The sequence below is a fragment of the Muntiacus reevesi genome, chromosome 15 (genome assembly GCF_963930625.1).
Source record: "Muntiacus reevesi chromosome 15, mMunRee1.1, whole genome shotgun sequence".
Taxonomy (NCBI): Eukaryota; Metazoa; Chordata; class Mammalia; order Artiodactyla; family Cervidae; genus Muntiacus; species Muntiacus reevesi.
In genome coordinates, this window is record NC_089263.1 from 17,994,285 (window position 1) to 18,065,803 (window position 71,519).

At 46.6% G+C, this 71,519-nt stretch overlaps 2 protein-coding genes across 3 annotated transcripts; one reads left to right on the forward strand and one right to left on the reverse strand.

The window, feature by feature from the left end:
- Window positions 1-35,540: 35,540 nt before the first annotated feature.
- On the reverse strand, window positions 35,541-45,179 carry MRPL46 (mitochondrial ribosomal protein L46). The gene is made up of 4 exons (XM_065906703.1): window positions 44,935-45,179; window positions 43,427-43,613; window positions 42,305-42,478; window positions 35,541-36,277 (listed from the first exon to the last, which is right to left on the reverse strand). The coding sequence occupies exons 1-4, from the start codon at window positions 45,154-45,156 to the stop codon at window positions 36,027-36,029; spliced, it is 834 nt and encodes a 277-aa protein (XP_065762775.1). The 5' UTR covers window positions 45,157-45,179; the 3' UTR covers window positions 35,541-36,026.
- Window positions 45,180-45,270: 91 nt separating this feature from the next.
- On the forward strand, window positions 45,271-59,418 carry MRPS11 (mitochondrial ribosomal protein S11). 2 transcript variants are annotated; one of them, XM_065906777.1, is made up of 6 exons: window positions 45,271-45,639; window positions 45,775-45,900; window positions 54,513-54,611; window positions 56,701-56,830; window positions 58,240-58,305; window positions 58,944-59,418. In XM_065906777.1, the coding sequence occupies exons 1-6, from the start codon at window positions 45,575-45,577 to the stop codon at window positions 59,118-59,120; spliced, it is 663 nt and encodes a 220-aa protein (XP_065762849.1). In that variant the 5' UTR covers window positions 45,271-45,574; the 3' UTR covers window positions 59,121-59,418. The 2 variants fall into 2 exon arrangements, with proteins under 2 accessions (XP_065762849.1, XP_065762850.1); XM_065906778.1 differs by having other exon boundaries at window positions 45,276-45,639; window positions 59,013-59,418.
- Window positions 59,419-71,519: the final 12,101 nt, after the last annotated feature.

Genomic DNA, 71,519 nt, shown 5'->3' on the forward strand with positions numbered 1-71,519 from the left:
TTTGCATTATAACCAGAATCCTCGTCCTCTTCCATCAAGCAGTTCTGGGTCAGGAGCCATTAGCACTCCACTCAGGGCTTCTGTTTTGTCCACCTGTGTCTGGGAAACTTTTGCATACACACACACACACACACACACACACACACACACACACACTTTCTCACACACACACTCATATATGTTCTCATGCTCACACCCATACAAGTGCACTTTAAAAGACACACTTTGAAAGACAGTGTGGTCTTAGAAGTAGATTCTGGTCTTTAGAAGCAAACTCTGGCCATTTGAAGCCCTCTTCCAACCCTTCTGAGTAGTCACTTAAAGAGTCATTTGTTCTCGCTAAGCCTCAATTTTCCAGATCTTTAAATTAGATCCAGAAAAGATCTGCCTCATAAGCCTTTGAGGTAGGATGTCTCTTATATTTGTAAAAGCACCTAGCATATCACTTCTTCATGACACAGGGCAAGCCCCAAACCACAGAGGGGTCAGCAAACCCTTGACTGAAGCCCTGGAAATCACTCAGGCCTATGCTTACAGAGTGAGGCTGGATGGGGAAGGCAGACATGAGGGAATGACAGTGATCAAAAATGTTGGCTCGCTCCTCAGTCCTTCCTAAGTCAACAAATCAAAGACCTGCATAAGGAAATAATCAATACGTGGATGTGACCCAGAAGAAATTCTGTCCCCATCCAGGAACTGAGGTGGCAGACACAGAAGAGAAGGGAAAGCTTGCCATTCCTTATAAGTCTTTCTGGAGACCGTCTGCACTACAGCCTCTAAATAGATGCTCTTCCACGGCTGACCCAGCAAGAAGGCCCCCACACAATGACCCATCGTTAGCTGTAGCTGCAAAACTGGAAGAACAGGGACTCCCGTGGTGGTCCAGTGGTTAAGAATTCACCTGCCAATGCAGGGGACATGGGTTCAATCCTGGTCTGGGACGATCCCTCATGCCGCAGAGGAACTAGGCCCGTGTATCACAACTACTGAAGTCTGTGTGCCCTAGAACCTGCTCTGCAACAAGAGAAGCCACTACAGTGAGAAGCCGCTACACCACAGCTAGAGAGTAGCCCCAGCTCTCCAAAACTAGAGAAAGCCCGCATGCAGCAACGAAGACCCAGTGCAGCCAAAGTTTTTTTAAAAAAAGAAAAATTTAAGTCTATGTTTAAAAAAAAAAAACCTGAAGAACAGAAAGTTTCAAGACCTTGCCCAACATCCCCCAGGCAGTCTCAGGATCAGCACACACAGTCTAGCACTTAAATCAAAGACAACATTAATGTCAATTTTCGATACAAGTACACCCTCAGTAAAAGAGCTCAGTGTGGCTTTTTGAGCCAGGTGGGCCTGGGTTCAAATCCCAGCTTCACCATTTACTAGTTGTGTGACTTTGGGAAATTTTCTTAACCTCTTCCTTCTAAATTTTATCATCTATAAGACAGATATAAATAATGCCTGCCTCTCGATGTTTGTGAGGTTTATTTTTTGAGAAACTAGTTTATGTTTTTCACATAGGTAAGCACTCAAACTAAGATCATGGCATCTGGTCCCATCACCTCATGGGAAATAGATGGGGAGACAGTGGAAACAGTGTCAGACTTTATTTGGGGGGGCTCCAAAATCACTGCGGATGGTGACTGCAGCCATGAAATTAAAAGACGCTTACTCCTTGGAAGGAAAGTTATGACCAACCTAGATAGCATATTAAGAAGCAGAGACATTACTTTGCCAACAAAGGTCCGTCTGGTCAATGCTATGATTTTTCCAGTGGTCATGTATGGATGTGAGAGTTGGACTGTGAAGAAAGCTGAGCGCCGAAAAATTGATGCTTTTGAACTGTGGTGTTGGAGAAGACTCTTAAGAGTCCCTTGGACTGCAAGAAGATCCAACCAGTCCATCCTAAAGGAGATCAGTCCTGGGTGTTCATTGGAAGGACTGATGCTGAAGCTGAAACTCCAATACTTTGGCCACCTCATGTGAAGAGTTGACTCACTGGAAAAGACCCTGATGCTGGGAGGGATTGGGGTCAGGAGGAGAAGGGGACGACAGAGGATGAGATGGCTGGATGGCATCACCGACTCGATGGGCATGAGTTTGAGTAAACTCCAGGAGTTGGTGATGGACAGGGAGGCCTGGTGTGCTGCGATTCATGGGGTTGCAAAGAGTCGGACACGACTGAGTGACTGAACTGAACTGAACTGAACTGAACTGCAGCACTCAATTAAATGGCTATCTTCTTTCCCTCTCCTCTCCTGCCCCCATTTTCTCCATCACAAGTCAGAGAGAAATAAACCGTGGTATCCCTGAGTCTACCTGTGTTTCAGATGAGCACAACTGAGTATTCATATCCCTTCTGTCCCAGGTGTAGCATGTCATGGGAGAAAGTGTCCTGTAAGTGTCAGGACCCACCCCACATTCATGGAGTCCTCTCCCCATCTCCTTGCACAGCTGGTGGCAGAAAGTCATCGGCTGTCCGGAGAAGCTCTCGGCTCCCAAGCTCACCTCCATGTCTAAGCACACAGCCAGAGGCCATCCTTCAAGGCCATTAATTAACCAGGGTCTTTGGAGATGACATTTTCTGTTTTTGGCATGATTTGCTGATAAGAGTTTTAGAACCTAGGTTCCTCTCCATCCCCAACCTCAGTTGTTTGTTCCCTCCATGTACAGTTAATGGCACAATCATTTCATTAAGAAACATCTCCTGAGCTCACTGGCCAAATCCTTTGGTCAAAGCTGAGGGGATCCCCTCCCTTTTCTTTCTAGAAAGAGGTCTTCTGGACTAACTAAGGGTCCCTCCAGGGTCTTCCTGGGCTTCTGGGAAACCCATGGACCAACCACAACCTGCTCCACTCCCACCAAGGATGAGCACAAGGCTTCCCTGCTGGCTCAGGGATGAAGAATCTGCCTGCCAATGCAGGAGACACAGGTTCAATCTCTAATCTGGGGAGACCCCACATGCCCTGGGGCAACTAAGCCTGTGCACCACACTATTCAGCCTATCCTCTAGGGTGCAGGAGTCACAACTACTGAGCCCATGTATCTCAACTACTGAAGCCTGCATGCCCTAGAGCCTGTGCTCTGCAACAAGAGAAGCCATCACACGGAGAAACCCACGTGCCGCAGCTAGAGAGTGACCCCAACTCACTGCAACTAGAGAAAAACCGGCACAGCAATGAAGACCCAGCACAGTCAAAAATGAATGAATAAATAAAAATTTTATTTAAAAAAAAAAAGAATGAGCACCAATTCAAACATCCAAGGAGAAGACATGGTCCTCACCCCATGGGTGACTCATCATCATCCTTGATCTGGCCACATACTACAGAACACATCACGTGTTGGTCAAAGAGGGACCCGGGACTCTGCCTACCCCTCCAGCCTTCTGTTCACCTCCCCTCCTCCTCATGACCTATGTTCATACCTACTGACACACCTGCAGCTCTCAGCCCTCTGGTGTGTATTGCTTAACGTACTGCTCTCTCTGACAGGTGTATCTTCCTTGTCATCCCCCAACTCCTCTGGATCAGGGAAGGCTTCCTGGAGGAAGCGAGCCCAGGGATCAGTCTGGAGGGATGAGCTGTATCACCATTTTCCTGCCTAACTGCTATTCATCCCTCCAAAGCAGTGCACAAAGCTTCTCCCCCAGAAAGTCTGCCTTGATCACCTTCCCCTCAAGCTGCATCATGTAGCACACTTTAGTGGGCATTTTTTATAATTTATTTAATTTTTGGCTGTGCCGGGTCTTTGCTGATGCTCGGAGAACAGGGGCTGCTCACAATTAGTGGTGGTGCGGGCTCACTGCAGTGCTCCTCTTGTTGCAGAGCCCGGGCTCTAGGATGCGGGGACTCACTGGCTGTGGCTGCCGGGCTCTAGAGCTCAAGCTCAACAGCTGTGGCCCACGGGCTTAGCTGCTCCATGGCATGTGGGATCTTCCCAGATCAGGGCTCGAACCCGTGTCTCCTGCACTGGCCAAGGGATTCTTAACCACTGAGCAACTAAGGGAGCCCCAGGGAGTGTTTTTGGTTTGGAGTTGAGACATGTGTTAGGAAACACATGGTATACTCAAACTGGATAATCAAGAAGAGTTTAATAAAAGGGCAGTTTACAAAGGTGTGAGCAGGGTTTAGAGAAAACAAAAGAGATGGTGCTGCACATAGAGGGCAACCGTGACCATCCACAGGCCTCAAGAGGACAACAGGAGGAGGTGTCAGCAGAGCAGGAGGCAGGCACAGAGCGGAAGGAGCAGGGCTAGTTGTGGGTAATGCCATCCACTACTAAGCATGATATGAGCTTAGTAATGTTTGTATAATGTTAATACTTTAATTAGCACTTTTAGTTGATGTTTTGTAATATGTCTACACATATTTTATATTTGATGTTATTAAGGTTTTAGTTTCCCTGATTATTTAAAAATGAATTTTAAATACTTAATTTTAAAATACCAGTAGCGGTGCTAGTATTTCAGCATCATGTAAGATAAATACTGAATTACAGTATTATAATTTTGTTCTGATATGGAAAATCTGTACTCCTGTGGTAGCAAGTATTAAGAAGCCCTACTCAAACTGGTTTAAGTAAAAAGGAAATTTGATACCTCAGATGTCTGAGAATTGCAGGGGGTGAGCTAGCTTCAGGCCTGGCTTGGCGCAAGAGCTTAAACAGTGTCACCAGGGTGAGTGTGTTCTAGCCGGACTCTCTTCTCCTTCGTGAGTTGTCTTGATTCTCAGACAGTCTCTCCCCTCAGCGTCGCCAGGGACTGCAGCAGCTCTGGCATGCATGTGCATGCAAGTGTCCTAAGTCACTTCAGTTGTGTCTGACTCTTTGTGACCCCGTGGACTCCACCAGGCTCCTCTGTCCATGGAATTTTCCAGGCAAGAATACGGGAGTGGTTGCCATGCCCGACCCAGGGATGGAACCTGTGTCTCTTCCATCTCCTGCACTGGCAGGCAGATTCTTTACCGCTGAGCTACTGGGGAAGCCTGCAGCAGCTCTGGACCCCATACTGACTCAACTTCACAACAGATGGAGGGAGCCTCTTTCTCAGAAATCCCCTCAAACCTCATTGCCTCTCTCTGGCTCTGGTTGGGGATTTGGTCCTTCACCAGAGATGGTGCTGCACATAGACGGCAACTGTGACTATCCACAGGCCTCAAGGAGACAACAGGAGGAAGTGTCAGCAGAACAGGAGGTAGGCACGAGTGGAAGGAGCAGGGCTAGTTGTGGGTAATGCCGTCCATTACTAAGCATGATATGAGCAATCTCTGTGACCTGGGCTATGGCTTTCAACCACCCTGGAAATCTGGAGCACGGCCTAGCTTTTTCTGAAACATAAAAGACTGAGGGTAGGGAAGGAGGTGGCTCCCCCAAAGCATAGGAAAATACCCCCAAGAATGGAAAGCTGAGGCTGAGCAACAAAACCACCTCAGATACGCCCATTGGGGTTCCCACGGAATCCTGGACTTCCCTCTAAAATGACTCCATGTCATTAAAAAACCAAAAAAACAAACAAAAATAACCTCTTAGACAAAATTCCTAAAGGACAAGAACTTTTCTGTACCTGCATTCCCTAGGATGTGCCTGGCATTCTCTAGTTGCTCCATAATTGTTTGTAGAGCAAATGGATGATTACAAGGTCTGTTACAGGGCAGCTTGATGGGGACCCTCTCTACAACAGGCTGATGGGACAAAAGCTTCTTAGTTACCTTCTGAGTTCTGAATATAAAGTTGAGTGTGCCTAGGAACTTCCTGGAGAGCTTTGTAAAACACAGATTCCTTGCCCTCAACCCCAGAGATTGTGCTTCAAGAGGTGTGAGTTGGGGCCTGAGATCCTGCATTTTCAGCAGGCTCCCAGGGGATGCTGATGTTGCTGGTTTGGGATCTTTTGGGGGGTTTTGCTTTTTGAGTAGCAACACTCCAGAGAATCCACAAGGGAGGCCCTGAGCATCAGGGAAGAGTGCTATTCTGGTCAGGAGTAGGGCTGCCCTTCATGATCAAACAACTATGTATATCCAACACAGTGCCCCAGTGACTGCTGTATTAACTGAGCATCTTCAAATGGCTTTGCTCCATGGGGCTCCTAGTGAAAGGACTAGAATTTTCAGAACTATCTGCTAAAAGATTCATTCAATTAAAGCGATTTGATTTTTAAAGGTATTTGTCCCTTCATGAAGGCAAAGCCATGCTTTTCTAATTAAAAGCTAATTACTTGCTAATATGCCAGTCTCACTGCTTTCAGCAGTCAGGCAGAAGGGGGCAGGAAGGCCTGGTGGCTGCTGGAAACCCCAAGACTGAAAAGTGATGGGCCCTGCAGAATGAAGTTTACATCTAGGAGCTTCGTTCATCCAACAAGCATCTTAAACATTTTAAAAGAGAGATTTAAAAATACCTGTGCAGTGGCTTCCCTGCTGGCTCAGTGGTAAGGCATCCACCTGCCAGAGTAAGGCACATGGGTTCCAGCCCTGGTCTGGCAAGATTCACGTGCTGTGAGGCAACTAAGCCTGTGAGCCTCAACTACTGAGCCCACATTCTAGAGCCTGGAAGCTGCGACTACTGAGCCCATGTGCTGCAATTACTGAAGCCCTCGCACCCTAGAGTCCATGGTCCACAATAAGAGAAGCCACTGCAATAAGTCCAAGCCCCACAACTAGAGAGTAGCCCCTGCTCACTGCAATTAGAGAAAAGTCCATGCAGCAATGAAGACCCAGTACAGCACCCCCCAAAAAACTATGTAAAATGGACTGTGTCTCTCCCCTGCTTAACACCCTTCAAGTGCTCCTGATTGTGTGGAATAAGTGCAAACCTTTCAACATGGCCCACGAGGACTAATCAAGCCCCTCCCCATCACTCCAGCCTCATCTCGTACCACTTGCTCCCTGACTTCGGGGCCAGCGCGCCAGGCTCCACTCTGTCAGTTCCTCTAATGTAGCCGAGTCTGCACCTTTGCACACGCTGTGGTTCTCTCCATCCGAAAGGCCTTGCCAGTCTGAGCTGAAGCATCACCTCCTCACATAGACCTTCCCTGACCACTCCTCCTTCAGTCTACATTTTACCTTTAGAGAACCTATCGATGAAACAGATTTCAGATCCTAGAAACATACCCAAATACAAGTGAAAATATCAAACATGGTCAATACAACATTTCAAGTCAGTAAAACAAAGGATGCAGTATTCAATAAATGATGTTGGGATAAGCTGCGTCTCTACCAGGAAAAAAGGAAGTTTGATCTCAATCATACTCTTTACACCAAAATAAATTACTGATGGAAAAAAAAAAAAAACGTTAAAATGTATAAAATAAAATTTATTCTTGGAGTAGTAGAGACATTTTTAAAGTATGATACAAACCCAGATACTATGATAGAAAAGACTGAGTACACCAACAAAAAATAAGTTTTCTTTATGAAAAAGAGTCATGAGAAGAGTAACAAGCTGAGGGAAATATTTGCAACATATATCCCAGATAAAAGTTTAATTCCCTTAATATATAAAGAGCTTCTATAAATCAATAAGATCAGCAGTCCAATAGGAAACATGGACAAGATAAAATAGTTAACAGTAACTGGAGCAAAGTGGATTTTAAACATACAAAAAGATTTGATAAGATATCATTTTTACCTATCAGGTTGGCCAACTTGACAAAGCTTACTAACAGATTGTTGGCATGCATGTGAAGAAACTGACATTCTCTTTCTATGTGCTTGCAATGCATGTGACCTTTATAGATGCAATAAACCATAATATTTAAAATGTGTAGTCTTTAATCTAGCAATTGCAATTCCAGAAGATCATCCTACGGGTATGCTTGCCCATGTATGAAATGACATATGTATACGAATATTCATTGAGGCATTGTGAAAAATTCAAAAGACTGGAAACAAAGTAAATATCCTTCAATATCAGATTGGTTAAATAAATTATGATACAATCCATACAATTGAATATTACACAGCCTTTAAAATGAATGAGGCAGCTCCTATGAACTGACATGGAGCATTCTCTAAGACACATTATTATGGGGAAAAGCAACTTAGTAAGAGGGTATATACCATGCAAGAATATATGTTTAAAAATAAAAGAATATGCATGCATATACTTATATGTGCATTGATTAACTTTGGAAGGAAACTCAAGGGGCTGGTAACCGAGGCTGCCTTCCAGGAAGGGAACTGGGAGGGTGGGGGGAGACTTCTCTTTCACTGCATAACCTTCTGTAACTTTTGAATTTTGTATGTACTATGAATCAGATTGAATTTTTGATTAAGAATAAATGAATTGAAAGCCATTCCACAGAGGGAAAACACCAAAAGGGAAAAAAAAGCAGAAACAAAATGTTACTAGTGATTGTGTGGTGGTACGAGGAGTGCCTTGTTCTTTGTATTTTTCTATATTTAACCCTGTTTCTTTAATGAGCATGTTCTGATTTAAAATGGGAAAAATGGGGAAAAGAATCATTTTTAAAAAGCTTTGGCAGAGTCACTAATCACCATCTTTCCCTGAGCCGTGTGTGTTCCCAGCTGGATACAGCATGAAATCCCCCGGCCACATCTGCTAATCCTGAGCATCCTTGTAAAGACCCTCCATGCCTCTGCACGTGGCTCTGGGGAAACAGGTCATCCCAGCTGCTTCTCTGGTCCCATTCCAAGCATGATGGGGGCTGGGGGGGTGGGGTTTGGACCTGCACTTAAATGACAGCAGGGGGCTGTCTCCAAGAGCCACCATGGGCCCCCAGAAAACTTGGAAAGACCACAGAAAACAGTTAGCATTTGAACAGCGCTCTGGAGTGTGCCCAAAGCATCTTGTACAACAACTGCCATGAGATGTAGCTCTAATTATTTTCTCCTTTTGAGAGCTAATGGAACTGATGTTGTCAGAAAGTGACTCATCCAAGCTCACACAGTTCCATGCCACAGGGTCAGGAGTTCAATCCCCTTCTTCTAACTCCAAACATGAAGCTCTTTCCGCTTAATTAAGTGCAGACGGAGACACTAAATGTGCTCACCAAAACTGATGTCTTTTTCCTGGGCACACACCTAGCTGATATTTCCCTGCCTTTCTTACAATTGTGTGGTCACTGAATTGTGCATGCATGTTCAGTTGTTCAGTCATGTCTGACTCTTTGCAACCTCCATGGGCTGTAGCCCACCAGGCTCCTCTGTCCACGGCATCAAACTAGAGTCTCCTGTATCTCCTGCATTGGCAGGCAGATTCTTTACCACTGAGCCATGTGGGAACCCCAGTCACTGAATTAAGCAGGCCCTTTTATTCTGATGTCCTTGTTGACCCTGGGGAAAGTGCTCTCCTTGAGTAAACAGATTTCCCAGGATAGTACACTCTCCCAAGAGCACAATCACATGCAGACTAACCAGTCCAAACCCAAGCCCCATCCCCTTCTGTCTTGGGATCTCATCCTACGCAACACCATCCCTCTGCCCTAATCACCCCAGGGCCAGGCATCAGACATCTAGAGGCAACCCCTACACCCTAAACCCCGCAAAATTATTCAATCTGGCCATTCCTAAACCTGCTTACCCTGCCACACCCATTCCTCCCCACTGAAAACACTAGTGAAGGCTTTTCTGTGTTCCCCTTGCTCTCCCTCTGCTTCCTGACTGATCCTGCTGCATCCTCGTGTGGTCCTACATGGCCCGACATGACCTCCTCTTGGGAACTGTGAGCACTAAACCAACTTTTCAGTGGCAGTTGTCTCTGTAACTGCGAGCCTCGCCAATGGAATGTGATTGGAAGTGAAAGATAACACTTCCGGGGCTGACCCATAAGGGCCCCCCATACAAGTTTCTCTTTCTGTCTCCATCTGTCTCTGTCTCTCTCTGTGTCTGTCTCCCTGCTTCTGTCTGTCTATCTCTGTAAGCAGGATGTCAAGCATCCTGAGGTCCTGGGATGGTAGAGCTGCAAAATGGAAGGAGAACCAAGTGCCTGAATTACCACATGGGAGGCCACCTGTCAAATACACACACACTGAGCAAAAAATAAACTTCTATTGTGTTAAGACATTGCATCTTGAGCTTCTCTGCTGCAGAAGTCGGACGATCCTGACTAGTTCAGTTGCCCAAAACGTGCCTTTGTTTCTGTCTACCTCCTACCATAGCCCTGCCTGTCTCCCAGACCTCTGTCCCCTTCTTCTCCACTCCCTCAAGGACTTGAAGCTCTACAGTCCTAAGGTCCCCTTGAAGAGCATCTGATTATATCAGGTGTGATCCCCCCTCCCCAATTCAATGCCACAAAGTCTCCTGGCACAGAACAGGTTGTTAGACATAGGTACCAGCCCAAGGACGCTGGTACCACAGGTACCAGCCCTGGGGAGCAGCGACTGGAGGTCAGGAACTAGGCTGGGCCCTGGGGACACAGGGCTGAAGCAAAGAATATCTGTCACCTTGGATTACAGATTCCTTAATGGGTAGGTATGCAGATTTTCAATATAAAAAAAAAAAAACGAAAACAAAAAAACCGGAGGAAGAGGAGAGAGAATGAGATTGCAATTAATAAATATACTCAAAGAACTGAGGCAGGACAGATTAGGGGTCCCAAGGGGAACAGGGGACAACTTGAGAACCCCAGGTCTCAGGCACAGAGGAGGCCCAAGGGCTCTAAAAGTATCGGTAAGAACACTGGAGAGCATGACACCCAAGTCCCACCTGTTTGGGGGATATGCCACAGCTATTTGTCTTCTGTCCTGGAAACCACAGGACAGAACCTAAGCCTCCCTTAGGAACATCCCAGAAACATTCAGCGGCACACCCTCCCCAGCACCCCTGTCCGGTTAAGAAACTTGAGCCCACTGGATGGCTGAACACTCATCTGTTGCAGTCCCACAGCCCTCAGTTGCCCGCATTTGCATTCAGCAAACACTCGGAGTTTGCTGCAAAGAGCTGGGGATGTGCCACGGGTGAGACACTGTCCTAATCAGGGGTCACCTGGCCGCAGGGAACAGAAATGCCTCAAATGAGCCCAACTGGCAGAGGGTGTGATAGAGGGGCTGCCAGGGAAAACCAAGGAAATACTGAGCAGGAAGTGAAAGTAATTCTCAGGGAAGCTGAAAATCACCTGGGGCACCTCTCCCCCTTCTCTGCCCTCTGTTTCTGAGTGGCCTGACCATGCGCTCAGTACTTTCCATGGATGGGCTTTGTCTAAGGATTGCGGTTAGGGCTCACCCACAGCGTAGGCTTTCCACGGGCTTCCGTGTGTGGCTGATTCATCTCTGACTCCACAGGCCCTCCCCACTCAGCGCCCACAGTTCATCAACCCATTTCCTCAGAGTCGTGATTTCAAATTCTTGGGAGAGGAAAACAGATCAGACTGGGTCATCCACCTGCCCCTGGTCTAATCAGCGGAGGTCAAGGGGGAGAAGGATGCCACGGAACAGAGAGCCCCGTCCAGCAACTGGGGGTGCTGTAGATAAGCAGATTGCACAGCCTGAGATGCACATGCTGACACATATCTGGCCCTCCAAAAGGTCACTCTCCACTAGGAGAGCTTGTCCTCAAGTATATTCTCTGACAAGGGTATGAGAGCAAAGCATCGGTCCCACTTCCCAGGGGGGAATGATGAGTCCAAAGAAGGAAGTCCCTACGGTAGGTGAGGAACTCAGCTGAGTCCCTGCGGGGTTGACCCACCCACACACCACACTGGTCCATCCTGTGTCCCCCCACTGACCAGCCTGGTATTTGGCCCACCTGAGCCCGTAGCTCACCCAACCTCTCCATCAGCCTGCCATCAGAAACTCCTGTCATACTCTTGTGTGAGCAGCGTACCAAACCAGAGGAGCTTTATGACTCAACTGAACAGTATCATCCCTGCTCCCTAGTGGTGTAGATGTCAAGACAGACCATACTGGTCTAAAAGTATCTAGGATGTCCCATGGAAATACACAGAGTGTAAAAAACAAAAACAACTAGTCACACAGTGGCAAACAAGGGCCAGACTTAAAATGCAGAGACTTGATTGCTTGTCCTGATGCTGAAACTAGCTCACTAAATGAAGGTGGATAACTCACTTCCTCTCTCTGTACCTTGGCTTCACAGGTGGCTCAATGGTAAAGGATCTGCCTGCCAATGCAGGAGATGTGGGTTCGATCTTTGAGTCGGGAAGATCCCCTGGAGGAAGAAATGGCAACCCATTCCAGTATTCTCACCTAGAAAAGTCCATAGGCAGAGGAGCCTGGTGGGCAGTCCATGGGGGTCGCAGAGTTCATGACTGAGAGACACGTGCACATGCATGCTTTCTGCGCCTACATAACTTCCACTGTCTGCCCTTCCAGCTTCTCTGGCTGATGAACCTCTCAGACTGGGTTAGTAGGGTGGGATGTAAAAGAGAAGATGATTCATACCTTCCCCTACTTAGTCAGAAAAGACTCCCTGCATGAGGCCAGGGCCCAGAATTGGCTGAAAGAGGGCACAGAGAAGGCAGAAAATGACATCCAGAAAGAGTTTACACTGCCGGGAGAAGGGGCTGAGTCATCGTCACAGGATAGGTACACTTGGATGAACAGCAGACCAGCATCCTGTTGAAAGGTTTGCTCAGTCATTTTAAAAAAAGAGAGAGAGAGAGAAAATCTTGACATGGATGGATGTCAAGGGCCTCCATGATGCCTTGGAGGAAAATCTTGCATGGACTTTGAGGGCCTTATGCTAAGTGAAATAAATCAGACAGAGAAAGACAAATACTGCACAATCCCAATTTTATGTGAAATCTAAAAAAACTGAGCTTGGTTTCCCTGGCGGTCCAGTGGTTAATCCTCCTTGCTTCCACTGCAAGGGGCATGGGTTCAATCCCTGGTAGGGAACTAAGGTCCCATGCACCACAAATTTTTAAAGTTCTTCAATTTTAAAAATAAATAAGCTGAACTCATAGAAACAGAGAGTAGGTTGGTGGCTGCAGGAGGCTGGAAGGGAGAGGAAATCGAGAGACACTGGACAACCTCCCAGTTATAAGATGAGCAGGTTCTGGGCTCTATCATACAGCATGGTGACTAGAGTTAACAACACTGTATTGTACACAGGAAAGCTGAAAGAAGAGATTTTAAATGTTCTCACCACAGCAACGACAACAAAATGGTAACTATGTGAGGTGATGGGTGTGTCAACTAACCTCACTGCAGTAGTCATTTTGCAATATACACATATTAATATATCAGATCATCACATTGTATACAATATTCTGAGTCAATTTTACCTCAGGAAAACTGGAGAAAGAAATATCTGGGTCTTGATGTTGCTTCATGGTCTTCAGTAGGTGAGGGTATGTATATGGAAGAGCCATAGCAGTAAGGGCAACCATGAAGTGAAATACTTGCCTTATGTGATCTTCTCTGCAAAAAGCCTATTGGAGGATTCTTCAAGGCATCCTGCTGTGAATCAGGAGGCACAAAAACCCCATGTAAATTATTTTAAGCCAAAAGAGAATTCAGTGACACCTGTAGCTGAAAAGCTGAGAGGTCTGCTGGCTTCAGGCACTGCTGGATCCAGTCACTCAGAGAGTATCATGGAAACCTGATTCTTCATCTCTAAGGTCTAGAGATGCTAGTTCCTAAAACAATCATTGTCAGCAGGGAAATGAAATGCACTGGCTTTCTAAGACTGAGCCTTACACTCTACCCCTGGCAGGGATAGAGTCTACTCAAACCACATGGGCTGAGAGGCACAGAGGCGGGCTTGCAGATTAAAATCGGGGCAGGGGATACTATTACCAGAAAACAGAGAAAGAATACTTGAGAGAAGAATAACACATGTCCACTATAACTTATCCTAAACTGCCTATCCTAAACTGCATATGTGGCTTTTAAAAAGTACATTTCCATTGCAGATGTAAATCCACATTAGAAAATAATAATAATAACTCCATCATAGCTACTTTCGGTGTATCTTATCTTCCTACCAAGAGCTGATTCTTATTCACCATTCTCCCTCCTTGAAGTGCCTAATATAGGACCTAATACTGGTAAACAGCAGTGCTTAATACCTGCTTCTTGAATTGAAATGAATATCTGCAGCGGACCTAATTAGCACTGTATGCCGCACATTATACCATTTAGCGAGCATTCTTGGATCCATCATCTAATTTCATCCTCCCTAAAGTCCTGTGAGAAAGGCATCATTCATCTTCCTTTATAGGTAAGAAAACTGAAGATTAGGGAAGCTAAATAGGTTATTGACTAGTAAGTGACTTGTCCAGCTGCTAAGTATCAGAGCAGAGTCTCACAACAGGACTTCTCAGCCTAAGAAATGGGCTCTTTATTCTCCACTGTGCGGTCAACCAGGGGAACAAGGAGAGGACATCAGTACCACAGTCTGGGTCCCTGCTGGCCCAGCCCAGCTAGATTCAGACACCGTCAGCCACTGCCCACCCAGTGAGTTGCCATCAGATTCTGCGCCCCTGCATATCTGGAGGTGGTCTTGCTGCCAGGCCATATGGCCGGGGCACTAAGCCCTGGGACAGGAATGAATGCTGAGCTGACAACTGTGGTACCAGGCAACCTGATGGATTCTCTATTAGCGCCCCCACCTCCTGCTACTCTTCAGGCCTCTGCTGAGGCCGGAGCGAGGCAGGGCTGAGTTATGAACCTAATAATTTATTGACGTATAAAATCCAAAGGCTTATTTCCCCAAGATTCCACTGATCATACATATTTTTAAATAATGACTATGGCCACTGAAAAACATGCCTATCCATCTGGTGACTGCCTTTGAAAGAACTGATATGCTTCTGAACATTTGTTTACCTGATATTTCTAAACTGAATTTAGAATTTCTACATATTGATATTAAATGCATGTCATCTATTTGAACTGTATATAAAAGTATTTATAAGAATGATATGCATTTTTCATGTATTTATTTAATTTTCTAAATTAACCTTTGAATTTCTAAAAAGTGCTATGCTAAACATGTCACTTATCTTTCTCTTAATGTAGTATATAAAAATATTCACAAAATTGCATTGTTTTGAGCATTTCTCTCCTTAATCAAAAATGTGCATGTTTGTACATTTATTTATTATAACTAATTAAAGGTTTTAAATTTTCAAGAGGGGGCAAAGATGGCTAATCAAATACAAGAACTCTGAGAAACCACAAAGAAACTGCTTGGACAAATTGAGAGAAGCAATGAAATAAACTGTAACACTGAAATGAAACAATCACAGTGAAGATGTGCAGGAAAGATTACAAATTGAAGGAAAGAAAATGCTGCAGAACAGACTAGACAAAGAGACAGTGTGATATCAATCCTCAATAAGTACCATGGATTCAATCTGTCTCCCAAAATTCATGTGTTGGATCCCTAACTCCCAATGTGATGCTGTTAAGAGAAGAGGCTTTGGGGAGGTAATTAGGTTTAGATGAAATGTTAAGGATGGAGCCCCCATGATAGGCTTAGTGCCCTTATTTTTTAAAAAATGGGGAGTTTGGGGAGAATTGATACATGCATGCCTGAACCCTTTGCTGCCCACCTGAAACTATCACAACACTGTTAATCAGCTATGTGCTAAGTCACTTCAGCAGTGTCCGACTCTTGTGTGACCCATGGACTAGAGCCTGCCAGGCTCCTCTCTCTGTCCATGGGATTCTCCACATAAGAATATTAGAGTGGGTTGCCATGCCCTTCACCAGGGGATCTTCCCAACCCGGGGATCAAATCTGCATATCTTACAGTTAATCAGCTAGGCTCCAATACAAAATATAAAAGTTTTAAAAATAAAAAAAGAGACACCAGAACTTTGTCCACCTTATGAGGACACAGTGAGAAGGTGGCCGTCTGCAAGCCAGGATGAAAGCCCTCACCAAGAACTGAATCTGCCAGCACCTTGATCTTGTATTTCCTAGGCTCCAGAACTATGAGAAATATGTATCTGTTGTTTAATACCCAGTTTTTTGTGTTTTGTTATAGCAACTTGAGCTATAATCAAGATGAACGGGGTCCAAGATAGGAAATATGTAATGAATATGAGCATCACAGTGATTTCAGACACTATTCACCTCTCGCTCCTGCTGTTGCCCTCCATACTCAAAAGAACAGGTTCCTGATTTTTCAATGATCATCTCTAAGACCCCAGGGAAAACTTTTGGCAGAACTTCAAATAATGAAGAATGATAGACTCTGTCAAGAATTCTATCATAGAGCTCATTAAGGGTTATATTTGAGAAGAGTAAGATTAACTCTTCACAATGAGATAGATTATATATATATATATATATATATATATATATATATATATGATTTTATTAATATCACATGAGATCTGCTGAAATGAAGTGTGTTAGTTACACTGGATATGGCTCATTTCCCGGTCCCTGCCCCTCGGGCTGTTCTCTATCTTTTGGATCCTTCTGACAGACTTCTTGATTCATGCTTCAGGCTCTCCCTGGACTCGGAAAAAAGAGTGGCCTTGCATTCCGCCCAGGTCTTTAAGATCATACACTACACTGGACTGGACAGTCTGGACTACCAGTTGGCCCTATGCAGCTAACCATTTTTCCCAAGTGCTCCCCATCCCCAACCCTGCATACACACATATGCGCGCACACAACCCTAACAACTACAGTTCTTTCCTTGCCCCCCGCCCCCACCAAAAGGTCTCATCCTATTTGAACTCAAAGTAGGGTGTGCTGTGATCCAAGGACTTAAGTGGTTGAGGGACTATTGACCATGGGCACCAAGGGCCTTATCAATCAGATTCTTCACATTTTCCCCTATTGTAACACTTGCGAGATATGTGAAGAACATAAGCATGAAAGACTCCCTAAGTACTGACAGATTTAACAAAATTCTCAAAGCATTTCTCAGACAACTAAGATATTACAATAATTCAGCTATCTCATCAGTAATGGTGAATTATTTAAGATCAGGGGATACAAATCTACAGCCTTATGGGCTAAAAAGCAGCTAGCCCGTAATAGCATTCCCTTCATCCTGCAGAACATTTTTTAAATATTGGAACTTTTTGCTACCTTGAAAATGAGATGATTTCACACTAAAAGAACAATCATCTGGGCTTCCAATCAATAGAGAAGGTCATAGAAGACAATCACTATCACCATAACAATGGGAAAACATCAAATAAGCCATAAAATTATATATTGGAAACCCAACAAAGAGTTAAGGATGCAGAGAGATCTAAATGAACTAAATTCTAGACAGAGACAAGCCTTTCATAAATGAATAGAAACCAGCGGCTGTTTTTATTCTTGGAAACATGGGCAGGCAGAGAAGCAAATTTATAATAGACAGGGGTACTTTGCTGAACTAAGAGGAAACCAGATTAACTTATAATGACCAGAAGGGCTGGAATAATGAATTGGATTTTTCTGACTGAGCCCTCAGGTAGAGATGGCAGTTACTACCTGCCAATCCTCCCCCACAGGATGTTTATCAACGATGCAGCAGCATGTGAACTTGGGTTGGAAAGAAAGCAAGCAGTCTCCCACTGAAGGAAAACGTGAACGCAGGAAAGGGAATCAGAGAGAGAGATTAAGGTCATTTAATATTTAGGGCCCAGAGAAGAGCCCTGATCCTATCTTTAAGGCATCTGAAACCAGTGATGAAACCACTATTTTACTGCTGAGAGAAGAAAGGACATCATCTTTCTGGGGATAAATATTACCTTCTTCACTTTCTACTGTTCTTTTCTACAAAACATCTAGATTTTGACCCCAAAATACAATAAATGCTAAGAAGGATGACAACTCTAATCAAGAAAAAAATGGTCAAAAGGAGCACACCTACAGATGACCTAGATAAAGAATTAACAGACAAGAACTTTAAAATGACAATTATAAATATTTTAAGAAATTAGTAGAAAGTATAAACATGATGGATAAAACAATGGAGAATTTCAACAGTGACAGAAACTCTAAAGAAGAATCAAATGGAAATTTCAGACCTAAAAAAAATCTGAAATAAAGAAGTAACTCAATAATGAACTGAATAAAGAAGAAGAAAAGACCAGTAGATTTTAAAAAAAGATCAACAAGAAAATAACAAAATTGAAATACAAAGAGAAAAAAAAGAATGAAAAAATACGCAGCATCAGAATGCTGTGGGAAAAACAAATCAAACAGTGTATATAAATACAACTGGAGTCCAAGAAGAGGAAAGAGAGAATTAAAGGAAAATAAATATCTGAAGGGAAAATGACCAGAATTTTCAAAAGTTTATGAAACATATCAATCTACAGATTTGGGCTTAGTGAATGTCAAGTTGGATAAATACAAAGAACAGTACATCTGATGACATAATAGTCAAATCACCGATAACCAAAGATGAATAGGAAATTATAAAGCAGCTAGAAAAGGTAGGGACATTAAATTTACAGTAATAACCATATGACTTAACAGAAAATATCTCAATATGGCTTATAGAAAACAATAAAATGACATAGTTTAGCTGCTGCAAGAAAAAAATCTATAATTCTATATGCTGTGAAAATATTATTCAAAAATGAAAGCAAAATAAAGACATTTTCAGAAAAACAAAAGAAGAGAATATTCACCAATAGCAGAGTACACCAAAAGAAATACAAGAAGCTCTCTGACTGAGGTACAAATGGAGGTCTACATCTTCAGGAAGGAATGAAGAGTAAAAGGGAAAGGGTAAATATTTTTTTTAACTTTTCATTTTATATTGGAATATCCATGCATGCATGTTAAGTCGCTCAGTCATGTCTGACTCTTTCCGATCCTATGGACTGTAGCCCGCCAGGCTCCTCTGTCTGTGGGATTGTCCAGGCAAGAATGCTGGAGTGGGTTGCCATCCAGGGGATCTTTCCCACCCAGGGATGGAACCTGTGTTTCTTGTCTCCTGCATTGGCAGGCAGGTTCTTTACCACTGGCACCACGTATAGCTGATTAACAATATTGTGATCATTCCAGATGCACAGCAAAGCGGCTCAGTTCAGTTCAGTCACCCAGTCGTGGCCAAGTCTTCGCGACCCCATGGACTGCAGCACGCCAGGCTTCCCAGGCCATCACCAACTCCGGGAGCTTGCTCCGGGACTCAGCCATACATATACATCTATCCATTCTCCCCCAAACTCCCCTCCCATCCACTGAGCAGAGTTCCCTCAGCTATACTGGAGGTGGCAAGGGTATATTAGTATATAACATATTGGTACTCATAAAATACATTAAAAATAACACAAATGGTGGCAAAGGAAGTAAAGGAATCAACTTTCTAAGGTTCTTACATTATTAAATGGAATAACACTAATACTAATTACAAAATTTATTAAATGTGAAAAAGTTAAGAATACATATTATAATGTCTAGAAGAGACATTTAAAATAATACAAGGAAGTACAGTTTAAAAGCCAACAGAAGAATAAAAAGGAATAATTTAAAATACTTGATTAATTAATCAAAAGAAGACTGAAAATAAGAAACACATAAAAAAGAGATGGAAATTTGACACAGAGTAAAAGGGCAAACTTAAAGCCAGCTATATCCTTAATTATACTAAATGTAAATATACCAGACACTTCAACTTTTAAAAAAATGATTGTCTGGATAAAGAATCAATCTCAAATTATGCTATTTGTAAGAGGTACACTTTAAAGACATAATTTGAAAGCAAAAGATGAAAAAAGATATATCATAGAAATGTTAATCAGAAGAAAGTTTGTATAGCTATATTCACATCAGACAAATATTCTTCCAGACAGGAATATTACCAGAAATAAAGGGAACATGTTATAATGATAAAAGAGTCAATTCATCAGGAAGATCCAACAATTGTAAATGCATATACACCTAATAATAGAGCTTCCAAACACATAAAGCAAAAACTAACACAACTAAGGAGAGAAATAAATTCACAATCATAGATGAATATTTTGAACTAACAGAACAACTAGTCAAGAAATCAAGAAGTATATAGAAGATTTGAACAACACTATCAATTAGCTGGATCAAATTAATACTCACAGAAAACAATATTCAATGACTACAATCTGCATAGAACAGTCACCAAAATAATCCACAGTCTGAGAGACAGAGCAAAGCTTGATAAATCTCAATGGTTAAAGTCATACACAATATGTTCTCTGCCCACAACGAATTAAAATAGAAATCATCAACGAAACAAAACCTGAAAGTCTCTAAATATGTGCAAATTAAGTAACACTCTTAAACAATAAAACAAACAACAAAACTCCAGGCATCAAAGAAGAAATCCCAAGGAAACAAGAAAATGTTGTGAACTGAACAAACAGCATGCTAAAATCTGTGGGATGTAGCCAATATAATGCTTAGAGGGAAATTTATTGCTTTAAGAGGTGCCTATTAAAAAAGAACAAATGTATAAAATGGCCAAAGATTCTACCTCAAGAGGCTAAAAAGGAACAAAATTAACCCAAAATAGAAGAAAGAAAATAAAATATAAGAGCAAATAATCAAAAGAAAAGAGGACTTCTCTGGTAGTCCAGCAGTTAAGAATCCACCTGCCAATGCAAGGGACACGGGTTTGATCCCTGTTCCAGGAAGATCCCACATACCACAGGGCAGCTAAGCCCGTGCGCTGCAACTACTGCGCCCTAGAGCCCATGCTCCACCAACAAGGAAAGCCACTGCAGTGAGAAGCGCATGCACAATTAGAGAGTAGGCCCTGCTCGCCACAACTAGAGAAAGCCTGCAAACAGCAACGAAGACCCACTGCAGCCAAAAATAAACAATTAAACAAAAAATTTTTTAAAGATAAAAATAACAGAAATCTCAAAAAGTAAAAATTTGTGTTATTTAAAGATTAATTAAATTGGTTAATGTCTAATAAAAATAATCAAGGAAAAGGAGATTAAACATAATACTAATATTAGGAATAAAAAAGAAAATTATTATAGATCCTATAGATGTTGAAAAGATAATATGGGATATTATGAAGCACTTTATGTTAACAAATTAGACAACTCATAGAGGAAATGAAAAATACCCCTTGAAAATCACCACTGAAACTGACGTGAGAAGAGGAAATCCTATTTCATTTTGTTCATTTAATCTGTAGTTTAAAATCTTATATAAACTTCAGACCCAGATGGCTTCACTGAATGGATTCTACCAAACATTTAAGGAAAAAGTAGCAGCACCACCAAGAAAGTGAAAAGGCAAGCCACAGACTGGAAGAAAATAGTCATAGCACACATCTGACAAAGGACTTGTGTTCAGAATATATAAAGAACACAGAATATATATTTCCTTCTCCAGGGAACCTTCCTGACCCAGGGATCGAACCTGGGTCTCCCGCATTGCGGGCAGATTCTTTACCATCTCAGCCATGAGGGAAGCCCAATAAAATAATAAGGCACTCCAATTTTTAAAAAAGGTCAATGAATTAAAAAGGAACACCAGAACAGAAAATACTGAATGGCCAGTAGGTACACGTAAAGGTGCTGTATATCATTAGTCATTGGGATATACAAATTGAAACCACAACGAGGTACCACTACACTCCCACTAGAATGGCCAAAAGTGCTGTTGAGGATGCAGAGTCACTGGAACACTCACACATTGCTGGTGAGAATGTAAACTGACATAACCTCTATGGAAAATTGCCCATTTCTCTTTTTTAAAAATGTATTTATCTAGTTGGCTGTGTTGGGTCTTAGTTGTACATGAGATCTTTGTTGTGACATGCAGGATCCTTCATTGCAGTGTGCGGGCTTCTCTCTAGTTGTGGTGCATTGGCTTAGTTGCTCTGCAGCACGTGGGATCTTAGTTCCCTGATCAGGGATCAAATTCATGTCCCCTGCATTGGAAGGCGGATCCTTAACCACTGGATCACCAGAGAAGTCCTGAAAATTGTCCATTGCTAATAAAGTTTCAGAGTTATACTACAGCCCAGGATTACTACTCCAATCCGTGTGTATCTATAATACACACACACACACACACACACACACACACACATATATGCAATAAACCCAAGAGAAATGAGTGCCTGTGTCCAGGAAAAAATAAAGACTTATACTTGAAGGCTCATGGCAGTTGTATTCACAGTAATCAAGAAGTAAAAACAGTCCAAATATCCCTCAACAGGAACACAGGTAAACAAATTGTGGCATTTGGTAGTACTCAGCAATAAAAAGGAATGAACTACTGATAACATGTGCACTTCCCTGGTGGCTGAGCTGATAAAGATTCTGCCTGCAATGTGGGAGACCTGGGTTGATCCCTGAGTTGGGAAGATCCCCTGGAGAAAGGAAAAGCTACCCACTCCAGTATTCTGGCCTGGAGAATTCCACAGACTGTATAGTCCATGGGGTCACAAAGAGTCAGACACGATTGAGTGACTTTCACTTTCACTGATAATATGCCAGATGGAAAATCTCAAGAGTCCTATATTGAACAAAAGAAGCCAGACTCAAAAGAACACCTGCTGTAAGATGTCAATTGTAGGAAGTTCAAGATCAAACATAGCTAACTTACAGATATAGAGGTCATGGTTACCTTTGGTGAAGGAGGGGTGACTACTGACTTAGAAAGAAGCACAATGGAACTTTCTAAGAGATGGAAATATTCTCTATCTTCATATGGACAGTGGTTATGTATGTAAAATGTACATATATGCTAAAAAAAATCATTAGGATTTGTATACTTTATTGCATGCAAATTATGCCTCAAAACTAAAACCCCACATGTATCCTGTTTCTTTTGAAAAAAGATAAACACCAATACAGTATACTAACGCATATATATGGAATTTAGAAAGATGGTAACGATAACCCTATATGCAGGACAGAAAAAGAGACACAGAGGTATAGAACAGACTTTTGGACTCTGGGAGAAGGCGAGGGTGGGATGATCTGAGAGAACAGCATAGAAACATGTATATTATCAAGTGTGAAACAGATCTCCAGTCCAGGTTGGATGCATGAGATAAGCGCTCAGGGCTGGTGCACTGGGATGACTCAGAGGGATGAGATGGGGAGGGAGGTGGGAGTGGAGTTCAGGATGGGGAACACATGTAAATCCATGGCTGATTCCTGTCAATGTATGGCAAAAACCACTACAATATTGTAAAGCAATTAGCCTCTAAGTAATAAAAATAAATGAAAAAAAGGAAACATGAGAAAATCTGGCAACACAAGACCCATATTTGGCCACAATTAGCTGGAGGAATATAGATGCCACTTCACCACAGTCCCCACCACTCTCTATTGTCACCCAAAATCCATCACACTTATTTCTGTCACCTGTCTGGGTCCCTACTACCCCAAGATCCAATTACCTCAGCACACAGGTCAGACTGGGAGTCCTGAGTGAGGGCAGGACTTAGTTGCTTCTCTGCCTGGTACTTAGAAGTAGGTCTTCTTCCTTCATCCTGAGCCAATGATTCACTGGTGCAGGAATTCTCAAAAGATAGACCCTGAACTTCTGAATCACACAGACTGCTCAAGCAATTAACTGAAGACATAAAAGAAATGTGATAGTATCTGCATTCCAAGCTGTTGAAGCATGTCATATTGATTACATTTTTCAATCACTGAAGCAAACCACATGGAATTTCATCTTTAACAGAGGTATATACTGTTGCCCCAGTTCAACCTCCAGATAGATGTAGGGCTCTGCCTTCGTCCTATAGTTGTGCTGGGGAACACTGTGGGGATGGGGTTGCACAAGGTACCTGAGGGTGGTGGGCCAGGCATCACATCCACAAGCCAGGGTGACTCAGCTTACTGGCCTGACACTCCTAAGCAATAGACCTGTGATACCAAATAATTTACCTACTGGTCTGGCACGTCCTCAAGCAATCAGAACTGACACTGGCCAAATCACAGGAAAGGGTTCCCATAACTGCTTTAGTTAATGGACCAGTGGGAGCTCTGGGAGGATCGTGAGGGGAAGGCCAGGGTTGCTGAAGTAGTAAGAAGACTCTTGAGCCAGTGGCTGTTTACCAACCAGTACGGAAAGATTTAATATTCATTAAGCAGCCTCATCACACCATTAGTCCTGGACAAGAGCTGTGCTAGAACCAACGCCAAAGAGTCAACAATGAGCACACCTCCCCAGTCCTTCATTTAGTGGTACCACAGTGCTGGCTCAAAACCCACCAGAGTAGGAGGATTCACACCATGAAGCAAAAAAAAGTGTGAGTGTTAGTCAGTCATATCCAACTCTTTGCAACCCAGTGGACTGTAGCCCACCAGGCTCCTCTGTCCATGGGACTCTACAGGCAAGAATACTGAAGTGGGTTGTCATTTCCTCCTCCAGGGGATTTTTCTGACCCAGGGATCAAAGCCCAGTCTCCTGCACTGCAGGCAGATTCGTTACCGTCTGAGCCACCTGGGAAGCCCTATTTACACCACAGAAAGTGGCAAGAGACAAAGCAACACTTCTGCTCCACAGCCCACCACCTCCCAGGACCTGTTCCACCAGCACACCACTGGCACAGACTAAGCATCAGCCACAGCCTCACACTCAGGATGGCCTCTTGACTCAGGGACCCCTTTGTTTTACTATAATAAATTTATTTATAGTAAACATACACACTCATTCGATACTCACAGCTACCCCACAAGGTATGTCCTCTGTGCAACCCCATTCTGCAGATGAGGCACAGAGAGGTCAAATGACTTGCCCCAAATCACACATCCATCAGCAGGGCAGAGCTAACAAACTTGGCTATCTGGAGCCAGAGTCCAGCTGCCTCCCTCTCCATGACACAGCCCTTCCTCTCTTCCTCCCTCAAAAGCTTCGGTGGACTCTGGGCCCATGAAAGTGTTAGTTGCTCAGTCATGTCCGACTCTGTGTGACCCCATGGACTGTAGCCCTCCAGGCTCCTCTGTCCATGGAGGTTCTCCAGGCAAGAATACTGGAGTGGGTAGCCAGTCCCTTCTCCAAGTGAATCTTCCTGACCCAGAGATCAAACCCAGGTCTCCCACATTGTAGGCAGACTCTTTACCATCTGAGCCATAGGGGAAGCCATAGAAAGCAGAACCCAAATTACCAGCTATAGAAAACCTGACTTCCTATTCCCTGGAGGCAGGGCAGGCTAAGCTTCAGAAACACATTATATCTCTTAGGCCAGACTTCTCATGGAGGATGGGAGATCTTTGCATCTCATCTTGAGAAAAATCCTCCTCCCCCCAAACCCCCAGACCCAGAAATGTGCCTAATGAGGCCTTTCAAAATGCAAGGTTGAGTTTTCATTACATGAGCAGGTGGGCCGTCCATCTGTGGTAGTAACGGTAATGAATGGGTTCCCGCATCCCTGCTTGAGCTGCAGCTGCTAGACCCTGCCTTCCTCTCTCTGGCACAGGGGGTAGAAACCCTACCAGGACTCTTGGAAAATCCTGGACTGGCCCCAGGCCCGACAAGCACATCCAGCCCTGGCCCAGCCCCGCGCAGGGCCTGAAAAGACCTCAGGGAGGTCCTGGCCAGCAGTGCCAAGACCAGATGGCAGGGGAGATGACTACACTTTTATTTCCACACAGCCCATAAACGTGGATGAGCCCCTGTCCCTTCGTATGCCTTATCCTGGAATCCCAGGGAAGGCTGTGCAAAGAGTCCAGTTCTCCCACCTCCACAGGCCCCAGATACTGAGCAATCCTGGGTGGGGGATATAAGTAAGGGCCAGGGAGCCCTGCCAGGGGAGAGGCTGTCACCGGTGCCGTGTCAGCTCTTCAGAGCCTGGCATTTGAGAGCAGGAGGGGAGTTCCCTAGGCTTCTAGAAGGTAACATATCTCACACTGGAGCCAGGAAGGCCCCACATGGCATCTGGGAAACAGCCTGGGGCTGGAAGTCCGGACTCCCTGGGTCTCCTGCCTGTGCCTCTGGCTCTATATGAGGCCTGAGATGAGAGACTCTCCCTCCGGGCCGTGTTATCTGAATGTAAAGAGAGGCACTTCCCAGGAGGCACTGCAGGAGACAGAAGAGATGCAGGTTCGATCCCTGAGTAGGAAGATCCCCTGGAGGAGGGCATGGCAACCCACTCCAGTATTCTTGCCTGGAGAATCTCATGGACAGAGGAGCCTGGCAGGGCTGCAAAGAGTCAGATACGACTGAAGCAACTCAGCACACACACACACACACACACACACTAAGAGAGAAGTAGAAGCATGGGTGACCTGAGGAGCTCGCCGGCTTCCTGTCTGCCATCTGTGACTCTGGGCAGCACTGCCTTCATGTCTCACAGACAGAACCATCCCAACCACCCTGAGGCAGGTAATCACCCCATTAACTGTTTCCAGTACCCAGGGGTATCCTTCCTAGCTCACGAGGACCCCGGCTGACATTCCAGCTCTGCGACTGAGTAGGTGTATGACAAGGGCCTCGCCACCCCACTTCCCCGGCTCCAGGTTCCCTGTGTCCATCAGCTGGGGCCACCTCCACAGCCCTGCTCTCCTGGGGCATGCTGTAAGGATCACATAAATGTAGGAAGCTGGACAACCGGGAGGACACAGCATGTCAGTCAGTTTAAAGTAAAACCGTATTAAATTGAATCATGTATGTGTGAAAATGCTTGGATGTTGTTATTACTTTATTTTTTTCCTGCTTCTGTCTTTCCTTTCAAATTATACCTGTCCTGGGTGCCCACACCCTCTTTGTGATTCTGTTTAATCCCACAAGCTCATTCTAATGTGTTAATGACTCCGAGTCACCCTGTCACTGCATATTCGCAGTGATCTTCAATGCTTCAACTCAATTTGTTACAGGCAGAGGGCTACTCAGAGGCACTGGCATGCCAGGAGGCTCTCGGGAGGAAGAACATGGGCTTTCTGACTCCAGGGGCATCGCGGCAATTGGACTGGAGTGGCGTCTGGGGCTGTGTATGTATTTGTGTGTGGCGCCTCCCTGTGGACAACATACGTACTGTCCGAGAGCCACCCCGACCACCAATCACCAACCCCTGGCAGCCTCCAGCCTTGTGAAGCCAACTTCCCTAGGTTGCAGGTGACAAAATACACGTGGGTATATACTAATGTTCAAGACTAAACCGTTCCTTAGACATTTTATAAATGGAAGTAAGTGATGGGTCATGGTCCCTTGTGATTCTATAAGCAAGAATCCTGAGACAAATAACAGCTTGCCCAAGTCAGTTTCAGAACTAGAAATTCACATTTGAGGGCACTGCTCGGACCACAGGTGCACTCAAATCGTGAGGGACAGACACTCCCATTCCACTCTGTCTCAGGCATCAAGAGTCCCCTTGCTTCTGATACCACGTCTGCCCGGGTGATGCAAAATCATGAGGATTCATGAAAGCTTCCACAACTCAGCTGAAGGCTACTCACCCTCCACTCTCCAAACGTGCTCTGGCTGAGATGGCCTGGATCTCTATGAGGCTGTGCTAAATGTGATCATCACGGTCCATTTAGAGAGGGCGGAGGGTGCCCCTGAGCCACCTAGTTCAGGGGTCCAAGAAGCTCCACCCCAGAAAAGTCCTGGAACAGGGAGTGGGCACCCATGCATTCAACAAATAGTGAAGCCCTACTCTGTACCAGGACTCCATCCAACAGAGATGAGCACGACTGGAGGAAAGTGTCAGTCAGGGATGAGACTGTTTTAAAGGGTGGAGCAGCAGCCAGGGTCCAGTTAGGGGAAAAGTCACCCATGCCAGGTAGTTCAAAGAAGGAATTTAATACCAAGAGCTAGTTACAGAAGTGTCAGAAAGACCAGAAAACTAAAATGGGGAATGATGAAATGACGCAGAGGTTAGCAAGAGTAGAAGCCACCACCACCCCTAGAGTTGGAGGGACAGAGGAAGGAGGTGGTGCTGTCAGGACCCTTACCATCCCTTAGGACCTGGAATCGTGAAGGTGGCGGCGAGTGGGGGAAAGGACCACAGAGGGATGGTGGGAGAGCGACCCAAGCAAAGGAGGAGGGGAAAAGCCTGGCTTCTCCCTTCACCCTCCCACCTGTCACAGGTCAACTCTTATTGGCCAGACCCAACTGGAATCCAGTGGCAAGAAAGGTTAGAAAATGTAATCTTCAGGGGTCAGCATGCCCCTCAACACACACACACACACTACAGAGCAGAGCAGAGCAGGGGGAGTGCAGGGAATGAATCTGAGAGCAATAGGTAAATGACCTGAACAGTGAGCAGCACGTGAGGTGAATCTTCAAGGGCCTGTGTGTGATGAGAATGTGCAAGAACGCACATGTGTGTTCTGCTATCAGTTTCAAAGGGGTGTGTATGTGTGTGTGGAATGTGCCTGTGTGTGTTTCAGAGCGACTGTTCAAGGGTACGTATGTATCAGACGGATTCCAGGGGGCTGAATTAATGTGTGATAGGAACAAGCATCCAAGGGTTTGTGTGTGATACGAACATTCAAGGGTATGTGCATTTGTGACAAGAATATTTAAAGCTCTCAGGATGTGTGTGTGTGTGTATGTGTGTGCTGTGAATGTTCAAGGAGGTGGGTATGTGCTGTGCATGCTCAGAGCTGGATGATGTGAATGTTCAGAGGTGTGAGACATGATGTGCAAGGTGTGTGTGAGACCGCTGAGGAGCGGGTCTGGGAGAGTGGAAGAGCAGAGATGTTCCCTGTGGACATTATGGACACGGGAGAAGATAGGGCCATGTGTCTTTCCTGAGGACAGATGTGTAACTGAAACTCTTCATTCAAAACAGCTAAAAATGATGATGTTCAGAGAAGGTTGTAAGAAGCAACTACAAGAAACATACTTTTTTACTATGTTTCCATCCAAACAAGTGTCACCTGCTTCAAATCAGTCCTCTTAAAAAAGTCTTTATTTTAAAAAAAGGAAAATGTTAAATTTGTGTTTTATTGATGCAGCCAAACTGTAATGAAGTTTTGGGACCTGCCTTCAGTCAGCTTTTGTGCCACACATAAAATCTACATTCCTTACTATGATCGTCACTTATTCTTATTGGCTGAGGTTATAATTATTCAACTTTAACCACTTAATCAGTCTTATCTCTGGCTTGACTTGGAACTTTTCCAAAAATGCAAATTTCTCACCTTAAAAAGAAAAAAATGCTTGCTGATGTATGGCAGAAACTAACACAATACTGTAAAGCAATTATCCTTCAATTAAAAATTTAAAAAAATGTTTTTAAATGCTAATGTGTCACCTTTGAGGTCAAGCCTCCTTTGGGTATGCTGGTTATTTGGGTATAAGCGTCACTGTGTGATAATGAGCTGCTGCAGATGGGAGTGTACTGGGAGCTTCAGAAAGGAACTAGGAATCAAATGAATACCATACAATCACATCATACATACATCTAACTTTTATGAATTCAAACTATTATACTGGGACTTTTTTTTTTAAACCTTTTGGCTATACCATGCAGCATGTGGAATCTTAGTTCCCTGACCAGGGATCAAACCTGTGCCCCCTGCAGTGGATGCACGCAGTCTTAACCGCTGGATCACCAGGGAGTTCCCCTATACTGGAACTTTTAAAGAGGGGACTAATCATCTGTCAATAGTGCAGGCATTTCCACCCACGATTGATGAGCTTACTGCTCCCAGGGCTCCTGCTCTGCAGCGAGCCTGAGATGGGTGAGGCAACTCTATCTTGGGTCCTGAAGGCCCATCTATGTGTGAGCATCTCCTAACACTGAGTGTGAGTCTGAATTTCCTCATCCTCTCCCAAACTGCCCCAGTTCAGGCCTTCCCTGGTGGGGGGAACAGACCTGTAGTCAACTGTCCCTCAGTAACAGGAATGGGAACCCTAGCAATTTATACAACAGAGACCCTAAACACAAGCCAACTGGTTCATTTTGTGCTCAACCAAATAAATCATGATGGGTTCCATCACTGGGGAAACACTGGCCATGCTGGATTTCCCCTCACAGACCGTGCCAGTCATATATGTAACACCTTTCTAAGGGATAGTTCAATGGTAACTTTAATTGTATATGATTTGTGACTCATGCACTTGACTTTATTTTGTTGTTCTGTTAGCCATGCCATACGGCTTGTGGGATCTCGGTTCCCCAACCAGGGATTAAACCAGGGACCAGGGCCACAACAGTATGGAGTCCCAACCACTGGACCTCCAGGGAATTCCTAGGCCCTGATTTTGGAATTCAGCCCCCAAGTCAGATGCGGCTTCACTGTAGTAAGAGATCATGGAACTCATTTCTTACCTTCAGACAAAACAACTCGAACTGTCTGGGACAGTTAAGGATGTCAAACACTGTAAAATAATTTCCACATGCAGCCCCATAGAATTTCTTTCAGGCCTCGGAAGGCAGGAGCCCCCTTCCCCTCTTCCCTCCCCAGCTTATCCTTATCCCCTTATCCCTCCCACTTCTTATCCTTCTGGCCTCAGCTTAGCCAAGTCTGTCAGTCCAGAGGCATTCTCTGAGCCCCTGACCAGGCTGTGAGTGCCCAGCACACGCAGGTCCTTCTGTGACACGGCAACCTTTGCTGGTTGATGGCTCTGTCCCCAGCCCCCAACCTCAGCACTAAACCATCAAGAGGCCAATGGCCGGGAGGGTTTTGATCACATTTTATCCCCAGGGCTTGGCAGTCAAACCATCTCCTCCACACATATTTGTTGAATGAGGACTGGAATGTCTCAGGAATTCATTTGAATGTTTAGTAATCCTAAATGTCAAGGAACTCTTCCCACATTCCCAACTCTTCCCAATTTCCCAAAGATTCCCTTGCTGCATTCCCAGCTTATCACTTCTAATTCAAAGGAGACTGGTTGACTTCCCCTGCATAATTAACACCCGCACTTGAGGACCAGGACTCTCGTCCTTCTCTTCTCCAAGTTCAGTAACTTCAGTCTCTTCAATCTAATTGTTCTCCCCTCCCAATCCTCTTCATGTTCTCCCAAATTGCCCCAGTTCTGGCCTTTCCAGGGGTTTGTGGGCCTGCAGTAGGTTACCCCTTAGGGATAGGTGTGGGAATTCTGACACAGAGGTAATCATACAGGGAACACGGAGCAGCAGTGAGCTTTAGAATCTCATAGTTCTAGGTTCAACAGCTCCACCACACAGTCACTGAGACCCTCACAGCCTTCCTTCACCTTCCTGGGCTTGTCTGCTGATCAAAACACAAGAGAAGCTGCCACGCAGGGATGATATGAGAATCAGGCAAGGCAGAGTATGTGAACACACCCATCTGTCCTGGACAGTGCATGTCTCACCCCAGAGGACAGGGCGCCGGGGCCTCTCCAAGGCCAGGACTGGCCAGGCTGCGGGGGACAAGGCGGTCGTCAGGCGAATCCTGCCCCCTTGTGGTGTCCATGAGCCCGAGAGCCCACCCCACCCTGCTGAAGCCCCGCCTCACCCCTCCGCCTCCAGCCAGCTTATTCCAGGAGTGTTCCCTCTCCTCTTCTCAGCCCTGCTACCCCAAGGCTCCCCGACATGTCTTCCCAAACCCCCAGCCCCAGGGTGTCCTCAAAAGAGCCCTACTCTCGGTGGTCCTCTCCTAACATATTAGGACCATTTTCTCCCTCCTGGACCAAAAGAGAGCCTGGCGGGGGCGGGTGGTCCTGTCCCCTATCTCCGTCCCTTTAGCCACTTGGCAGTTATATGAGACCCGGACATCTGATTTTTTCAGTGATCAATGGTGTGCCTGTAATGCCAAGTCCTGTGTGTGTGTGTGTGTGTGTGTGTGTGTGTGTGTGTGTGTGGTCTGAGGCAGGGGTGGGTGTGCATGTATGTGTGTGGTTTGAGGCAGGGTGTGTATATGTATGTGGTTTGAGGCAGGGGTGTGTGTGTGTGTGGTTTGAGGCAGGGGTGTGTGTATGTATCTGGTTTGAGGCAGGGGCGTGTGTGTGTGTGCGTGTGGTTTGAGGCAGGGGTGTGTGTGTGTGTGGTTTGAGGCAGGGGTGTGTGTGTGCGTGTGCGTGTGGTTTGAGGCAGGGGTGTGTGTGTGTGTGGTTTGAGGCAGGGGTGTGTGTGTGCGTGTGCGTGTGGTTTGAGGCAGGGGTGTGTGTGTGCGTGTGCGTGTGGTTTGAGGCAGGGGTGTGTGTGTGTGGTATGAGGCAGGGGTGTGTGTGTGCGTGTGCGTGTGGTTCGAGGCAGGGGTGTGTGTGTGTGTGTGGTATGAGGCAGGGGTGTGTGTGTGTGTGTGTGTGTGGTATGAGGCAGGGGTGTGTGTGTGTGTGTGTGTGTGGTATGAGGCAGGGGTGTGTGTGTGTGTGTGGTTTGAGGCAGGGGTGTGTGTGTGTGTGTGGTATGAGGCAGGGGTGTGTGTGTGTGTGTGTGGTTGGAGGCAGGGGTGTGTGTGTGTGTGTCTGTGGTTTGAGGCAGGGGTGTGTGTGGGGAGGGCGGTTTGAGATGGAGGAGTGTGTGTGTGTGTGTGTGCGTGTGTGTGCGTGTGCGTGTGGTTTCAGGCAGGGGTGTGTGTGTGTGTGTGTGTGTGTGTGGTGGAGGCAGGGGTGTGTGTGTGTGTCTATGGTTTGAGGCAGGGGTGTGTGTGCGGAGGGCGGTTTGAGATGGAGGAGTGTGTGTGTGTGTGTGTGTGTGTGTGTGTGTGAATACACACGCACCTGTTCCTTGCTCTGGGCTAGTGATGTCCTCCTTGGCCATCCCCTCCCCTGACTCACAGGGGACCGCCCAGGGCCAGCCTCTGAGCTGCCGCAGTGCCTCACCGTCTGGACCCTTCACAGAGGCACCTATTCTGGATACTTCTGGAATCAAGGACAAGACCAGTTTCCTCCTTCATGTCCTGTAGTCTTACGCACTAACATTCCAAAGCAGGTGGCCAGTGACTGCTGGCCTGGAATGACTGGTTACAACCCAGGCTTTTAGGAAATAAAGCGGAAGACAGTGGGGGACTGGGGCTGCCTCAAGATTTCAGGCAAATAGGCTTTCACTTGCTGTGAGTGCTTGCAGCTTAGCAATCTGAGTTCTTTAACTTATTTACTTGGTTGCACCAGGTCTTAGTGGCAGCATGTGGGATCCTGTGGCACTGTGGGATCTAGTTCTCTGACCAGGAATCGAACCTGGGGCCCCCTGCATTGGGAGCAGAGCCTCAGCCACTGGACCACCAGGGTAATCCCTATGAGTTCTTAATAACAGGGTCCCTGGCCCTTCCGCTGTGCTCCTCTTCCCCCTGCTGGGGTGATGGAATGGGTCAGCCCGTCCATTCTGGTTTTAGCGCCCCATAGGCACTAACAGTGGCTCTGGATCTCCTGGTCCAGGGTGGGAACCAGGCCTGTCCAGATGCATGCAGTTATGGGACTGACCTGCCATCCACCCACTCTGAGATGGGCTGATGGAATCCATCAATGTCCAAACACCCATGGCCCTCTCCAAATAGATAAGAAATGCTTGGCTGTCACACATATAACCTGAAAAACGTGAGGATGGGAGTTATAAAAGCTAAAGATGATACAGTTGAACTCCAGAGAATTCAGGAGCCTAACTATGTCGGAAGGAGGGAACCATCTACTGAGTGTTTATAACAAGCCATGCACGGTGCTAAGTGCTTTCACGTAAATTAACACCTTACCTGAGAAATGGTATTATCTTCATCTTAACAGATGACAAAAATTAAAAAGGTTAAAAACTAGCTTTGTACACAGATCTGGGTTCAAATTACTAGTGAGTAACCCTAAGCAAGTTAACTAACCTCTTTTGAGTCTGTTTTCTCATCCATAAAATGGGAATAACAGTTGCCTGCCCTGTTGGTTTAAGTAGAAATGTATGTTGCAGGTATCAGCTCCATTCCAGTTTCCCGCACTCAGGGGTCATGCCACTGTCGTTAAACAGTGACAGTACTTGTAATTTGCCTAAGGTCATAAAACAAATTCAAACCCGGGTTTTCTGATTTCCAAGTTCAGTGCTCATGAGGAAAAAAGCTGATTCACCTAAACATGTCCTGAGTACGGCCTTGAAGCAGGTTCTGCCCTAGGATCTGGAAGATCAGTTAGGTGTGGGAGCCAGATCATGGTCCTAGAAGTGCGATGTGCAGACACACGTTCAAGGCGCAGAAATGGCCCAGCAGGAGGTGACTCTTGCGGCTACATCACTAGGAAAACAAGTTGACAAAAATGGCGATATTTTCTCTGTAGTCCCCGCAAAGGGGGAGAAACAGAAGTGAATGGAAATTATCGGGGAAGAAAAAGACCAGGTGGGGTTAAACTTCCAGAGAAGTCTTCTAGTGAGGTGGTCTGTTTCACATGTTACACACACACAGTCGCATTTCTCTTCTCAGAGCACACAAACACACTTCAAATTGCAACTCCTAACACCCACATCATACACAGTATTCTCTCCTCCTCTCACTGATTTCTAAAATACAGAGAACATGTATTCTACTTTGTTCCCTGGTCCTCTCCCCCGCAAGAACATGCTGGAAAGTTTTTCGGTTATGTCTGGCAGCCAATGGAAGATGCAGGCTGGCACTCAGCATATTCGGTCATCTCTACTATTAATATAATGCCAAAAACATCTGCATTCTGCAAAATCACACTCCCAAAATAACAGGACTCCTGAGCTAAGGAGGTTGGGGAAGACCACACGAAATCTATAGAATCTTGCAGCCAGGGCGCTAAGAAACCAGAATCAAGTCCCACACCACGCTAACACAATTAAAGCCCCACTGCCCATGTGTACTGGGCCCCTACAGCCTTAAATCCTCGCATTTCGTTCTTCTTCCTGAGACATATAGGAGCTTCTTTAGGATGTCCCAAAGAGGGAGGTCCCAGCAGAGATTAGCTCCATCAAAATAAAAAATGTGATCCGGGATGGGGCCTTCGTCATCAACTGTGTAAAACAAAGCAGGGTTGGGGGTGGAGGGGGAGGGTCTTCCTTTCCACCTAGTTTCCCCAGATAGTCTAACATAGTGGAAAGGCTCATGGTAAGTCAGTCCTGAAGCTACTAAATTAGCCACTCCTTGCAATAAAGGAGGGCACCTCTATAAAATTCTCAGCTTTTGTCTTAAGGTATTCCACCCTGTCCCTGATCACTTCAAAATGCTGGGGAAAACCTTACAGGAGCCAACCTGTAATTTCAAGTTGACACGACAACGTTTCTCCCCTTACCAATTTTACAGATGCTATTTCCCTTTAAAGAAACAACTCTGTAACAAAACGGACCATCTTACAAATGGCCATTAAGACTGTGGGATCAACTAGAAAGCATGGGATTTTCCCCCACACCAAGCAATTCTCAGACACCAGCTAGATGTCCAACAATTCAACTCAATTCTGACCCTATCTACCTGAAGAAAGCAGTGGATCCCACAGGTTCAGGGCTTCCATCCTATCAGACCCCTCCTGTCCCTCGTAGGTATCAACTGCACCTAAGCACTTGGACTTCCAAGTGCTCACTTGTGCTTCTGACCCACTGGGTAAAAACCAGAGGTTCTCAGGATCCCTCTTGCATGCAGACTGCTAGAGGCCAGGCTGTTTAACCCAGAATGGCTTCTGAAAGGAAACCAGGTCTGACAGGGCAGGGGATAAGCAGTCTCCTCCTACTCCATCAGTGACCTGCAGCAACCCTCAGCCAGTCACACCTGACCAGGACTCCCACCCCCAAGACGGCAGATAACAGGCTGACCCTGCTCACTTCACATGACTGTTTCAAAATATGTAAGAAGCGATTCTATTGTTTAAATACAAAATGCCTTAAAAAAGAAAAAAAAAAGAATGCAAAGAGGAAGGAAGGGAGGAGGGGGGAAGGAAGCAAAGCAAACAGAAAACAAGGAATCATTTCCTCGCTAGATTGATACATTTTCATATCAAGTAGAAAGGAAGAAAAATACAAAACAGAAAATGACTAAGAAACTACAAAGCACGAGGTGTTTTTCTTTTCATGGACCTAGAGGTTTTCACAGAAGCTCCAGGTTTTTAGAAAGTTGATTCACTTCCTTCTTTCTTTCTGGGCCCACGAAGCCAGCTGATTCACTACGAAGCAATGCAATACTACTCAGTCACGAGCTTGGGAGAAAAAGGAAAAAGCACCCTAAGAGATGGCTCTCTCTTCACGAGGAGAAGACAACAGTCCTCAAAGGATAAATCAACCGAGATCCACACAGCGTTTATTTCTCAGAACTTGGTTTGCCGCTCGATATTCCCATAGCGATGAGGCCACGCACCACGTCCTTGAGGCCCGGTCACAGACCTGTCCGAGCGCCGTCCACAGCAGCTCAGTTCGTCAGAGGTCCAGGAGAAACCTCCTAACCTGGGCCAGGTATTTTGGCTTCAAGTAGTCACCCAGTTCCTCCTTGCTGGCCCACACATGACGGCCCTTCTCCACAGCCGGGGAAAAGTCTCCGGTTAGCAGCAGGGCTTTGAAGAAGAAGATCTTGGCCCCGAGGCTGCCCTCCATCCGCACTGCCTGGGGGAACTTGAACTTGTAGTGGCCGCAGGGCGCATTTCCCAGGAACTTGGCTTCCATGTTGTTTTCTGAGGAGGAGGGGAGCGGGGAACAGGATTGGAAGATGAGGATACACCCACCTGTTTACCCTGGTGCCCGAAAGCATCTGGGGGTCTCTGTGAGAGCCGCTTCTGGCCTGAGGGGAAAGCAGTCCCTGAGGATGAGGACTAGGGTCGTTCCTGAAGACCCTCATCTACTTTCAATCCAAAAGTTCCTGGCCCTTGGGTCCCAGATTCTCTGGGCCCATTCCTCACGCCAAGTTACTGCTCTCAGACTGAAGTCCACAAGGCAGCCTAAATGTCACCACCTGGGAGTCAGAGCACTGAGTTTCCAGACTCAGCCCGGTCACCATCTGTTGACGAAGGACCGAGACACTTGGTGTCTGTAAAGCAAAGGTCATCAGCCCTTTTAAAGGGAGTATCATGTGGAAAGTAGGAAAAGGGCCCGATCTGACTGCTGCAAGGTGAAAACCAAAGTTAAAAGGCAAAGACAGATGGAGGATCTTTGCAAACTATAACAATGTGTTAACAACCCCAACACAGCATTTCAAAGGATGAGGAAATAATGGATCAATTACCAAATGGAACCAGGAGAACTGGTTAGCAAAAAAATAAAACTGGATCACAACCTCACTCCTCATATCCAAATTGACACCCTACAGATCAAAGATCTAACACAAAGTTAAAATTTTCACAAAAGGTTTGTTCATTCTGAATGATGGTTTCATGGATGTTTAATATTTTCTGAGTTTTTCTATATTTTAAAATTCTTCACTAAAGAAAAAAGAAACCATAAGAGTACTGTTTAAAAAAATGTGGAATACTTTCTGTATCACTTTTGAGAGGGGAAGTCCTAACCAAGACACAAAATGCAAAAAAGAAAAGGCATATTTATTTACAAAAAAGTTAAAATCTTTCTGCACAGAAAAATGAAGCATAAAAAAGTAACAGACATAATGACAAACTGGGAAAAATATTTTCAACACACTCAACAAAGGAATATCTTAAGATATGAGTATTAAATAGTACTTAGAAATCAATGAGGAAAAAGTCAGCAACTCTGAAAGAAAAATGAACCAAGCATATGAACAAGTTCCCATGAAAATAAATTATCAACGAACTATAAACTCATAAAGATGTTTAACTCATTAATAACTCAGTAAATACAAATTAAAACAACAAAGACATACCATTACTATTTAAGTTCAAAAACTTCAAGCAGTACACTGCTCGTCAAGGATAAAAGAAGACTGTGTTCTCTCAAATGTATGTGGGATATAATTAGTGTAACTGCTCTACTTGGCAAGAGATATCAATTTTAATTATACAAACCCTTTGATCTAACAATTCTGCTTCTAGAATTTCACCCTCCTCGATATGTTTATTTGTGCATGTGAGTAAAGGAGTGTACACAGATGTTCACTGCAGCTTTTTTTTTTTTATAAAACCAACAGACTGGTTAAACAAACTGCAGTACATACATATATGAAACATTATACTGGTGTTAAGAGTATAAGATACGTCTTCACTTGCTGATATAGAGATATGCTTAAAAGCTGTGTATAAGAAAAGGAAGGTATGTAACCATCTGTGTATATACATATAACATATGTGCATGTTTAAGTGTGCCCACTTCATGAAAAAAGGAACCGAGGAAATAAGTATGTGCTTGCAATTTCTAAAAGGATACACAAAAAAACTACTCATGGTGGTTGCCTCTAAGACGGGAAAATTACCTATTACTTCTTACAGTTCTATTTATCAGACACTGTGTGATACTTTTTCACCATATACAGTGAATTGCTTTTGTCAATATTAAAAACAGTAACAACACCATCAGCATTAGATGAGGAATCCACATATGATGTGAGCTCACCTACAATGTAAAATGTCAGCAGTGGGGATCTGTGGGTGGTGGAATTACACTGGCATGTTTCTTGACACTTTTCTGAATTTTCCACTTAATTCAATGGATACATATTACTTTTCTATGACCTGGGGAAATGGATTAAATTAAATCAAAAAGGGGGAAAGAAACGGTTCATTATAAACATGAGCAAAGAATCTAAACAAGCGGTTTGCGGAAAAAGAAAAACCAATAGCCACGTGAAAAATATGCAGAGATGGCCACTCTAACCAGGAAACCACTAATCCAAATAAACAAACTACCTAATAAAAAAAAAGGAAACTGCTAATCCAAAGATCATTCTTTTTACTGACTGGACAGGCAAAAATTTTTAAAGTATGTTCTGCAGGGTACTTTGGTGGTACCTTATCAAAATCTTAGATGTGTCCATCCTTGACCATTAATTTCACTTCTAGGAATTCCATCTTGCAGAAATACCTGGGAATTGTGCCAAACGGATGGAAAGGAACAGACTCTGCCTTTTTTATACTTATGAGCTGCCTGAGCTTTCTCTTGTCATTTTAATTATTTCATGTTATTTATGATTTTAATGAATTTGAAATAAATCAAGCTATTTCATTTTCTATGCACCTATAACAAACCAATATATCCTTTCACTCTTCTTTATGGCGACGGGAATGTTCAAGGGAGGAAAGCATGGTACCAAGGGGAGGAGAGACCCTTTCCATGTGGTGCCCAGCAGGCAAAACTGAGCGCTGCGAATGAGCAGAAGAAAGCTGAGGATCTGAGCTCAATGATCCTGGGAAGAAACCCAGCCACCAACTTTTGCGTGACGGCTGAGGAAGCCTGGGGCGCAGCAAAGGCCCCTCCTGTTTTCCCATTTCACTCCACCGTCTCACTCCCTCTCCTGTGGCCACACAGGCTGCTGGCGGGACAGGATCAACGGGTCACACAGAGGCTGCTGTTTCATCAGCAGTACGCACGCTGGCGGCAGAGGCAGAACAGGAGCTGTGTGCTTACACTACCGTATCATTTACTCATTAAACATTCGGCATTGGAAGAAAAGCTACGACAAACCTAGACAGCATATAAAAAAGCAGAGATATCACTTTACCAACAAAGATCCATCTAGTCAAAGCCATGATTTTTCCAGTAGTCATGGACGGATGTGAGAGCTGGACCAGAAAGAAGGCTGAGCACCAAAGAATTGATGCTTTTGAACTGTGGTGCTGGAGAAGACTCTTGAGAGTCCCTTGGACAGCAAGGAGATCAAACCAGTCAATCCTAGAGGAAATCAACCGTGAATATTCTTTGGAAGGACTGATGCTGAAGCTGAAGCTCCAATACTTTGGTCACCTGATGCAAAGAGCCAACTCACTGGAAAAAACCCTGATGCTGGCAAAGACTGAGGGCAAGAGGAAAAGGAGGCCACAGAGGATGAGATGGGAGGATGGGTCACACCACCCTAACATGCCCGATCTCATCTGACATCGGGAGCTAAGCAGGGTCGGGCCTGGGTAGCATTTGGATGGGAGACGGTTGGATGGTATCACCGACTCAATGGAAATGAGTTTGAACAAACTCCAGGAGATGGTGAAGGACAGGGAAGTCTGGTGTGCTGCAGTCCAAGGAGTTACAAAGAGTCAGACATGACTTAGCAAATGAACAACAACAAATATTCAGCAAGTACCTACTCTGTGCCAGGTACTCTGCTGAGAACTGGGATGACTGAAAGGACAAAATCCTATCCATGTTTTCAGAATTCTGGCTGAGAAGAAACAGCCTGTTAATCAACAACTAAATAGCAACGGAATGAAGAGCATCTTCTTCACTAGACATAAATCCCCAGAATGCCCAGGTCGCACCCTGTAGATCACTGTGACCCCACTGCCCGGACGGTGACCAGCAACGAGTGGGCACAGAGAAAACGTCTGCTGCACAGACTGAGTAGGGTACTCTGTGAGTGTTACAGGGGCCAAGGGAGGGGTCGACCTCTCCACCCAGAAGGTTCTACCACAGAAGGTAGAGGGTACGGGCTGAGTTTTAAAAACCGAGCAGTCAGACGAGGTAGGACCAAAGCTTCGTTTTGGACAGGCAGGCCCCAAAACAGGGACACAAGAAATACCACATTATTCAAAAGGTTTGCTAGGTTTGGACTTAGAACATACACGAATGAACAGCAAGATGAAGACTGATGAGCTTGGGACCAGAGCAAAAAGTATGCACAGGCCATGCTCAAAAGTCTGCATTACTGGAAATCCTTTAAGATTTCGAGCATAGAAGTGACAAGGGATTTGTGTTCTAGAAGGCTTATTCTGGCGGCACTGAAAATGACAACACAAAAGCAAGAAGGGGGCTTGTGTGGGGTCTACCTCAATACTCCAGGATGGTGGTTCTCAACCACAGAGATTCCACAAACCAGGTAATTTCTGGCAGTATTGAGAGTCATCTCTGGTTGTTACACTAGGGACAACCAAAGTAGTGCTACTACAATCAAGCAGATAGAGGCCAGAGATGCTGCAGTAAATAACCTAGACAGAACCACAGAAGCCCCCACGAAGAATGATCCTGCCCCAAATTTCCAGAGTGCCAAGGCAAGGCTCATAAACTATGGTCTAGTGGGAAGTGAAAAGACTCCCTGAAGAGCTGCAGGCGCAAAGATGGAACTCTTTAGAACAGACCAGGTAGGACTCAGGAACCTAGGGGACGCCAGGATGAGGCCACAGATAACCCTGAGGTGTCTGGTTGGGTGAATACGTTAAGTGGTGCTGCCAACAAGCAAGGCTGCAAGGACAAAAAGAGAAGCAGGATGAGACAGGCAGGAGCATCAATTCTGAATGAACAAATTTTAAAACCTCCACAGGGGCAAGAAACAGCACAGGGATGGCGCCTTCAACCTCTGTCCCCGAAGGGTGTTTCTGCAGACTCCTAGATGCGTGAACTGTCCCCCACGCTGATACTTTATGTTAAGCAAATGAGCCTCTTTCAGAGAAAGTCTGGCTGTCTCTTGGTTGGCTGTCCCTGTGCTGGGCCCTGGGACAGAATCTAAATCACAGGTCTGTTAGGGACAACACATATTGTCAAATGCCGAGCAATATGGAGCAAAAGATAATTACCAACCAAGGTATCTTCCTCAAAATGATACCAGATGGCCAAGGAATGAAAAATCTCATTTTCAGTGAGACACCCAAAATTCCAAGTCCATTTTAGAAGGCAGTGGGTCACCTAAAATCAGGTTCTGCAACACTTCTTCAGGATCTGAACGATGAGATGAGGAGAGAACTGAGTATGACAGACCATACTCTACATGTGACATAATTAAAGAAATTCCATGTCCTCTAAATTCTTAGCACAAAAATGCTGCCTTAAGGGGGGGGGGGGGGGGTGGGCGGAGAGAAGTGACTATGGAAAACAGATCAGGAAAAGATTCATACTATGTAGAGGCATACACAAAAAATCCACTTCCTCAAGAATCCATAAATTTTAAGAATCAAAAATGTAGGAAAGGAGAAAACCATGTAACTAATCCTGATCACTTCTGTGACAGGAAACCACAAACCATGAGAAATGAAACTCTGAGTGTCATAAAAACTGAAGCACATTTTACTGTAAGTGTTGATTACCAGATCCCTCTGGAACAACAGCTTCACTGGTGCTCCAAGTGGAGAGACAGAAATGCCACTGAAGGGACGGCGAGTAGAACCTATTAAGGCAACAGGACCTCTCATAGCTATGATGACAAAATATTTTGATACTGGGCCACAAAGAAGATCTGGGCCACTTAAGCCAGAAAAAGTACTAGAATCACCTATTTTTATAGATTGAAAAATTTTAGAGAATGCAAAGCTGGAAACTGAGCAGTGAATGTTTTGCACTTTGTTGGGAAGACAAGCTTTAATGAGCAGAGGCTGAAACTCTCCATCCTTCAGGTAGGTTCCTCTGTCCATGGGATTCTTTAGGCAAGAATACTGGAGTGGGTTGCCATTCCCTTCTCCAGGGGATCTTCCCAACCCAGTAATTGAACCCCGGGTCTCCTGAATTGCAGGCAGATTCTTTATCGCAAAGCCACCTGGGAAGTGCAAGTTTCCATTAGCCTATTATTAAAAGCCAGGCCCACAGTCAGCCTGCAAATCCTGAGGCTGAGTCTGGAGTGTGTCTTGAGGGATTTAGCAGTGAGGCAGAGAGCTCACCTGAGAGTGTGGCCAGGGTTCGTTCAGCTGTTCGGCGGAGGGTCTCCCCGGGTTGCCACTCGGCCTGGGGCAGCATCCAAACGTCCTGGTCTCCAAGCTTCTCTTTGACCAACAGAATAAGGTTCCTATCAAGCTTCCGGTGCAGCGAGCTTCGGTCATTCTTTACGTCGGCATCTGTAGAGAAGAGATGGGGGGGTCACAGGAGACAGGAGGAGCATGTTCTGCCAGAACCAAAAAGATTAAGGTTTTAGAAGGCATGGCCACAATCTTTGCCCTCAAAGAACTTATAACCAAATTAGAACCCTGACCTCATCTCTCTAATTCTGACCTCTCTCAGGATAGAGTCCCATAATCTTGAACAAACTAAAATTTAACAAGAAGAAACCCAAAGCTGCACGCCTCCTTTGAAGAGCAGAACACAAAGTACTTTGAGCCTTTGGAAAAGAAGCAATTCCCAGACACTACTAATTCTTTGGTTTTGACACTTAACCGGTCTCTACTTCAGTTTTCACTGTGAAACAAGAATAAAAGAACTTAACCCCCTGCATTGGGAGAGATTTCAGATAAAACACAGGAAACGAGTGGGTAAGGCTTAACTTCCCCTACTCTCAGGACCAAACTAGGTGTTAAGTCCTGATAACATTCTCAAGGCCTAACTGAGACACAGCTGTCCCAACACCCATGTGTGCTCAGTCGCTCAGTCGTGTCTGACTCTACGCCACCCCAAGGACTGTAGCCCACCAGGCTCTTCTGTCCATGGAGTTTTCCAGGCAGGAATACTGAAGAGGGTTGCCGTTTTCTTCTCCAGGGGATCTTCCCAACCCAGGGATCCAACCCACCTCTCCTGTAGCTCCTGCACTGCCAAGCAGATTCTTTACCACCGAGCCACCTGGAGAGTTCCCTCAACAACCATACGTCCCACTCAAAAATAACACAGACTTTTAAAATATTATATTAGGATGGATGTGAAAAACTGTGAAAAGAATTTTCCTCCCACGTTAAAAAGTTTTATCATTTGAAATTACTATTTAAAACACAAAGCAGAGAGTAAGCAAGTATTCTTTATTTGCAAGTCAGAATATCCACCCTCCTACCTCTAACTGGCCTGAAGAGACCACAAACCTGTTATTCGAGCTCCAGGTTTGAACTGCAGGAATTTCTGCTCCCACATGTCTTCCAAGTCCTGTACCAGCAATATATTCTTCTCATCTTCTTCTTCATAAAGGTCACTTTTTTTCTTTGCCAGTTGCTCGGCTTCATCCAAAGCACGAAGTTCATGGTCTGAATACAGGCTTCTCTCTATCTCAATCTGGGAAAATTAAAAGAGCAAAAATCTACCCCAAACTGGGAAAATTAAAAGAAAAGAAAAATAATAAAACACAGTTACAGTGCACTTGACAGATTCAGAAGTTTACCACCCAACATAACCAGACACACAATCAAAACACCACAAAGAGAACAGAGGAAAAAAGTCACCTGCCCCTTGGGCTTGAGCTGTATTTTCTGAAATATTAAAATGCATTCAAACATCAAGACTGCCACAACCAAGAGAGGACTAGGACAAGCAGTGCCTGCCCACTCACCACCCTCCAGTCATGCCTGTCTTTGACCAGAGTCTCACTCTCCATGAACTATCCTGCCTCAGGCATTTTACAGATGCTATTCCTTCTTTCTAGAATGTTTTCCCTCATGCTCTCCTGGGAGATTCCTACTCATCCTTCATATCTCCATTTAAATATCACTTATTTTAAAAGATATTCCTTGACACCTTCCATTAAAATCAAATTAACATCCCTGTTAAACACTATTACAGTACCCTGTGTTTTCCTTTAAAACACTTGCCAGAGACTGCAATTCCATAACCATGTGGTTATTTGGTTATTGATTGACACCCCCTCCACCAAACTGAATCCTTCTGAGAACCAGTGCTATGTTTGTCTTACTCACCACTGCATCCCTACCACTTAGTACAGTGTTTGCACAAAGTGGGTGCTAAATGATTAAAAGATGATTTAAAAATGTTTGCAGAGTAAGTTAACAAGCCAAATAAAAAGCACAGAAATTAAGTTTGTATCTCTCAGTAACTAAGACAAAAACGCCTCGGTTCTAGACAGACATAATATCTTTAATCACTACTTATGGGGATTTAGGACCTTCATTGCCAATACACCGTTTTTGTCCATGTTTCTTCACTTGCCCCTCACATAAACAGACTCTATCACAGACATCTTACGGACGTGCCCTGTGCCTTTTCTTTAAGCTCATCACATGACAAAGCCTTTTTCCTCTCTAAACTGTCAACCACCTATGATGGGGATTGAATCCGTCTTGTTCACCATCGCACCCCTATATGTCGGAAAAAAATGAAGAGCCTCTCCAGAAAGCTGCCGAAGGTAACGACAGAGAAGATCAATGAAAACGACGTGCCTCTTACTGAACGAGTACTACGTACCGCAGGAACCCAGAAGGTAGGTACCATTTTGCAGGAAAGCATACCGAAGCTCAGAGAAGTGAAGGGACTTGCCCAAAGTCACACAAGCTAATCAGTGGGTCAGGATCAAACCCATGCCAGCGTACCTCTACTGGGTCCCCAACTGCACCTAGAAGCCACAACCCGCACCTCAACCCACCTGCTGTAGCAGAGCTGCCATCTCTTCCTGCATCGGGGTCAACTGCTTCGAGACCACCGGTGGCCGCTGCAGGCACAACGCACCCAACAGGCGCCATGGAGATGCGCTATTCGACGGTGCAGCCTCAAGGGTCAAGTTACGAGAATTCAGACTCCAGGGTCTCTCGAACCGCCGCCAGCACCTCGCCAGCCCTAACACAGTCCACCTTGTGGGCGCCGCCATCTTTCAAACTTCCCACAACGCACCGCGGTTCCCGGCGAGGTCCTGGGCCAATCCTATGTTCCCACAAGGCAGCGCGGGAGCAGCATGACGGGAAGAGCTAAGGCCCCCCCCAGGACTACTAGAACGAACCATTCCAATATGGAAGGGTGGGCGAAGACCTCCTTAGAAAACTAGGAGAAGGGGGAAGGATTCCCAGTCGATGCTAGCAATTATAGTTATTATTGAGCACTTAAGTTAGAATAAAAGTCTTTGATGTACGTTTGATGTGCGTTTTATGTACGTTAGAAAGGGGAATCAGGTGGCGTTTCCCCTGCGCCCTCCCCCACATCCCCCACAAGCTCGTGGTGCTGGATCCGCTCCAGCCCCGCCCAGCTCCACGGCCGCCGCGGACGGGAGCTGACTGAGGTCAACTCTAGTCATGCAGGTTGTAAGAAACGCTGGGTCCTGGCTCTTGCGGTCATGGGCTTGGCCGCCGACGACCAGGTAAGGTGGTTACTCATTCCGAGCCCAGTCACCCGGGAATGCGCTCCTTCCCGTGTCCCATGAGCTACTTGGACTCCTGGAGTCCAGTTAGTACTCGCTTAGGCCTGGACCTCCGTGAGCTTTCCTTCTCCCCAGGATCGTGGCCGGAGTGCCGGGCCCCACCATCCACATGAGCGCCCAACAGATGCAGGACGCAGCGGCCAAGCAGGAGGTTGAGAAGGCGGAGACTTCGGCTCCAGCTCCGAGCCGCAGCAGCTTCAGGTAAGGGCCACTTAGTTCTGGCCCTCGGGCGACTGGCACCACCTTCCAGGGTCAGAACACCAGTGAATTCCCAACTGTTTGTCACTGTGGAACCTTGTGCAGATTAACTTTAGAGCCTCAGCTGTTTCCTCTTAAAGTGGAAAGAATACTGAAAGAGGTTGTAAAGATCAGTGAACTTTTGATGAATGAATGGATGTTGAAGGTGTATAATAAATATCACCACTTTTGTTTCCCTCGTGGAATCAGGGTCTCCGATACAAAATGAGGCGGAAGCGGTAGTAAGGTAAAGGTTGTAATGCGCTTTTTAGAGTTGGTCTAAGGTCCAGAGTGGTTTTTGTACTCAGCCTCAGCCAGTAACTGGCATCTTGCTTCCCGCCAGGGACACTGCCTCTGTGTGCTAGTTGTACTTCACATGCATTTAGCAGACGTTTACTAAGAACCTGCTTGGTTCTGAGGGTACAAATGCAGAAAATCATTCCTTCGCACCAGTGGTTCACAGTCAACCAGGAAAGACAAACATGCACACGTTTTCACCATAATCTGATCAGTAGTTTACTGGAAGTAAGAGCTTTGCTTTGCTTTGAAGTATGAAAGCATGAATGTCTAACTTCTGAGGAAATCAGACAAGAGTGCCAGGAAAATAATGTGATGCCAAGACCTGAATTGAATGGGAGTTCACCTGGAAAAGATGAAAGATCATTTTATGCAAAGCTAACAGTCTGTGTAAGGCATGCAGTATGAGTGTTGTGTAGTCAAGTGTGTGTGTGATGGTAGATGAGGCCAGCAGGGTGAGAAGGAATCAGAATGCTAAGAGCCTTATCTGTAGATAACGAGCAGTCTAAAACCGTTGGCCTAAACAACTGGAAAGATAGAGTTGTCATTAATCTGTAGGAGCTTGGATTTGTGTGCTTGAGTTTAAGATATTTGATTAACATCCAAGTGGATATATAATATTGGCTATTAGAGATGAAGTTCAAGGGACAGATGTGAGTCAGACATAGACATTTGGAAGACTCATCATGTAGATGATGTTTAAAACCACAATATACAGTGGGTCTTTTACTCACTCCCCATTGTGGTCAGTGGGGAGCTGCCAGAGGAATTGAAGCAAAGATTGTGTTGTGGTCACTCAACAATGTCAGACACTGTTCAGGGTGTTGGGGACACATCAATGACCAAACACACAAAACTCCCTGCCCCGGTGAAACTTAAATTCGAGTGGATAGGGGACAGTTAATAGAAAATAAGAAAAAGAAGTATGACAGATTATAGGAGTGTGTCTAGTGTCTGAGCAAGAAGGCCACAGTGGAGTGAGAAGTAAAAATGAGCGGTGAGGACAAGAGGGTGAGGGGTGCGTCGGGCATTCAGGGTTACATCCTGTTGTCCGTTATGGGCCATTGTGACAACTTCACTTTATTCTGAGAGAAATGGGAAGTCACTGGAGAATTCTAAAGGGAGGGTTGACATGCTCATGCTTACATTTTAAAGGGTCCCTTTGGCCACTGCATTGATAATGAAATAACTGTAGGAGAGCTAGACTGGAAGATGGGAGAAGTCTCCTAAGCAATCAGAAGACTACTGAGATAATCTCAGTGAGAAGCGATGCTGGCAGGGACCAGAGTGGCAGCTGCAGAGATTGTATAAATGGTCAGAAAGATGCACTTAGAAGGTGGAATCAACAGAATTTGCTAATGTAAGGTATGAGAAAAGGAGACAGCTGAAGGGACATTCTGAAATTTGTGGCCTAAACAACTAGAAAGATAGAGTTGTCATGAAGATGGGGAAGACTACAGGAGCTTGAATTGTAGATTTGAGATGTTTAATTAACATCCAAGTAGAGATACAATATTCGCGATTAGAAATGGAGTTCAGGGCACAGATCTGAATTAGACATACACATTTGGAAGACTCAATCCATAGATGATTTCTTTTTCCCCCACATGGCTTTTGAGATTTTAGTTCTCCAATTAGGATTGAACTCAGGGCCCCTGGCAATGAGAGCACCAAGGAATTCCCTAGATGATGTCTAAAATCATAAAATACAAGATCATTAAGAGAGAAAGGGTAGATAAAGTGAAGGAGAGGTCTAAGGACTGAACCCTGGAGCCTCTGGCATTTGGGGAGATTTGGGGAGCTGAGGAGGAATCAGCAGAAGATAAAGAAGGAACCTCCAGAGAGGTACTAAAAAAATCCTGGAGAGAGTTGTTTTTTTTCCTGTGATTCAAAAGTAGATCAGCTATATCAAATGCTGCTGATATGATTGACTGGTCCATAGACTGATGACCAAACTGGCCATAGGACTTAATATTGTGGATCTGTGGTGACCTTGAGTAGGGCACATTTGGTGGAGTATGAGGGGCTAAGTTTGAATGGTGTGGGTTCAGGGAGAATAGAAGACAGGAAGAAGCAGCAGGTATGGTCAGTCCTTTAAGGTGGGTAGAGAAACGGGCAGGAGCTCAAGGAGGCTTTGGCATCCAGGGGCTTCTGTTTGCTTTTAGACTGGGGAAATGGCTGCATGTTTTACCAATGGGAATGATGCAGTGGAGAGGGGGAAGAATGCAGATGCTGGAGCAGGAATGTTGCCAGATTGCTGTCCTTGAGGGGCGGACACACAAGTGGAGCGTCATCACGGGAGACAAGGCAGAGATTGGGGGCACAGCTGTTCAGTAGTGGGAGCTGAAGGAAAACCTGATTGCTTCTATTTCTTTGTGAAGGTCATCAGCTGGCAGCAAGGAAGCAGGAAGGAGTTGAAGGTCTGAGAGGACAAAAGAAAGTGCAAACTAGTCATCCAGGACAGTGAACGGGTAATTTAACAGGGGATGCGCTGTGTAATTGCCAGCAGCACTGCGGGCCACTTGACGTTGGCGGTCATTAAAGTAAACCAGCAGTTCTCGGCCTGGGGCCACTGTGTTTCCAAGGGGACTCTTAGCAACGTCTGAAGACATTTTTGGTTGTCACAGCTTAAGGGTCAGGACCTAGTTGGGTAGAGGCCAGGGATGCTGCTAAACACCCCCACAGTGCTCAGGACAGCCCCCCAGCCAAAGAATCCCCCTGCCCAAAATGTCAGTAGTACTGAGGTCAAGAAACCATGACATGGAGAGAGGACAGGAGGCATTTCTGTGTATTTTCCTCTGGCCACCTGTGCCGGCTGTTTTCAGTCCCTGTCAGCCATTTGAAAGAGATGCTGTGTGTGCAGACGTGGTTTGAGGATGGGTGTGAAGAGCCAGCAGAGCAGCACCAGAAAGCTTTGTCTTTCCTTTTCCTGGGCTGCCTTGGAGTGAACCACTTGTTCGCTGGACATGGGAAGCTTAAAAGCTTGATCGTGTCTGCACCCTCAGTTAAATGGTTCAAGCTCTGGATCCTTTCTGGTTTGAAAATCTTGCCCTGTTAAAGGCATAATGGTGGCGTGTTCAGACTTCAGAAGGCTTAAGTGTTTGACCTGCAAGTCCATAGAAGAAATCATTAATGGGGAACTTATAAGGTTTTGAACATTAATGTCATCTCAGAACCTCATACTCTCTCCAAGGAGATCCCAAGGACAGAGGAGCCTGGCAGGCTGTAGTCCATGGGGCCGCCAAGAATCCGACTTGACTGAGTGACTGAATATCTCAGCGCGTAACTGATAAGCTGGCAACCTGCCGAGATGCTAAGTCATCTCTAAGATCAGGCAGAGCAGGAAAGAATACGCTTGTAACTCCTGAATACCCAACCAGGTTACAGTTTTGTTTTGTTAAATATCTCCAGGAAAGCCAGTGGAGAGGATGATGCTCAGATAATAGTATTCCCTGGATCAGAACTCATTGTAGTTCAGGTGGCTGAGCAGGTACAAACATGGATCTGATCTGTGCATGCGGGCAGAGTGCAGCAGCAGGTTTGCTTGAGTCTGGAATTAAAAAAGCGCAGGTGGTGAGCAAAACTCTGAACCAAGGTAAAGCCCCTCGGCCCAAGGCCTGACTTCCCTGTCCCCCTATCAGTACTGTTTCTCCACCTGAAATGAAAAGTCCTGAGCAAGAGATAGCCAGAGGACAGAGCAGACTAGGGGATCGGGGGCGGGGAGTCTTCAACTCAGCAGTGTCTGGACCAGTGTGCTAAACCCCTGAGTTCACATCTGATTCACCTGGGCTACTTCAGAAATGGATTCTCAAGTCCCATCCAGAAATCTAGGACAGAATGGAAGCATCAGAGTCAAATGGTCCTGCCATTCAGCCAACCCTGATATCCACTGGTCTTCATAGGGACTGGCAAGTTGGCCACTACCCACCCACCTGTGGCCAGTTGACTGATTTTTATAAATAGAACTTTAGTGGAACATAGGCACACCTATTAACTCACTGTTGTCTGTAGCTGTTTCTGCACCTTAGTGGCAAAGTTGTGTAGTTGCAACAGAAGCAACATAGCCAGCAAAGCCTAAAATATTTACCCTCTGGCCCTTTACAGAAAAAGTTTGCAGGCCTCCACTCTAAGGGACACTGGAATTTTTTTTTTTAACAATAATGATCTTTATAAGTATCATTAAGTTTATTTTGTCTTTGAAAGATAGTCAAGGTATCTGTGGTTGATACAGCAAGAAATAGAAGTTTGACTTAACTTTTTAAATAATTTTATTTATTTATTTTATTATTTATTTTTGGCTATACTAGGTCTTTGTTGCTACATGGGCTTTTCTCTTGTTGCAACTGTCTAGTTGCCGTGTGGAGGCTTCTTGTTGCAGTGGTTTCTCTTGTTGTGGAGCACAGGCTCTAGGGTGTTCAGACTTCTGTAGTTGTGGCTCCTGGGCTCTGGAGCACAGGCTCAATAGTTGGGGCACACGGGTTTAGTTGCCCCGAGACATGTGGGATCCTCCCAGATCAGAGATCAAACCTGTGTCTCCTGCACTGGCAGGCGGATTCTTCACTACTGAGTTACCAGGGAAGCCCATGGTTTTTTAATTGCAGAAGGAATAGTAGTACCCCACGTCCAAGGTAAGAGAAACACAAGTAAGACGGTAGATGTTGCGAGGGGGCATCAGAGGGCAGACACACTGAAACCATAGTCACAGCAAACTAGCCAATCTGATCACAGGACCACAGTCGTGTCTAACTCAGTGAAACTAAGCCATGCCATGTGGAGCCACCCAAGATGGTCGGGTCATGGTGGAGAGGTCTGACTGACAGAATGTGGTCCACTGGAGAAGGGAATGGCAAACCACTTCCATATTCTTGCCTTAAGAACCCCACGAACAGTATGAGAAGGCAAAGTGATAGCATGCCGAAAGAGGAATTCCCCAGGTCGGTAGGTGCCCAATATGCTACTGGAGATCAGAGGAGAAATAACTCCAGAAAGAATGAAGGGACGGAGCCAAAGCAAAAACAATGCCCACTTGTGGATGGGACTGGTGATAGAACAAGGTCTGATGCTGTAAAGAGCAATATTGCATAGGAACCTGGAATGTTAGGTCCATGAATCAAGGCAAATTGGAAGTGGTCAAACAGGAGATGGCAAGAGTGAACATTGATATTCTAGGAATCAGCGAACTAAAATGGACTGGAATGGGTGAATTTAACTCAGATGACCATTATATCTATTACTGTGGGCAGGAATCACTTAGAAGAAATGGAGTAGCCATCGTGGTCAACAAAAGAGTCTGAAATGCAGTACTTGGATGCAATCTCAAAAACGACAGAATGATCTCTTCATTTCCAAGGCAGACCATTCAGTATCACGGTAATCCAAGCCTATGCCCCAAGCAGTAATGCTAAAGTTGAACGGTTCTATGAAGAACTACAAGACCTTTTAGAACACCCAAAAAAAATGTTCTTTTCATTATAGGGGACTAAAACGCAAAAGTAGGAAGTCACGAAACACCTGGAGTAACAGGCAAATTTGGCCTTGGAGTACGGAATGAAGCAGGGCAAAGACTACTAGAGTTTTGCCAAGAGAACGCACTGGTCATAGCAAACACCCTCTTCCAACAACACAAGAGAAGACTCTACACATGGACATCACCAGATGATCAACACCGAAATCAGATTGATTATATTCTTTGCAGCCAAAGATGCAGAAGCTCTATACAGTCAGCAAAAACAAGACCGGGAGCTGACTGTGGCTCATATCATGAACTCCTTATTGCCAGATTCAGACTTAAATTGAAGAAAGTGGGGAAAACCACTGGACCATTCAGGTATGACCTAAATCAAATCCCTTATGATTGTACAGTGGAAGTGAGAAATAGATTTAAGGGACTAGATGTGATAGACAGAGTGCCTGATGAACTATGGACGGAGGTTCGTGACATTGTACAGGAGACAGGGATCAAGACCATCCCCATGGAAAAGAAATGCAAAAAAACAAAATGGCTGTCTGAGGAGGCCTTACAAATAGCTGTGAAAAGAAGAGAAGCGAAAAGCAAAGGAGAAAAGGAAAGATATTCCCATTTGAATGCAGAGTTCCAAACATAGCCAGGAGAGATAAGAAAGCCTTCCTCAGTGATCAGTGCAAAGAAATAGAGGAAAGCAACAGAATGGGAAAGATTAGAGATCTCTTCAAGAAAATTAGAGATACCAAGGGAACATTCCATGCAAAGATGGGTTCTATAAAGGACAGAAATGGTATGGACCTAACAGAAGCAGAAGATATTATGAAGAGGTGGCAAGAATACACAGAAGAAATGTACAAAAAAGATCTTCATGACCCAGATAATCACGATGGAGTGATGACTCACCTAGAGCCAGACACCCTGAAATGTGAAGTCAAGTGGGCCTTAGAAAGCATCACTACCAGCAAAGCTAGTGGGGGTGGTGGAATTCCAGTTGAGCTATTTCAAATCCTGAAAGATGATGCTATGAAAGTGCTGCACTCAATATGCCAGCAAATTTGGAAAACTCAGCAGTGGCCACAGGACTGGAAAAGGTCCATTTTCATTCCAATCCCTAAGAAAGGCAATCCCAAAGAATGCTCAAACTACCGCACAATTGCACTCATCTCACACGCTAGTAAAGTAATGCTCAAAATTCTCCAAGCCAGGCTTCAGCAATACGTGAACCGTGAACTTCCAGATGTTCAAGCTCGTTTTAGAAAAGGCAGAGGAACCACAGATCAAATTGCCAACATCCACTGGATCATCGAAAAAGCAAGAGAGTTCCAGAAAAACTATTTCTGCTTTATTGACTACGCCAAAGCCTTTGACTGTGTGGATCACAATAAATTGTGGAAAATTATGAAAGAGATGTGAATACCAGACCACCTGACCTGCCTCTTGAGAAACCTATATGAAGGTCAGGAAGCAACAGTTAGAACTGGACATGGACCAACAGACTGGTTCCAAATAGGAAAAGGAGTACGTCAAGGCTGTATATTGTCACCCTGCTTATTTAATTTATATGCAGAGTACATCATGAGAAACGCTGGGTTGGAAGACGCACAAGCTGGAATCAGGTTTGCCGGGAGAAATAGCAATAACCTCAGATATGCAGATGACACCACCCTTACAGCAGAAAGTGAAGAGGAACTAAAAAGCCTCTTGATGAAAGTGAAAGAGGAGAGTGAGAAAGTTGGCTTAAAGCTCAAAATTTAGAAAATTAAGGTCATGGCATCTGGTCCCATCACTTCATGGGAAATAGATGGGGAGACAGTGGAAACAGTGTCAGACTTTATTTTTGGGGGCTCCAAAATCACTGCAGATGGTGATTGCAGCCATGAAAGTAAAAGATGCTTACTCCTTGGAAGGAAAGTTATGACCAACCTAGACAGCATATTAAAAAAACAGAGACATTACTTTGCCAACAAATGTCCGTCTAGTCAAGGCTGTGGTTTTTCCATTGGTCATGTATGGATGTGAGAGTTGGACTGTGAAGAAAGCTGAGCGCCAAAAAATTGATGCTTTTGAACTGTGGTGTTGGAGATGACTCTTGAGAGTCCCTCGGACTGCAAGGAGATCCAACCAGTCCATCCTAAAGGAAATCAGTCCTGGGTATTCATTGGAAGGACTGATGCTGAAGCTGAAACTCCAATATGTTGGCCACCTCATGTGAAAAGTTGACTCGTTGGAAAAGACCCTGATGCTGGGAGGGATTGGGGTCAGGAGGAGAAGGGAACGACAGAGGATGAGATGGCTGGATGGCACCACCGACTCGATGGGCATGAGTTTGAGTAAACTCCGGGAGTTGGTGATGGACAGGGAGGCCTGGCTTGCTGCAATTCATGGGGTCGCAAAGAGTCGGACACCACTGAGCGGCTGAACTGAACTGAACTGATAGAGGACTGAAAAGAGTGATCTGATTATACTAGAAGAGATAAGGGAGGATGGGGAGTATGTATTAAGTTCTCTTTCCAGCAGAAAGTCATTAGCTGTATCCAGAGTCAGCAACTCGGGGAAACAGCCACTGAAGGACCGTGTTCACAGATACCATGTTCTGTGAGCACCAGAAGGGTTGGGGGGCAGCAACCTCAGGAGCAGGTCAGGGCAGAGGGCTGCTGTCTTTTGTTACCAGTTTGTCTATGCTGTTGGCTTTTTCTTAAACTGCGTGTTTTTTTATTTTATTTTATTTTATTTATTTATTTATTTTTATTTTATTTTATTAATTGAAAAACAAATATCAAAACAACTTTACCTAAAATTTTTCTTCTAATTGCAGCATTTACCCTCCAGTTCCAGGACAGGAGAGCTCTCTGAGGTGGGCAGGAAAGAAATTCGAGGAGATCCCAATCGCACACATTAAAGCATCCTACAACAAGTGAGTGGGGCAGGGACTCCTGGGCAGGGCTGGGGCAGAGGCTTCTTTCCCCTGTCGGGGGGCGGGCAAGTCACATAGGTCCTGGGGCACAGCTCCCAGTATTCCTCCTCGTTTGGGGCAGTCTCCTCTCTCTTTATAAAGTTGATTCAGAATCAATGGAAGTGTGAACTGGGTGCCCATATCATATTGTTAAAGATTCCTTTGCTATCCTTGGGAATTGTGTTTTCTGGTTCTGCTCCAGAACTAGAGTATATCTTAGGGCCAGAAAGTCTTCCCATGAAAGTGTAGTTGTTAAGTGTTGGTACTGCGGATGGATGATTAGTAAATGAGGGAGATTATTTCAGAATATAGGATTTACTACCAAACTAAGCAAAGGAAACCTCCAAATAAGGGTCGACCTAAAGTATTTGGTCTTGTTCCACTGTGGACCAGATCTCTGACTCTGTGGGGCTGAGCGAGGTTGGAAGGTTCGCGTTCTGTGTGGCTCTCAAATGGTACCGGGGAAATTCTCAACTGTGTGTTGGCAGCGGAAAGCGCGCTGACATCAGTGACATCCTCACACACCAGCCCCCACTTAGAGGTGACGTTGGTATTTGGTCAGCAGTGGCCTGCGAAGCAATTTAGAGAACAGTACAAGAGACGGTGGGTGGTCAGGGCTAGAGGGTGGGGTGCTGGCGAGGTGCCGTAGGACGCATTTCAGCTGTCGTCTTACAAGCCCAGAGTCAGAGCCCCTGGGTGTTCCTGTCTTCTCAAGCTGATAAGGGAATAGGTTAGCTCTCTTTGTTTCTTTGCCTTTTTAAAGAGGCCTGCTCTGTAGAGCTCTGTTGAGGTTGTCTCGGGGACAAGCAATTCTCTTGTGCTTCTGTTTGGTGTAGAAGACCCAAGAAGCCGTGGGAGGGAAACGGCAGCCGTAGCCAGGCCCACAGCAGATGGCCCCAGCCCGGGGCTGGCTCCAGCAGGTCACCTTGTAACCACCCTCCACTTCCCCTGCTTGTGAGTTCTCGAGGGCTCTTCAACCCATAAGACCGGGGGATGATTAAGGGGGGTGTGGAAAGCAAGTCTAGGGATTTATGGAAGTTATTCTTAGTTTTAATTTAACTTGTTGAAGACTATTTTATCTTTTAGAGATATACTGAAATACAGATGAAATGATGGGTCTAAGATTTGCCTCAAAATAATCCCTTAGTAGGGAGTAGAGGGGTGTAGAAGAAAGAAGGTTTATAGATGAAACCAGATTGGATATGAGTTATTAATTGTTGAAGCTGAGTGGTGAGCCCAGGGGAGTTCAGACTTCATTGTATCTGCTTTTGAGTATATTTGAAACTTTACCAAGAAAAGTCATTAAAAATTACCCAGTGTGAAAAATTCAGTTTCTTGGTGAGGGTGAGGGGCTGGCAAAGGCCAGAAAAGACTTTGAATCTACTTTAAACATTGTCTGCAGGGAAGATGCGAGGGGGAAAATACGCCACCCCTCCTCTGGATGACACTCAGCGCCCTCAGATTATGGCACTGGTGTCGGTCAGCTCAGGCTGCTACAACAAAATACCAGACTGGGTGGCTGAAACAGCAGGCATTATTTCTCACAGTCTGGAGGCCGCAGGTCAGAGATCAGCGTGACAGCAGGGTCGGGTCCTAGAGAGAGCTCTTCTAGGCTGCAGATGGCCAGCTTCTTCTCGTGTCCTCATATGGTGGAAGAGGCCACTGAGCCCACTGGGGTCCTCTGAGGGACCACTGATGCTCACAAGGGCTCTACCCTCATGACCACATCGCCTCCCAGAGGCCCCACCTCCCAGAACCATCACATTAGGGGTTCGAATTTTAGCGTGAATCTAGGTGGGGGAGCACAGACTTTCCATGCATAATAGCTCCTTGTAGAGTTTGCGACGTGTCAGTTTTCAGAGGCTCAGGGGTTGATTCTGACCTTTCCTGACGCCTCTTATAGGAGTTCAAAAAATTCATCTGATAAGCTCAGGGTGGAAGCAGCTGATGGTCTTTTCCTTGCTCGCTGGGGCTTGTATGGGCATAGGTTGGTGCTCTCTCACTCCCCTGAACAGACATCATATTCTGTACACCTCTCCTCCTTCCCCAGCACACAGATCCAGGTGGTCTCGGCTGCTCACCAGCCCCTTGCCCGTGCCTCTTGTGGCACAGAGGGGTTTCGGAATGCCAAGAAGGGCACGGGCATCGCAGCACAGACAGCGGGCATAGCTGCCGCAGCGGTATGTATATATGTGCGTATGTGTGTTCTTTCTGGCTCCCTTTGTGCTGGGCTCCACTTTCTGCACAGCTGATCATTAGAAGATTGTTCTTGCAGTAGCCCTTCAGAAGCAAGAGTTTGCCGACTCTTGTTGGGTCCCCTAACATGAGGGTAGTTAGAAGGAGCAGGGGCCAGGTGCTGAAGTTTCACAAGGCCTTCTGGATTTAAAGACCAGAGGGCTGGGTGGGGTGGGGTTGTGGTGACAGTCCATCTGGAGAAGGTGTGCAGGACGCATGCAGTACCAGATTGAGCGTGAACTGCCGCAGATCTTTCTGGAAGCAAATTGGCAGTGTGCTGCTGTTAGTGTGTATTTATGGAGTATCTACTATACAAGCTTCCCCTGTGGCTCAGCAGTGAAGAGTCCACCTGCGAATGCAGGAGAGCCAGGAGATACAAGCTCAGTCCCTTGGTGGGGAAGATCCCCTGCAGAAGGGCATGGCTACCCCCTCCAGTATTCTTGCCTGGGAAGTCCCATGGACAGAGGAGCCTGGCGGGCTGTAGTCTGTGGGGTCGCAGAGTCGGACACAGCAGAGCAGAGCAGAGCAGATCTGCTACACACCAGATGCGTTATGTTCATTATCTTGAGTCCTTGAAGGCGCTCAGTATTACCCCCGTTTTTAAGAGTTGGGATTCAGAGTGTGTCACTTGCTCAGAGCCGTGCAGCCAGTCAGGTTCCCTGAACTGACCCCCCAGGTCTGAGCCCAGAGCTTGCACACTATGTCTGCTACGACACAGGCCCCACAAAGGTTCACGCTGCCAAACCCAGAGTGTCTCCTGAAGGAAGACCCTGACCCTCAAACAAAGCTCCATGCCCCGAAATACTGATGGCACTATGTTAGTGATCATTAAAATGTGACCAATGGCCACTAAATAGATAGGTTATATACACTTAAAAAATAATGTCCATGTAAACGGTGGCTTCCGCATGGTGGGTTGAGTGAGTTCTGTGTGTCTTCCAGACTTCTGTAATAAACCGCCTTTATAATCAAGAAAGAAAGCTTTCAGCTATAATGAAAGATTTTAAATGATTAAAGAATACTCTTTAAGAGGGTATTGAGGCTCAGGCAGGAGTCTAGGGATTGTTGTGGTCTGAAATTCTGCATTTATCCGCCTGAGAACAATCTGAGCGATGTTTCTCAGTGTCCAGTAGGTGGCAGTGCTGTTCCAGGTGGAAGGGCCCTCAGCTGACCACACCGTCTGTGCTGCCCCGCGGCCCTCTGCCCTCCGCTTCCTTCCCTGTCCTCTCCTGTTTGCGTGTGTGGGTGCCTGTCCCCTCGAGCTCATAACCCTGTCACTCCCGGGGCAGTAGCAAGGGGCGGGGCTGTTGCGGTTCTTTCTTGGGAGCACTAACCACTTGCTGCTCCTCGCCAGAAAGCTACAGGGAAAGGCGTGACCCACGTCCGAGTTGTGGTCAAAGGCCTGGGGCCCGGGCGCTTGGTAAGTGACCTCGCTTCTTCACAGCCCAGCCTTGCGCTTCGTCCTTCAGTTAGTGAGAGAGCTCGGGGTGGGGGCAGAGGAGGGAGACCGGCCTTCCCTGACAGCTTAAAGTTTGTCTCCGTTGCTTCTGGTCTACTGAGCCCCTCCAGGCGAGCCCTGATCACTTAGCTTCAGTTCCTCAGACACTTACTGGGGTCTCTGGGGGCCTGTCACAGGTGAGTCCCTCAGGACAGGCTCGTGGGTGCGGCAGTGAAGCTTGTGCCCCGATGCTGGGAGCCCCTTGGGTGTGATCACCCAAGTGTCCCCAAAGAGGGGACATTTCTACTGATTTCTCAAGAATGACAAGGGACTAGCCAGGTGTGTTTATGAGTTTGGGGGTGAGGGGCACATTCCAAGCAGAGGAAACTACAAAAGCATAATGCTTAAGATGTGTTGAGGTTTACAGTTGTCTTTGTCTTTAGATTGTAAAGGGCAGGGTGGGGCGTGGCAGGTGGGACTGGAGACCTGGGCAGCGCTGAGGGCCTGGGCAGCGCTGAGGGCCTGGGGGAGGGCTTGGTAGGAAGCCTCTTGGGGGGGGGGGGGGGATTGGATTGTAGGCCTCAGAGCCAGCACCTCCCCACCCTCCATCCCTCTCCGAGCCCTGTCTGGACACACCGGGACATCGTCTCTGGTCCGTGCCATCCTCCTGTTCCTCCTGCTCCTTCCAGTCTGCCATCAAGGGCCTGACCATGGGGGGCCTGGAAGTGATCTCAATCACAGACAACACCCCCATCCCACACAACGGCTGCCGCCCCAGGAAGGCACGGAGGCTGTGAGGGCCAGGAATCCTGCACCCGCACCCGACGTCAAGTCCTGCCTCCAGCTGGCCCTCGTGGGAAGCGCACTGTCCAAACTCTCCAGGCAGGGCTTGTTGAGACCCTTGGGCAGTAAGGAAGAGCTTCACTTCCTCACTCGGTGGCCTTTGCTTGTTCCTCTGACTGGAGAGCAGTGTGGCCAGAACTGAGGCCGTGCCTCTCTTGGACACGAGGGGAGTTAAAGGGCAGCTTGACCCAGGTTCCCGGCAGTAAATGCTGCTTCTCTTCTGAAAAAATAAAATTATTTCCACCATCTGTAGTAATTTGTGAGTTTTTGGGTTTTTTTTTTTTTTTTTTTTTTTTGCTTCCAACATTACAGACCTAAACCTCCCCCCAGTTCCTGAAAACAAGACTGAATTGAGGCGAGACCCTCAATGGACGGAGTAAGATGTAAATACGGGCAACTAAGCACCAGACACCTTCCTCTTTGGCTTCAAATATTTCCTCTTTAGCCCCTAAACCAAGGTTTCCAGAGCTCATTAGCAACTTTTCTTATTAACTTGTAATTTGGCCCCAAATTGAGAGGTTTTTGCCCCCTACCTCTGGAGTATTCTGATAGTAGGTTTCACTGTTAATGGAAATGTCTAAAGTTAGCCCTAACAATAGAGGAGAATTGTCCTGGGATCAGGTTTTCTTAAGCATGAACAATCAGCTCTGCTAAATGGTCTGTGGTTACCTAAATGGGAAGGAGAGCCAATAAAAGAGGGAATATATATAGCCAATTCACTTTTCTATACAGCAGAAACTTAACATAATATTATAAAGCAACTATACTCCAATACGAATTTTAAAAATAAAGATGTCAACCCTTACATGTTTAAAAAAAAAAAAAAACAGCGTAAACCATCAGAGATTCCCCACAGTTAAAGCATCTTTTCACATTCCATGGGCATCAGCAGTCCGAACACCCAAGATTGTGTGGCCATGAAGGAGGGAAGGGAGAGTGGTATAAAACAGGAATTAGTGTGGGTGGTGGGATGGGCGAGCGCAGAGCCCAAACAGAAGTACAGGAGAGGGAGTCCCCCCTGCCCTAGGTGAGCTCAGCCGGCCCCCACCCAGGCAGCACTGACTGCTCAGCCTGGGCTCTGGGGTCACTGGATGCCACACAGAAGCCACAGGTGGGGGTTCCAGGAGCCCAGCCGGAGAGACCCCTCCCTTTTCCTCAGACAGAGGACCAAGGATGAAAGCATCACAGGAGATGAAAAGGTGCACGAGCCTCAGAGGCAAGTCTGCAGGAAGGGCCTGCTGACTGCTGACGGGCTCCACGTGGGCCCAGCCAGCAAGTGCTGCGATTTGCCTGAGCTTCGTGTAGTAAGTCCACAAACGCGCTCTCAAATAGGAAAGCTGCTGTGCTGTACAGGCTAGAGAAGGGAGAAAGACCATGATCTAGACGTGAATTTAGGAGGAACATGTCTCCCTGCTGCCTTCTCTTCCATCCTGAGCGGGACCTATGAAGGATAACTTGTGACCAGTGACTAAAGGAGCCCCAACTGAAGGCTTCTGGTGTTAAAGCCACTGCCAGAAGGGAGTTAACACCTTTTCACCATAAAACTGCATGTAAACATGATGCTTAAAAAACACAGGACTCATGAGGGCCTGGAGCAGTTAATCAGAGCAAGAAGCAGATGGTTCAAAAAACGGTCTTCCTGGTGGCTCAGATTGACCTGGGTTCAGTCCCTGGGTCAGGAAGATATCCTAGAGAAGAAAATGACAATCCACTGCAGTATTCTTGCCTGGAGAATTCCATGAACAGAGGAGCTGGTGGGCTGCAGTCTACAGGTTCACAGAGAGTCAGACACAACTGAGCAACTAACAATTTCACTTTACAGAAGTGCAGGCAGGGTCAGGGGATAAGCATGTTGAAGCCCTTGAGGACGAGCAGGGGCAGAAGAAGAACCAGTCCCCAGATCCTGGCCAAAACTCCAGTCACAGGAACGCAGCCTCTGCCAAAAGTTCGGCCCCACAGAGGCAGAGTGAAGAAACACCCTGACTGCTCCAGCCTCTGACCACCCAACATCCCCAAGGGCTGAATCCAACGAGAACCAGAACACAGAGGAGCTTCTGGTCCACCCTTGGAGGGCATGCCTCCCAAGGAGGCGGTGTGGAACAGATCCAGAGGGGCGTGTGGAGAAGAGGAAGCACAGGTGCTCTCCATCATTCCAGAAGTGAAATCCTCAGCTCTGTAGTTTTAGGAAGTGTTATTCCCAAGAGGGCTTTGAAAAGGACGATACTAAGAGTGCCTACAAGTAGCATTCTGGGGACCTTAAAGGATCACTGGTCTCAGACCAGAAACAGAGGAGGCCTAGGAGCCAGCTGGGGTGGTGCTGTTGTCAGGGTGCCCTGGAAGACAACACAGCTTTACTGCTGGGCACCCCAGGGCCCTGCTGGGTCCAGGCTCTAAGAAGCCAGTGAATTTATGCTCTCTTAGGCTGTGCATGTGTTCAGTCGTGTCCGATTCTGTGCGACCCTGTGGACTATAGCCCGCCAGGCTCCTCTGTTCTTGGGGATTCTCCAGGCAAGAATAGTGGAGTGGGTTCCCATGCCCTCCTCCAGGGGATCTTCCCGACCCAGGGGTCAAACCCAGATCTCTTCTGTCTCCTACATTGGTAAGTTGGTTCTTTACCACTAGCACCATCTGGGAAGCCCCTCTTAGACTGTATCACCTCTTAATCGTTGGGTCTTGGCCTCAGAGAGTGGCTCCTCCTGAAGGGGCACCAAGGCACCTTCACTGACCTTTTAAGGCTTTATCGTTCGCCCAAAGTGCCAGGCTGCCTTGTCCCCGCTGGCACGAGCCCTTCTCCGAAGCCGGCCTGCCAGGCCTGAGACACAGGTGGCCATGTGCTTGCACTTCCCCTGGGAAAAGAAGACAGAGCCCGGCCCTGGGTCCTGAGTGTTTGCACAAGCAGAGTGCTGGCATCAGCACATGTGGCACACTTCCTTGTCTCCTGGCAGCAGGGCCTCCGGTTGCTGCTATGAGTGCGTCTGCAGCTCAGAGCCCGTGGCCTGGGCCTGGCTGCATGAGGAAAGCCGCTCCTCCCCTCTCCCCTCGCTTCTCTCTGCAGGCAAAAAGGCAAATGTAATTTCTTTCACATAGATGCAGTGTTTTCCCTTCTTTCAGTCAGGGTCAGTCACTGACACTTACCTGTACCGTCAGCATCAAGATAAGCCTGTTTAACACTCAAGTAATCAAACCAGTCAATCCAAGAGGAAATCAGTCCTGAATATTCACTGGCAGGACTGATGCTGAAGCTGAAGCTGAAGCTCCAATACTTTGGCCACCTGATGGGAAGAGCCAACTCATTGGAAAAGACCCTGATGCTGGGAAAGATTGAGGGTAGGAGAAGAGGGCAACAGAGGATGAGATAGCTGGATGGCATCACCGACGGGATGGACATGAGTTTGAGCAATTCCAGGAAATGGTGAAGGTCAGGGAAGCCTGGTGTGCTGCAGTCCATGGGGTCGCAAAGAGTCAGACACAACTGAGTGACTGAATAACAACAAAACTCAGGCACCTGGATGCTGGCAGAATATAACCGGGCACTTTAGGAGCAACCGTTTTCCAGTCACCCCTGCCTGCAAGCTGACTCTGACATGTATGTTTTTAAAAAGTACATGTGTGCCTTCCCCCTGGCCTCCTTTGTTCTTTCTTTTTCCTACTCTGGATACACCCATTGCTGTTTTGGTTTTGTTTTTTAATATAATTGCTTTATAATGTTGTATTCGTTCCTGCTGTACAACATCATGAATCAGCCCCATGTGTACATACATCCCCTCCTTCTAGAGCCCCACCTCCAACCTGCCCTTCTAGGTCATCACGGAGCGTGGAGTTTAGCCCGCAGTGTTAAACAGCAGCTTTCCGCTAGCTATCTGTTTTACACGTGGTAGTGTGTATATGTCAGTGCTCCTCTGTGCATGGAACTCACAGTTCGCATTGAGGTATTTCCGTCAGTGGAGCAGTATCGTCCCAGCTCACGGCTGTGCCCTGGGGCCACGGGGCCTGCGCAGCACCCCTAGGACTTGCCATCACTTTCAGTGTGGCCAGCATGACCGTGTGCGAGGAGCTGAGAGTTCAGTTTTATTCAATTCAAATTAATTGGAATGTATTGGGTTGGCCAAAAAGTTCATTTGGGGTTTTTTACGTGACATGCCATAGAAAGAGCAGAACACACTTTTTGCCAACCCAATAAATACTTGAGGCCATTGGCTACCGTAGCGGACAATGCCCCTGAGATGGCCTTTCATGTGGGCGTGTGTAGGCAGAGATACATGCTCACTGACGCACTGTGACGCACTGTGACGTAATGGAAGGAGATTGGAACCTAAATGCCCATCAACAGAGGGCTAAAGAAATTACAGTCCGTCCATATAACAGCATGTTAGCCCTGAAACAAGCCAAGATGTATTTGCTAAGTGAAAAAACAGAGGTTGTGGGTGGGATGGGCAGGAGAATATGTGGAGGAGAGTCATGCATTGTTGTAGAAAAGGGCAGGATTTGTATACATAAATGTGTATGCATTGAGTTATCTGGAAAGAGATACTCCAAATAATAACATTCTCTCCAGAGAGAGAAATGGTGTGACTGGGAAACAGGAAGACTTTTTACCTTTTCCACCTTCAGAAGAAGGTGCCATGTACAGCTGACCTTGAACAACACCAGGCCTAGGGGCACCCACCTTCCATGCACTTGCAGATCTACACAAAACATCACAATGACTCTCTGGATCCACTGTTCCATATCCACGGAGTCAACCTTGGACATCGTAGTACTAAACAGATTTAGTGGAAAAAGAAATCCACGTATAAGTGGACCCTCGAAGATCAAACCTGTGTTGTTCAGGGGTCAGCCATCCATGTTGTTACTTATTCAGATTAAATAATTAACTGATTAAAATAAAATAGAAATAAAGAACTGATTTATAAGAAACATGTAGAAATTGCAGAGTCAGGCACTATGCCAATTACCTGAAGTGTGCAGATCACATTTTTTAATAGACATTTTGACACACGCAGACCCGTAACACTCCCCACCCTGTGGCTGGCCTGGTATTTGGGGGAGGTCTTCTGACCTGGCTCTGCAATTTGTTCTGGTAATAAATCTGGCTTCTCCCCTCTGCCTGCCCGAGTTCAAATTAAATTGTGCACATGCCCTGCAATTCAGCCTAACAAGTCTGGCCAGAAAAGTCAGAAGAGCAGTGTCATTACTGCTTGACTGGAAGGTGGGGCAGATGGAGCTCAGCACCCCGTTTCCATAGCGCCCTGAGGCAGCTTAACCACCTCGCATTTGCGTAATCCCCTTGGACCCAAAGCAAATGTCAGCTGAGGAGCAGTGTGGTGTCACAGGGGCCCCTGACTGGCAGGACACTGGTCTCAACCCAGCTGGAGTACCAACTGAGCAGGCTGTCAGCCACATCCCCTTCCCCAGATGGACCTCAGTTTTCCCGGGACCAAGAGGCAGTTATGGATGGGATATGGCACCCGGGAGCCCGCGGCTCCTCCGTGGCGGGGAGGACAGCCTGGGATCCGATGCACTAGCCCACACTGGGTAGAGGGAAGACTCAGGGCTGCGACACAGACCTACTGGCTGCCCTGGAAACGCCCTTGGCTCTTCTTGCCGTGGGTTTCTCCCCAGGGCTCTCGGCTGCCCCGTCCTGTCAGCCTGCTTGCAGTGGAGAGGACTGGGGCTTTGGAGACAGCCAGCCCTGGCTGGAACCCTGGCTCAGCATCAGTCTGACTCTCAGTTATTCCACCTGCATGGGGCAGTTATGTGCGTCCACCCAGACAGCTGTGTACACGCTTGGCCCTTGAGCTCTTTCCACACTGCTCCCTTGGGCCCCAGTCTACGGGGTCCTGGCAGAGAACAGTGGCGGATACAGATGCAAGTCCATCTCGCTGCCAGGATTATCATCACTATTCCCAAAGCTCTCTTCCCAGTGATTTTAATCAGAAAATGCTCTGTAGGAGCCAACCACTCAACCTCCTCCTCCCTTAAATCCACTCAAATGTAGATTAAGCCAGATTGTTACAAATGTGCAGACAAAAATTAAATTTAAAAGCCAAATGATTCAGAAGTCTATTTTCCAGGAGTCAGTCTTCCACCCTTCCTTCCTTGAAAATGTTTCCATGCTCAGATAAAATAAGTCTAGAGCCTAGTGGCTGTCCCTCAACAGCTTTGAGGCTAGCAGGGGAGATAAATTCAGAAAAAGTCCATTGTAATCTCCCTGGTCCTACCACAGACAGGGGAGTGTGTGTGTGTGTGTGTGTGTGTGTGATGGTAGTGGTGATGAGAAGAGGTATCACAGAACACTTCCTACAGGAGGTGAACCTGAGCTCAAAGCAAGATTAAGCATTAGAGAACTTCCTTGGTGGTCCAGTGGCTAGGACTCCCAACTCCCAATGCAGGAGGCCCAGGTCTGACCTCTGGTCAGAGAACTAGATCCCACATGCTGCAACTAAATATCTCACCTGCTGTAACAAGATCCAGTGCAGCCAAATAAATAAATAAAAGAGTGGCCATTAGGAGACGAGTGTGGGGAATCAGGGGCGATGGGGGACCTTTTCCGCAGAGAGGAGGAACGCATGGACAAACGCTAGAGGGCAGAAATGACAGTCTGTGCAGTAAACTACCAACAGTTTAGAGCATAATGTGAGGGAAGTTGGGGGGGCTGTAGCAGGTTGAATAACGGCCCCCAGAGACAGCAGATCCTAACCCTGGAATCTGAATGTGTCATCTTATTCAGAAACCGGGTCTTTGCAGATGTGATTACGTTAAAGGATCTTTAGGGAAAAAAAATGGGGAGATTATCCTGGATGATCGGGGTGGACCCTATGAGATCACATGAACCCTTTAGAAACAGAGGCCGCAGGAGACGTGACTACAGAAGAGGATGAGGCCATGTGACCACAGCAACAGAGACTGGAGCCAGACAGCCACCAGCCAAGGACTGCCTGCAGCCGCCAGAAGCTGGGAGAAGCCGGAAACAGGTTCTCCCCTGGAGATGAGATGGGAAGTGAGAGAAGGACTGAGTGCAGAGAGGCAGGACCACAGGGCAGGACGTGTTCAAGAGAGGTTTATGAGGCAAACTTGTTCTCTGGGTTGAAGGGGGCTGAGAAGCACCAGAGCTGCCATAGTGAGTGTCTTAGCAGGACGGGCAGGTGGGCCCTGCCTCTGCGATACCGACAGGGCTGCCTTTCTGGGCCAAGCACCTGGGCCTCTGAAAGGAAGAAGAGCCTCAGCTATCGAAAGTTATTGTTGTTCAGTTGCTCAGTTGTGTCCAACTTTTTGTGACCCGATGGACTGCAGCATGCGAGCTCCTCTGTCCTTCACTGTCTCCCAGAGCTTGCTCAAATTCATGTCCATTGAGTCAGTGATGCTATCCAACCATCTCATCCTCTGTCACCCGCTTCTCCTCCTGCCCTCAACCTTTCCCAGCATCAGGATATTTTCCAGTGGTTCGGCTCTTCACATCAAGTGGCCAAAGTATTGGAGCTTCAGCTTCTGCATCAGTTCCTCCAATGAATATTCAGGACTGATTTCCTTTAGGATTGACTGGTTTGATCTCCTTGCTGTCCAAGGGACTCTCAAGAGTCTTCTCCAGAACCACAGTTCAAAAGCTTCAATTCTTCTGCGCTCAGCCTTCTTTATGGCCCAAGTCTCACATCCGTACATGACTACTGGAAAAAACCATAGCTTTAACTATACAGGACTTTGTCAGAAAGTGATGTCTCTGCTTTTTAATATGCTGTCTAGTTTTGTCATAGTTTTCCTTCCAAGAAGCAAATGACTTTTAATTTCGTGGCTGCAGTCACTGTCCACAGTGATTTTGGAGCCTGAAAAAATAAAATCTGTGCTTCCAAGGATCCTCTCCAGCCCTCAGCCTTGAGAGCAGAGCACACATGGCCTCTGGGAGAAAACCATGGGACCGTGAGACACATCCCTGAGAGCAGGCAAAGCACAAGATTTTGTCCTGTTGTGACTGGGATAATTGGAGCATTCTTGGAAATGCATTTCTCACCTATTTTCTGTCTGATTGAAAAGTTCTTCACAGTCATTTAGGGCCTTCACACCCCTATAATCAGAGAGCATGTCGCTCAGTCGAGGCAGAAAACTGGGTCACCGCCAGGGCTCCAGAGCCTCTCAGATGCGAGAGGCAAAGAGCACAGGCCCACTCACCTACCATGCTCCGCCAAGGACACTGCCAGCTCTGTGCAGTCCCTCCGTGAGGGCCAATTCAGGAAACAGACTGAACTTGGACTCTCGGGATACAACTTTATTTTTCTCCCATCACTGCCTCGCCTTAACTATGTCGGATCTCCTTTTCTATACAGACCTAAACCCTCATCTCAGGAAAATTCCATGGCCTTCTTTTAATTATAAGAATAAGTCTCACTTGGGGACATCCCTGGTGGTCCAGTAGTTAGGAATCCACCTGCCAATGCGGGGGACATGGGTTTGACCCCTGGTCCAGTAAGATCCCCCATGCCCTTGCTCCACAACTACCGAAGCTTGTGCACCTGGAGCCTATTCTCTGAAACAAGAGAAGCCACCGCAGTAAGGAGCCTGCACGCCGAGATTAATGAGCAGCCCCCTCTCAGTGCAACTAGAGAAAACTCATGAGCAGTGGTGAAAACCCAGCGCAGCCAAAACATTTTAAAAAAGAAGAGGCCCCATTTTGACTTATCCTGGTCTTCCAGGGATCTAAAAGTCCAGTCAAATCTCTTAGAAAATTCTGATCTCCGGGCCTTTCAAAGCTTCTCCCCTCGCCCCTCTGTAGATTCTGTCTTCACTTCTCCAGGGCCAGGATAAGGGAGGATGGAAGGAGAGGGGAGTGCAAAGCTCCTCCTGCTCTCCACGGGGCCCTCTCGGCCGACACTGGCCATCATCGCACCCCCGTCATGACAGGCTGCCTCTCGCCTGGGCCTGTGGTGGCTTCTCTGGGGCCAGTCTCCCTGTTCCCCCCACTTCATGCAGAGAGCTCTACCTGGGTCTTTCTGTGGTGGACATGGAGATGTTACTCAGATGCCCCACAAAGGAAGGGTCTGTTGCCTAGCTGCTGTCAGCCCCAGAGACAGCCACAGAGAGCGGTCACCCTTCCAATGGCACATCCATCCAGTGGCTGGTGGAGGCCCAGGCATTAGGACCTGGCCAGCTCTGACGGGCCTCTGGGGGTCGGTTTAGGCTGCAGCACAGCCAGCCTTCTCTCTGCCCACCCTGCCCCCTTCCCTCCCTTCCATAGGGTCGCTCCTGGACCACTCCCTAATAAACATCCCCCACCCAGGAGTGTCTCTGGGTCTGCTCCCTGGAGAACCCAAACACGACCCCCTTAGCAAGAAGCACGTGCGCTCTGGCTGACCCCTCCCCATCCGTCTCAGTTCCTGACCCTGTGGCCCATCCCGCCCAGGGTCCTCCTACAGGGACATCTGAATCCTATTAGGTGAGTGGGGTACCAGCAATGCTGACTCAAGCCCAGCTCCCTCCAGTCCCCACTGAGCCACAGGGATCCTAGGGACACCCCACTTATCCTCAACTCACCAAAGGCCAGCAGTGTGGCTCTCCCAGCCGCTGCCCCCATCCCTCTGCCCTGCTCTGCTAGCTTCCCCCCTCCAGGCTGCTCCTGGCCAGAGGCAGGCACCACCCTCCATCTTCATGAATACGCCCCACCCGCGCTCCGTGAGATACCCCCAGTGTTTTGCTCCCAGGAACACTCTTGAACCCTGCTTTAGAGATGGCAAGAAACAGGCTCTGTTTTTTTCCACCCCAGTATGCTACCAGCCAAAGCATGAGACACCACTCTCTCCTTCTGATAAGTGCCCCAAACTCTGCAAGCTCTTCTTCCATCAGCTAATCTCAAAGCAGGGGAAAGCAGTCCTGGCTACACAGGCAGTTCTGCAAACTAGCTGTGCTTGCACTAGGTTTGGAAGGAAGAAGAAAGGCAGAGGCAAGCTGCCTTGGGCCGAGGGATTCCGTGCTGCTTCGGTTGGGGAGATGTTGGATTTTTTTTTTTTTGTCAGTGTTCAGAGGCTGCTGTGGCAGTGGCGTGGCAACGTCCCCATCCTCAAGTCAAGGAGAAGCAGTGGACTGAGGTTGCCCATGGCCTCAGTCATTCCTGAAGCCCTGCCTTCCTGGTGAGACTGAGGCAGCAACTCTGTAGAGATTCTGCAGGTGGGTTCTGGTTCCCTCCATCACTGAATTTCCAGTAACAAATCCTCTTCTACATAAAACCACCAGAGTGGTTTCTGTTTCCTGCAACTGTGAACCTGACTGTCATAGAACACCCTTTTCGAATCCCGAATCTCTTTTGGGGTGCTGGGTGTTGGGTTCATTTTGCTATCCTTTATTAAGTCCTGCGTGGGTATGATAGTCCTTCCCTTTCTCATCCTCTACTGAGCATGTGAAATCCTTGGGGACCCTGTTAAAATGTGGGTTCTGATGTGGTGGATCTCAGTTGAGACCTGACAGTCTGCGTTTCTGACAAGTCCCAGCTAGTGCTTTTGCAGTCACCGTCACCCCCACCCCACAAAGAGCACAGCTATAGCCTGGGAGGATACAGAACATCTCTGGTCCCCCACTGGGGGCCTTTAGCGGAAGTTCCAAGGCAGAATGAAGAAGCCCCTTTATCATCCTGCCTAAGTGCAGGCTGGGCCAGGCAAGTGGGGGGCGTTGTGGGGAATGGGACACACTTGGGACCCCCAGGATCCCGGTGGGCCAGCTCCTACCTCGCACAGAGCCGCATGGGCCCTGGGGACCCAGCCTCCCACCTTCCATGTCTTGTGACTGAAGGATTCATCCCTCTCCTCAGACGCAAGCAAGCAAGTGCTTCCTGGCTGGCTAGGGGTTTCAGTCCCTCAGTGGATGAGCACCTTAGGAGCACAGCAGAGCAAGACGCTCATTCTGGTGGCAGACCAGGGGAGGACGGTGCAGGGGGCCGCACCTGCCAAGCATCACGGGCAGGCGTGGAGCTGCGGACTCATGACTGGAAGGCTGGAAAACGTCAAGGTCAGGCTGGGCGGTGTGTTCTGTAAACAGCCCTCTTGAGCCACACGTGGGTCAGGATGAGCAGAGTGGGGGGCAGGGTCGGCTGGGAATGCCAAGTGGAAGGGCTGAAAAGGGACTTGAGGCCAGGCTGGGAAGGCCAGGCAAAGGAATCTGGTGCACCCCTGAGGATTCTCAACAGGGCTCTGATCAGAGGCATGACAGCATTTGGGGGATGGAATGGGGTCCGAGGAGCAGACACACAGGATAAAAGTGTTCCAAGGTCACATGTCCTTCCACCAGCCCTGGATTACAGGGGCCCAGCTTTGTCAGCCTTATTAACTATCTTATAAACAGAGCCACTCACTCTTTCTTTTTTTTCTCTCAAAGTAGAACACTAAATGGAACACCAGAAAAGAACATGTTGTCCATTTAGATTACACAAAAACATGCACTTTTGAGGGGCAAATGGAAAATAACCATCACGGCACTCAATAAATATGTGTTGAATGTGACCCATGAATGAATGAATGCAGAAGTCTAGGGCAAGCTGCCTTGGGCAGGAGGATTCCAGGGGAGTCCAGGATGGCCCTGATCACAGGCAGTATGGCACTGGGCAGCCTGTTCCTTGGGGACCATCCCTCTGCTCCTGCACACCCAGCCCAGATTCAGTGAAGTGCTGACGGGCCACTAGAAGTTTGTGGAGCTCTTTACTGACTGTCTCATAGACATCTCGACCCAGTCTGCCCAAAATAAAACTCTTGATTCTCATCCCTTCCCCAGAAACCCTTTCCCCCTCCCAGTCTAACAAAAGATAGCTAATGGGAATGTTAGGTAGTTAGAATAGGGGAAAGGAGTCAAAAATGGTGGTGGCTAAAAGACAAGGAAGGGAAAAGCCCATGAAAATAGAACAGAGGAAGGTCAAAGGAAGGTCCGAGGACCAGAGTAAGGACTTCAGGTAGAACAGCACTCCTGCCTAAGTCCAATTTGCATAGGACAGGCCCAGTCGCCTGACAACCATTTCCCAGTTCAGGTCAAAAAACTCTGGATGCATCCTTGATTCCTTTGCCTTACTTCTATGCAGAACTCTGCGACTGGGCCAGCCAACCCTGCCTCCAAAATATGTCCCAGTCTGACTGCTTCTCACCACGTCTACTGCCACACCCTTGTCTTGCCTGGCCTGTTGTCTTGGCCTCTTATGTGGGCTCCCTGTTTCCTACCAGCCCCTCCCTGAGCACAACCCATTTTCCACCCAGCAGCTAGAGTGATGTTGCTAAAACATAAACCAGATGATGTCACTCTATTAGTTTTCTCATTCATGTTCTGTCTTGTCTGCTAGAATGGAACACCAAGAATTCAGGGACTGGTGGATTCACAGCACCCAGAGCCTA

Bases quoted from the DNA above. Each gene is read 5' to 3' on its own strand.
- MRPL46 (XM_065906703.1), bottom strand. From the start codon at position 45,156: ATGGCGGCGCCCACAAGGTGGACTGTGTTAGGGCTGGCGAGGTGCTGG. The intron at 43,614-44,934 runs GTGGGTTGAGGT...TAATTTTCCCAG, and splicing joins TGGCAGCTCTGCTACAGCAG to ATTGAGATAGAGAGAAGCCT. The intron at 36,278-42,304 runs GTGAGCTCTCTG...CCTCCTCCTCAG, and splicing joins AACCCTGGCCACACTCTCAG to AAAACAACATGGAAGCCAAG.
- MRPS11 (XM_065906777.1), top strand. From the start codon at position 45,575: ATGCAGGTTGTAAGAAACGCTGGGTCCTGGCTCTTGCGGTCATGGGCT. The intron at 54,612-56,700 runs GTGAGTGGGGCA...CTCCTTCCCCAG, and splicing joins ATTAAAGCATCCTACAACAA to CACACAGATCCAGGTGGTCT. The intron at 56,831-58,239 runs GTATGTATATAT...GCTCCTCGCCAG, and splicing joins CGGGCATAGCTGCCGCAGCG to AAAGCTACAGGGAAAGGCGT.